Source organism: Mus caroli, chromosome 19, assembly GCF_900094665.2.
Source record: "Mus caroli chromosome 19, CAROLI_EIJ_v1.1, whole genome shotgun sequence".
Taxonomy (NCBI): Eukaryota; Metazoa; Chordata; class Mammalia; order Rodentia; family Muridae; genus Mus; species Mus caroli.
In genome coordinates this window covers 56,615,248-56,687,336 of record NC_034588.1, presented here as the reverse complement: position 1 = coordinate 56,687,336, position 72,089 = coordinate 56,615,248, and the positions used below count along the sequence as shown (strand labels likewise).

At 39.5% G+C, this 72,089-nt stretch overlaps 1 protein-coding gene, 1 long non-coding RNA gene and 1 other non-coding gene across 6 annotated transcripts; 2 read left to right on the top strand and 1 right to left on the bottom strand.

Annotated features, from left to right (window-relative positions):
• Positions 1-239: 239 nt before the first annotated feature.
• On the bottom strand, positions 240-4,930 carry LOC110286076. Its single transcript, XR_002377109.1, has 3 exons — positions 4,765-4,930; positions 2,238-2,462; positions 240-347 (listed from the first exon to the last, which is right to left on the bottom strand). It is a non-coding gene; the product is annotated as an uncharacterized LOC110286076 (long non-coding RNA).
• Positions 4,931-11,875: 6,945 nt separating this feature from the next.
• Positions 11,876-11,982, top strand: LOC115030016. The gene has a single exon (XR_003835609.1). It is a non-coding gene; the product is annotated as a U6 spliceosomal RNA (small nuclear RNA).
• A 6,004-nt stretch (positions 11,983-17,986) lies between these two features.
• On the top strand, positions 17,987-46,938 carry Fam204a (family with sequence similarity 204 member A). Of its 4 annotated transcripts, none has more exons than XM_021151987.2 (8): positions 17,987-18,458; positions 23,383-23,633; positions 24,135-24,222; positions 24,352-24,382; positions 24,571-24,670; positions 32,765-32,854; positions 45,316-45,422; positions 45,903-46,938. In XM_021151987.2, exons 2-8 carry the CDS (start codon positions 23,391-23,393, stop codon positions 45,952-45,954), a joined length of 711 nt encoding a protein of 236 aa, XP_021007646.1. In that variant the 5' UTR covers positions 17,987-18,458; positions 23,383-23,390; the 3' UTR covers positions 45,955-46,938. The 4 variants fall into 4 exon arrangements, 3 of the variants coding, with proteins under 3 accessions (XP_021007646.1, XP_021007648.1, XP_021007647.1); XM_021151989.2 differs by having other exon boundaries at positions 17,993-18,042; XM_021151988.2 differs by having other exon boundaries at positions 18,006-18,380.
• Positions 46,939-72,089: the final 25,151 nt, after the last annotated feature.

Sequence of the window (72,089 nt, the reverse complement as noted above, 5' to 3'; positions counted from 1 at the left end):
TGGTGTTCTGAGATAGGTCTTACTGCATAGCTTAGGCTGGCGGAGAGCTCAGTTGCCTTGCTTTAGTTAAGTACTTAGATTACAGGCTTGTGCCAGCACGCATGCATTTTAATACAAATCTTAATTGTTTTAAAGTTTCGGTGACTTGAGGCCTTGCTAGAATGAGTATATTCAACACCATAGTCTGGTTATAGCAGTTTTTAAAAAATCTTGTCAAGATTTTTTTACCTTTAAACGAAGCATCTGGTTGAAAACACCCGAAGTCATTGACCAACTGGCAGGACTGCTTATCCATGTCTGTGCAGTTTCTCTACCATTACTTTCCTATTTATACAGATCCAGCTGGGCTGTTACAGCAGAAAGATACCAAGGGTTTGAACATTTAGTATGAAATGCACTCAAGGCCTCAAAGCAGAGTATCTCAGGCAACCAGATCAGTCCTTCCTATTCAGAATTCCTCACCTGTGTGTGTGTGTGTGTGTGTGNGAGAGAGAGAGAGAGACAGAGACAGAGACAGAGACAGAGAGACAGAGACAGAGACACAGAAAGAGGAGAGAGACACAGAGACAGAGACAGGAGAGAGACAGAGAGAAAGAGAGAGAAAGAGATATCGTTATACTGTGAACCCACATAAGTGGTACATGTTCAGTCTAAGTATCTTTTTCTGTATACAGTAAACATACTATGTGTTTGTATAAATCCATATACATGGGATTTTTTTTTTTCTACAAAAAGCACCGAAAGTCAAAAGACATCCTCTAGGGAGTCTATAGGTTAGATTCTAAATGTGGAAAGCAGAAGTCTGTAGACTAGTGTTCTAGGTAAACATTTAATTGTGCTGGTTTTATTCAAAAGGCTGGGGGTTATTTATCCATTCAGTCATTCATTCAATAAATCTTTATTGATTAACAACAGCGTAAAGGCCTAGTTCAAGGCCCAAGGAAAAACTCAGAGCTTTATTTTAGCTGCCTTGAGAAGTGTCTCCCAACTCCAGCACATGAAAGAGTAGGCTGTCTTCTTACAAGAAAAGAGCTTAAAGAGTCATGAATCTTTTTTTTTTAACTGCAGAGTATATTTTGCAGAAAAATTCAACATAATTGGAACATACCTATCTTTTTTCTTTTTAGGTGAATTAGGCCTTAACTGACAGATAGCCCATTTTGGTCTAAAATTCAACAAATACTCAGAAAATCTTATTCCACACAATCTTTTGACTATGTCACTTGCCATTTATAGTTGATGGCCTTAAGCAAGAAAAAAAAATGTAAGGTTGGGAAAAAATATTAATGCAAGTTGATAACAAAGCCGAATTCTGTAAATCTATAGCAGCTTATAGCAATCACAAAAGCATGCAAAAGTCTTTCATCTATTCAAAAATATGCAGTGCACAGAATGTCTGCTAAGGTGCATGACAAGTCAGAGTTAAATATATATTAATAAATGAATTAGCTTCATAAATAATAGCCATAATGACATTTTAGGAGACAATAAGTCTGAGGATTGTCAGAAAACGGTTGGATGTATGAGCTTCACGTCTCAGTGATTCTTCAAAATGAATAGGCTTTGCAAGATAGTTCAGACCCGCGACCAGCCTATTTCCTTGAATAATTTACTTGTTGTCAATTTGTACAGCCACATTACACATGCAAATTGTGCTGCCTGTGCAAACACCACTTGGAGATGATAAAAACAAATTTACGAAGGCTATAGAAGGAGGATTTATTTCACTTTCTCACCCCGGTCAAGCAATACATGTATCTGACGATTGTGTGTACCCAATTTTGTTGTAATTATATCAGCAAATTATTCCTTATAATCTTATTATTTTTAGCAGTCTCCTTGTGCTTGGGATAATTAGCTTTCTTCACTCAGTGTAAAAACAATTCAACTTGCCAGCCAGGCAGGGCATAGCTCCATTATCTGTTTTGGGTTTAAATTTATTCCCTATATTCTTGGACACTTTGTGTAAATTAAAAATTTCATAGTCCCTAATACTGTACACGCTGTTCATTCAGTGATGAATTAAGGCCCCTAAACCTCTCCGTTTGCTATTAGATATCTCATCCACTTTATATGTTAATCTGTGCTAATGAATTCCACAACCCCTAGCCACAGCGAGATGACTAAAATTATTACCACTTACAGAGATATGCCTTTTTCATTTAAAGTTCAATTCAAATTGCTCCCATAAACAGTCTGCCACACAAAGATACCTCCTATAAAGGAGAGTTACTTACCTATAAGTAGAGTTCTCTGAAGGTAGTATTATCTTCAGATGCACATTCCTGGGTCACGTGCCCTCAGGTCTGTGGCATGGTGGGGGAGAGGATTCAGAGCGATGGGTAGGTCTTTCTTTCCTTGGGGCTCTTCATTAGCTCTGTGGCCTGTATTCCTGAGGGTTACTGGTGCCACACCCCTTCACCCAGCCAATCCTGTTCTGAACATGACAGACCCTGTGTTGACTAAAATAAAGAGTTGAAGGACTAGTTGTCATGAGTAATTGTATAGGAGTAAGAGGCACACTTACCACCTTCAAGAAGTTACCTACAAAATTCTGTGCCTCATCACTGAAAAATGAATCTGGGAGCTTTTAACATATAAAATGACATTTAACCTCTATATTACCTCTACACGAATAACTTTTTATTGTAAATGCAATGCATTCCCCTCGTGGAAGAATTAGAATATATAAACATAGCATAGATTTTATTAAAAAATCACACTCACTCCCACAGTACAGTGGCAGCCACAACTGCTATATGGTATCTATTTATTTATGGACTTTCCTGCTTAACTTTATTTAGATGATAAGAGACTGTCATTGTGACTTATACCAGTAATTCCAGAATGTGGGAAGCTGAGGCAGGAGAATCACTGAGAGCTCAAGCCCACTCTGGGCTATGCAGTGAGTTCCAAGTCAATTTAAGTATGTATGTGCGTATATGTATATGATGCACATGTATATGAGGTATATGTAGTATATGTAGATGATGTATATGTATATGACAAGTCACTAAACTTGTCACCTCCTTCTTCCATTCTCTCTAAGGAAGGCATGCAGGGAGTATGTCCCATTTTCCTCTAACTCTGTGACTTTGCCCACGTCCAAAATGGCAGCTGCACCTTAGCTTCGTTCATTCTTCTCTCAATAGAACATTCAAGACCATTTTCTGTTACTTTGGCTCCAGCATTCTTTCTGTGACTACGACCTTCCCGGACAAGCTTTCCTAAATGAGGTGACAAGGCACCAACCATGAGGTAAAATGTGATGTGACGGTCTTTGCTCTAGACCTCATCAGATCTTTTGTAGGTGGAGGGGCTGTTGGTATAGGTGGCTTGTCACATATGCTGTTGTTTTTTCCTGTGGTTCTTAGACTGTGTGCTGTCATTATGGCTTTGTAGAAGAGAACATCGAGGGTCAAGTGGATGATGTAATGTGCCTAGAGAAAGAAATTACTGCCTGGAGTTTTCCAAGTGTTGACGGGAATACTTATTTTAATTCTTGCCCTCAATTGTCACTGAGACTTTGGCACTAGGTGCGGGGTGGGTATTTAGTGTGTTTCCAGTATTTCCCTTTAAAGAGAGATGATTTCCCAAGCTAAATCTTTGGAAACCTTTTTGGTTAGAAATCCAAAGCCTCTTCATATATTGTTTTATTTAGAAGTCCTTTAATTATTTATTAGCTTGAAAAGGTGATTTACATAAAGCAAATATTTTACTGCAGGAGAGTTTATAATAGTCTACCTTTTATAGTATCCTCTACTTAGAAGTCAAAACAACTTCTAGGGAATGAGTTTTTTTCTTTTTTTAAATTTCTGTTCATAGTTAAGAAAATGACCCTCCCGATTAATAAAGATCACACCTGAGAGAAGCATGGTGAGAACCACCCTAGAATCTTCTCCTCATGTCTCAGGGTCACTCATGATGTTACATACCCACATAGTTAAGATAGAAATACATATGAGAGGTTACAGCCTGGGAGCAACTTCCAGTTAGAGGGACGGTTTCATATGCCATCATCAACTATGAAACCATCATGCAGGTCATAGATGGAGCAGATGCAATTAACCTGAGTTAATATTTGGCAGGGCCAGAGGGATAACTCTTAACACATAATCTCCCTTAAAGTGTGATGTGCTTTTAAGGGAGGATTAGATGTACTTCACTGTAATATCTTCTCAGGAACACAGTGTGTCTAACTCATTGTTTCATTTCTACTTACGAATCCCAAGTGTTTGATTATCTCTCACAAAACTAAGCTCAGAAGAATGTAAAGTAGGCACATTCGTTGTCCTCAGGTCTGTCTCCTTCTTGTCTCTCTTTCTAGCCAACCCTGCCTGTTCTTGAGTGCCCTGTGGCCTGTGTCCCTCCATTACTTCACAGAACCACTTTCCTGAAACAAGTTGGCCATTCAAACACATTGTCATACAGTTGGCTAATAAATCTTAGTGTGCTTTCATCCCCAGCAGTATTTTTATTTTGACAGGGATTAAATCCTAGAGCCAATGTTTGTGAGCCAGGAAAAAATGTTCAAATATCTATCAAATGGTGTGACTTAGCTCAAAGTTCCCAAGCAATAGGGACATTGTAGAACTGTTGAGTGGCATGTGGAAGGCTGGCTTGCTTTCTTGGTCCATGTTGCAACTTATATTTTGGCCTGTTCTAGTCATACAGAAAATGGGGATAAACAGAAAGCTTGCTCATATGGTTGCTATGGGGATTAAATCAGTGTGAATGTATAAACCCACTTGGAATAGTACTGACATTTCAGAGAACTCATTTCGTTTTTCACTTTTCTTCCTCTATACTTCCTCCTCATTCTTTGAAGAAGGTGGTGTGGTACGGAAGAACTCACATGGGCTTAGGAATCAGGTATTCTGGGCACAGATCTGGACCACATGATGGTGAGCACATAATCTTTCTGAACTTTAATTTCCTTTAGGGTAAAAAAGAGATGGTTGGAATATGTCATGTTTTTATCATGAAAATTAAGAAGATTGTGTCTACTTAGTAATGTGCTATGTACCCAGTGGGCACATATTAATGAATTATGGTTATCAATTCTAGTAAAGGCAAAATACAGACATTTAGGTTCAAAGGTACAATTTTCTAAATATAAAATTGTCTCTGGCAGTTAGATAATCAAATATGGGTGTCAGATTGTTGACATTTAAACAGTTAAGTTTGTAGATTTCTGAGGTAGAATGCTATTTTTTTTTACATGAATACTTTCCTGTGATCCAAGGCAAATAGGTAAATAAAAACTACAATAGTACTATTTGGTAATATTCTAACAAGATGCTAGTGAAAAGGCTATCACAGTAAAGAAAATTTGAGTATTTGAAAAATAGGACATATGTGCTGAACAACTCCAGGAAAAAATAAAGTAAAAAGAAAGTATGCAAATTCTATCATCAAGCAAAATGATATAATTTCATCTTTCCCTTAGCATCTTTAAATTCTCACTACTCCTTAAAGGTGTGATATAAACTATGTGTTAGATGGTTCTATCAGGGATAATGAACCCTCGAGTAAAGTAATCCTGGCTACAATGTTACTTTTGGAGATCTGTGGGTTTCCTTTGGTGGTTCTTCCTCTTGCCACCACCATTTTCTCGTTTTCCACTTCTTCCCTTCTACATGGAACCATAATCACTGTTACAATGTTACTTTTGTTGCAATGTTACTTTTGGAGAACAGGTAGTCTGTTTCTATTTCCTTTACTGGTTCTTTCTCTCACCATTATTTCCAAGTTCACTTCTTTCACATCTCCCTTGAAGGGATTTCTAAGTCCTTTACATTCATGGTTTTAAAACTGTTTCCTAAGTCCGTGGCTGAAACAGAAACAACAGAAACAGAAACAGGAGGTTTTTGCTTTGGAATTCAGTGCTATGTCATTATTAACAGATAATTAACTAATTAACAGATTGCCTGAACTCCAGTCGACATGCCTCTATTGATATCTGTTTTAATGGTCTCCACAATTTGATGTCTAATAATATCTCCAATTTTTCGATGATAAAACACAGGTTCAGGGAATTTTAGATAGTTAAACATAATGTAACTACTGGCTTTGTAATTCTAAATTTAAGGTTTTTGTAAGCAGAGCTTGTTAAGTCTCCAAGTTTCCCTAATTTAGGTTTCCTATCATTCACATCTGTTTTGTTCTTCCTATCCTCAAGACCAGATTTTTCCTATTTTCATCAAGAAACTCTCCTTGAAACTCAATTTGATTCCTCTGTCCCCTATTAAATATGGTAGTGACACTAGTCTAGTGTCTATACAGTGCTTGGTACTACCTTCTTCACATTAAGGTTATTTACCTCCCCAACCAGATTTTGGATTCTTGGACAGCTTATCTGTCTTAGCTAACCATCTCCTCCTTCTGCCCAAAACAATGTTTTCTCAGTGTTTGTATCTAATCAATCAATATTAATCAATATTAAAGTCAACATTGGATAAATGAATAAAATTTCCATTTGAAAAGAGAAGTGGGGTTCTGAAGTTTTGTAAGAGTTCGGAGCTTTTCCAGTAATATGGTAAGTTTTAAGAAAAAGAGTGGCTTAAATAACCTGGAAATTTTGCACATAAAACAAATTTTCTCAACAAGAATATATTCTGTAGATATAGGGAGGACATATGTTACAGCTAAGGGGGAAGGTTTCTACGGTGGAAGTGTTACAGCTCTGAAGATGAAGGTATCCTGGCAATTGAGAGCCAAGGAATACCACAGTCACATCACACAATGAAACACAAGATGGTTGCTGCCCCTGCTTGGGTGAGAAGGAGCAAAGAACTGCACAAGAGGCAGGCTTTATGAAGGGTTTTCTTTTGGGGGGTGGCGAACTTTCCAGGGTGAGATCTGAGTACAGGCTCAGGTATTGGTGGGATTTTGTGGCCTGATCTTGGGCTTTTTTTCCCTGTAGGGTAGACCCTAAAGGGCTTACACTAGGTTTAACCATTCTTCAAGTTCCCAGTGTCTAGCTCTATTGTCAGTGCACAAGGTTATACCTTATGTAGAATCCATCTGTTCTTGATTTCAAAGTTAATAGTTGATCCAAGTACCAACGGTAGTAGGGTGGAGTACTAAGCCTTAAGTGGGACTTTTGTATCACTGCTGCTGAGGCTGAAGGAGCATCCCAGAAGAGTGTAGCAAGAAAATAAGAGCTGGAGAATGAGGTGGTATGCCACAAAAAAGTGTGTCCTCCTGTATGGTATGGCCCTCACAGTCCTGAGCTCAGTGCAGCTTTGGTTATGTGCACAAGACCTACACAGGACAAGGTTCTTCTGTGTTGCATCATGGAGGAGAGGGCAGCTAAGGCCTCATGTCTCCCTGAAGTATGCGATTTACAGTTAGTGGTTGCTAGGGGAGAGAGTGCCATTTTTGTCAGTGGTATACACACTGAAAGGTAGCCTGTGCTCTAACTTCCCACATCTGCTCATGCAATCAAACCTAACTAGGGACACACACACATGATTTAAAAGTTTTAAGGAAGCCTCTTGTGAAGAAAGATTTCAGAGGAAGCGGGAATGGGATGAAAAAGCATAATGAAAATTACCAAGATGCATCACATACACGTACGGAACTGTCAAATAATATATATGTATATGGTGCATCTTAGTAATTCAATATGTATCTTAGTAAATGTATTATTTTAGTAAGATATTATTAAGTACATAATTAGCAATACATTTAATATTGCTGTTATATCATAATAGTAATTATTAGTAAATATCTTAGTAAAATATATATGGAGGCAAAACACTCAAACTCAAACACACACACACACACATTTTTTTTAAAGAGATCCCATAAGAGGGGCCTAGGAAGATGGCTCAGTCAGTAGAATGTTTGTCAACCAAGCATGAAGACATGAGTTTGGATACTTAGTATCTGTATAAAAATGGATTTGGCACAGTATGCACTTGTAATTCCAGTACTAAGTACGCAGAGCCAGAAGGATCCCTGGGGCTTACTGACTAGCCAGTCTAGGTGAATTGGTATACTCCAGACTCAAGGATAGCCTGTCTCAAAAACTAAAGTGGAATGGAATTGAGGAAGACTCATGTTGACCTCTGATACCTACATGCACATGCACACACATGCACATGAGAACTGCAAGAATTGCATCTCCGTGCATTAGAGAAAATTTCTACTTCATTCATAGCCAAATAAGCTGCTTTCTGTCCAACATTTGCACAGATAACACCTGTACATTCAGGAAGAAACAATATATGTGTGGCAACAAAAAGTATTAGGCAGGGGAGTAAAAGCTGGTAGATATTGGAGAGATTGGACACTTTGATAAAGGAGGTGTGAGTTTATTGCTATTTCTGGGTTTTATTCTGCAGTCAGGATAAAGTCAGCATGCTGGAGAGGACTTAGTGAAGCCTGGTCTTACTTGAGAAAGAACTGGCCCAATAGCTATTGCTAGAACGCACAGGAGACTTTTGGAAGGAAGAGAATGTGATTGCAAATTTTACTTTTAACTAATGGCCTAATCTCTGGGTTGACCAAGTACCATGCAAGCAAAGGGCATGCTCTCAAGGAATCCAGCTAAGAAAAAAAAAAAAAAAAAAAAAACCAGCAAAACTTTACAGCTAGGCCATAAAAAAACAAACCAAACGAACAAACAAAAGCAGAACTGAAATCTGCACTGCCTCCTATTTCTGAAAACATAGAGCTGGTACATTTGGTTTGGCCAAATTAACTTCCTGATTGTGATAGCCAACCAACGTTCTTTGAAGGAAAGTACTATAGTCCAGAGTTTCTGCCACACATCATTCACAATTTCCAAGATAGAATTCAAATCATTTGTGGTAACAGATTGGATAGAAAGGCATTTTGGAGAACGTTTAAAGTGAACATTAAAGTGAACTTCTAGGGGTATTGTGAGGGTGTTTCCAGAGAGGAGCAACTACCTGCATTCTGGGTAGGTGTTAGAGTTTCCTTTTGTGTTGCTGCTATAAAAGACTATGACCGGAGCAACTTAAGGCTGATGACTCCTGTGAGTGAGGAATGTTCCTATAAATGCATATATTTGAATACTTGGCCACTAATTGGTGGTGCTTTGGGGGAAGTTATAGAATTTTGAAAAGATGCAGCCTTGCTGGAGGAAGCACATGGATGGGGGTGGTGGGCTTTGAGAATTTATAGCATCATTATAGTTCTATCTCTGTCTCTTCTCTCTTCCTCCTCCTCCTCCTCCTCCTCCTCCTCTTCTTCTTCCTCTCTCTCTCTCTCTCTCTCTCTCTCTCTCTCTCTCTCTCTCTCTCTCTCTCTCTCTCTCTCTCTCTCTCTCTCTCTCTCTCTCTCTCTCTCTGTCTTCGTCTCTGTCTTTATTTCTTTATTTCCCTCTTCCCCCTCAGTCCATCTCCCCTCTCTCTCTCCCTCCCTCTTCCCATGTATGGATGAAAATGTAACCAGCCAGCTTCCTGCCTCTGCTGACATACCATGCCTTATCCACCATTATGAACATCTCTGGAACCATAAACCAAAATAAACTTCCTTCCGTAAGTTGCTCTGGTCATAGTATTTTATAGCAGCAATACAAAAGGAAACTCTTAACACCTACCCAGAATGCAGGTAGTTTTAAATTGTCACTGGGCTGCAGATAGATGGAGGAGAAAAAAGAAACCTTGTAGCGAGGGAGTCTTTCTTGTCTCTGCTTCCTGGCAACCATGATTTGACCTGCCAGACACGCCTCACCATGATGAGCTGAAATATGCTATGAAATCATAAGCAAAATAAAATTTCCTCTTTTTAGGGTGTATCTATCTTGTATTGACAGAAAAACTAGATGGTAAGTATCGTCACCTGTTGAGACATTTTGTTAAAGACAAAACATTTTCAATATAAAAGCCAACGAATAGCAATTCCAAGATTATTTCAATGTTTGAATTAAATGAGTAGTTATTTTTTAGGGTAGAAAGGACTGTAAGACAATGAAAAGATGAGAAACCTCCACTGAGAGATAAATAATACAAAGGGACAAATTAGGGAGTCCCAGTCTCAACAACGTCGCTATCAATTCTCAAACTAATCTACAGATATGACGTATATTCAACCAAAATCTCCACAATTGCTTTGTAGAAATTTCAAAATTCTCAAATTTGTATAAAAAAGAAAACGAAGATAATCAAAACTATTTTGAAACAACAAAAATGGTTGTAAGGCTCACACTACTTTGTTTCAATGTATTATAATGCAACTGTAATCAAGATTGGTATGGTATTGGAGGTGAGGCAAATCAATAGAAGTGAATTTAAGGTCTAGAATATATATTTACACTTCATATTATTAACTTGATCTTCAATAAAGGTACAAAGCAGCTTGAATGGAGACATTTAAAAAAAATCTTGCTGGGACAACTGGAGATGAGGGTGCCGGAGACTGAGCCTCGAGTTCTACTATATAGAAATATTATAACTGACCCAAATGGTTCATGGATCTAAAACCTGACAATATAAAAAATTCTATAAATGAAACAGAAAAAAATCTTTATAACCTTGAATAAGGCAAAAACTTCTTTTATCACGTGCGTGTGCACACACACACACACACACACACACACACACACACCCTAATCCCACAAAAGAAAAGTATCAGGAAATTGAAATTCATAAATTTAAAATACAGTCTTTGAAACCCAGTGTAAAAATCAAAACCCAAAGCCATAGATGTTATAAAGCACTAGTGATCTTAAAATTAATGTCATACTTAGATATTCCTACATACAAACATATTAGACTGTTCTGTCTGACCCCAAACTGTAAAGCAATAGGTGCTCCTTGTATATTGTTGATGGGGAATGCACAGTGGAATGTTCACTTAGCAAAAAGCTTGACAATTCCTTCAATAGTTAGGCTCATCATACAGTCCCCAAACCACTTATGCAGAGGTATTGCCCATGAGAAAGTGAAATCTTTATTCACATCACTCACAATCTACACAGAGTGTTTCTTAGCATTTTTTCACTGTTACTGCTAAAAACTCCAAAATGGTCCAAGTAGTCATCAACTGGTGAATAGATAAATCATGTGATCCCTACTCAGGGACTGCTACTTAGCAACAAAATACATACGGAAACTTTGAGGATCCTCGCCCATGTTAAGCTAAATAAAATAAGCCAGAACAAATAATCTACTGCTATTTGCTTTTATTTGTATGAATCTATTCAGGAAATGTCAAACTAGAAGATACTTCGGCTGTTTATAGGAGGTGTGAGGTAGGAAGTTTTTCACTATAGGGGAGACAGAGGGAACCACTACCCATGTTCTTACTATGGTAGTGTTTATGTGACTACATACATACTTTAAAACTCACAGTTTATAATAGGAGGTGCGTGTGTAGTTATATCCTAGTGTTAGCTTTGAGAAAAATGAGGTGAAATAAAAAACATTTTCAGATAATAGAAAAATCAAGAGACTCTGGTGCCCATGGACTTACTCTATATGAAAGCTAAAGGAAACTCCTTAGAGTAGAGATAAATGAAAGCAGATGTAAACATTTGTCTAGGGGATGAGTATTGATGGTTGCAAATGATATGTGTCTGTGTGTGCATAAATGAGCATATATGCATGTACTGATATAATTTATAAAGATTTGGGCAGGTAGGTAAAAAAAACTTCCTTAGATCATAGTTTATATCAGTATTTTCTTATTAAAAGAAACTAACACATAAAATAGTTGGAAAAGCTTTCTAAGACAGAGTATAGCAAGAGTGAGGTCATATGAGGCAGATCACTCAGGATACCCTCAATTTAGCAAATATGGTTTCTTCAGTAGAGTTAGTATTCTGGCTGACCTGATTCTCAGGGCTTAGAAGACAATACCACATCACAATGCAAACAAAACAATTAACAACCTGTAAATAGTGCTTGCTTCGGCGGCACATATACTAAAATTGGAACGATACAGAGAAGATTAGCATGGCCCCTGTGCAAGGATGACACGTAAATTCGTGAAACGTTCCATATTTTTGAGACTATGCCAGGGGGCCTAGCAAACACAGAAGTGGATGCTCACAGTCAGCTATTGGATGGATCACAGGGCTCCCAATGGAGGAGCTAGAGAAANTACCCAAGGAGCTAAAGGGATCTGCAACCCTATAGGTGGAACAACATTATGAACTAACCAGTACCCCGGAGCTCTTGACTCTAGCTGCATATGTATCAAAAGATGGCCTAGTCGGCCATCACTGGAAAGAGAGGCCCATTGGACATGCAAACTTTATATTCCCCAGTGCAGGGGAACACCAGGGCCAAAAAAATGGGAGTGGGTGGGTAGGGAAGTCGGGGGGAGGGTATGGGGGACTTTTGGGATAGCATTGGAAATGTAATTGAGGAAAATACATAACAAAAAACAAACAAACAAAAAAAACCAACCTGTAAATAAGACATGATTTCCCTTCCCCAGATACTTTCAATAGTACAGACTTTGAAAAGGATTCTGAATGGGTCTTCTGGTCACACACAAGAATTTTTTTCATTAAACATTTACAGCTTTTTACAAAAGGTAGGTCCTTTCACACACGCACACACCCCATGCTTGTAAGGTTGTTAGAATCCCAGGAAGAGTGTTTTATGAGTTACTAAAAAGATGATGGAGAACAAGCTACACTGGAGTTATCTGATAGTCAGGTTTCCAGATAGTATGCCTATACTTAGCTGATCCCTTCCTCTGAGAAAGCAATTAACTGACAATCACTATGGACTATGAAAATACAAGGACACTCAGAGAGTACTTTATAGATTTTTTTTTAACAGCACCAGGAAAATATATTGACTCAGTCCCCAAGAGTCCTAGGAGGAGACCATTTGCATGGACATTAGTCATCTGACACAACTTTATTGTGATTTAGAACTAACCAGGGATATAGTACTATAGAGAGCTGGGAAAGCGATAAGGGGAGGTGAAAGAGTGACTGAAGTCCTGTGTTGTTTGAGTTGGGCATGGCCATGTCAAGTGCCAAAGTCTTAGACTGTAGGAAATTGGCAAATTCATAGTGGGGTTTAAGTACAAGTGTTCACGAAGGATTGTCCAGCATATGCAAGTACAAGTGTTTACAGCTCATCAATGTGTGCATATCTAGTACCTGCAATTTCCTCCTCCTGCATGTTTACTCTCTAAGACTGTTGCCTACAGAGACCCACCTACTAAAACTAGCTAAGTCCTCCCCTCTGGGCTTAGAAAATAAGCAGACTGAGATTGGGTTGTTGCAGTAATTAGTACCATTCCATGACAGTGCATACAGACCACTGACCCAGCTTCTCTGTGTCCCTTTGTCTGTCATTTCTTTAGTGTCTGCCTTTCCCCTCACCCCTTCATTATCCCTAATCAGATCAAGATACCAAGACATGGAGATCACCATTTGGTACAGAAGATAGAAAGCAGCTCGTATCTGGTAAACAGCTGACAATGGAGGGTGTTTGGCTGTCACGTTTAGTTAATGACGTTTAATAATTTACATGACTAGAAGAAAGGCGATCACAGTTACAATGAAATGCAAAGTAGAGTGGAAGGCAATAAAAAAATGAAGGGGGAAATATTTAAGTTGGTGTTCAAAATCCCGCTAACCATCTGTTTTCATGGACTTGTCTAGGTGCTAGTCGTTCTTTTGGAATGGTCTTTTAGCAATGTATGTTGCTTCACATAGCTCCAAGTCTACCTTTCAAATGCACAAGGTTATTTAACATTCACCAAAATCCTATAAATCCTTCCACTGCATCCACTAGAGCTTGAACATCTGTCTTTGGAAAAGCTCCAAGTCTAGCCCAAGAATATTTTTTGAGATAGGGTCTCCACTATTCATCCCGAGATGATTGTGGACTTGCAATATTTCTTCCTCCACCTTCCAGTTTCTAAGGTTGCAGGTGTGCATCGCCATGCCCAGTGCTAAGCTGATTTCTTAGATTTCCACTAAATCGTGTTATCCCAGGTACTCACTGTTTGTTCACAGATGTTCCTAAGTCATGGTCTCCATTTCACTTTAATACACTTTCATTCACCCCTGCCAAGATTTTAACAAGCCTGCTCATGTACTTCTGTATCCTCAAACTTTAGACAGAGTTGACATTGGGCATATGGTAAAGACCTGAAAGGTGTTAACAGTGTAATGCTAGCATCTGTCAACATTCATGAGCTCCTTGGTGTTTATGTATCAGAAAACTTATTGACAAGGTCTCATATACCGGGCTTCCTATTATACTTGATACACATTGCTTCCCGTAGAGAGATGAAGTGGGTCGTGGAGTGTCTTTTAAAGTGGAAGTGTTAAGAAGAAGAGGGAGAGACTAACAGATTTCAGTGCATCAAACCAGGGATGACCGAAGGCTGCTGATAGGCTGGGATCACTCACCACTGTATGGTAATAGGAAAGGAGATAGAAATCTCACTGTCTATGTCATTACACTGATCATTTCAGATGTTTACACTTTTGACTGTTCTGTGCTGGGATTTCTAAGAAACCTCTTCTTATGAGGCAGTATATAATAGATGGGGGAAGCAGAAACTCAGGGTCCAGCATGTCCATTGTGTCGATTGTTAACTTTGTATGCCTTATTTTGTTTCTGTATATCACTGGATGTATGGCTTAGACAATTTACTTCAACTCTTATCTATAAGAACGATGTCATACCTACCTACCTCACAGGGCTGTGTAAGATACTAAAGGCAAAATATAAACAAGTACTGCTTAAACTTCCCCCTTCTGTTGTCTTTCCCCATTAGACCTGAAGAATTTGAAAGTATTAGACATGAACAATAAGTAAAAGGTGCTCCTTGGTATAAGGTATTCATCAATACCCTATATTACAGAACATTTCTTTCCTCAGATGTCAGTTCTTGCAGATATTATAGTGTTGGTTGTTAATTGTATTCTTGAAAGGCTTAACATTGTTTATAAATGTTTTTCTCTGAAAAATGTAAAAAAGAAAACCAGATAAATTGTTATTTCTCGATCATGATGGATAGCAACATAATTATGAGATTTAGAACTCCCTGGTTTCAATTTCTCTGCATAAGTCAGGAGACCATATTTTTGCAATTTTGAAAAAGAAGTACTTTGTATAGAGGAAAGTTAATTATTCTTTCTCAGTTTCAGCAAGAATCACATTTATTACATGTTCAACAAAGTAGTATTCATTTTATCCAAATGAGAAATAGTTGAGGGACTTCATTATATTCGGAGAACATTTCCATCAATCAGAGATTTAGCAGCTACCAAAAAGAATTCCACAATTCATCTTTTATATCATGGGTGTGACTTTTAATCTCTGTACTAAAAATATTAAATATGAGGGAAAACTGTTCATAAACCGTAATGTTCCTTGGCAGAGAAAAACTGCTTTGTGTTTTTGAAGATATGAGAAATTTAAATGAAACTTACATGCTTGAAATTAGTGCCAGATGCAATGCAATTCCAGCACAATTCACTAGCTGCATGGCATAGTTCACCATGATTTACTAAAAAAGTATTCAACAAATCTATGTTTCACTGAAATCTCAAAAATACAAGTATTTCATTCATAAAACACATGGCTTGGCAGGTTTCCAGAGTAGGAATTTTCTGGAGGGAAAATAAATTTATTGATTAAAATAAATCAAATCGCTGATGGTTTCCTTAGAAAATTTGCAAAACATAATATGCAGAAGTTGACAGCTTCACGTCTTGAGCCAGAACAAAAATCCAAGATATGGCTTTATGTTTATTATCAAACTTTATTAGTGTCATAAGCGGGTATTTAAGACATTTCATATTAACATTTGGAAAATATACATGTAATTATATATGTATATAAACGTATATATGCTAAGACTGTACATCTTTGGCATTTTTATTCCAATGCACAATCACATGCAGTAAGTAATGAGCGTTCATGGATGGGATGAATGTAGAAAAAACTAGGGACTAATCATGCTAGCATTATTTCTTTCTACCCACACGCTATAGCTTCTTCCCTGCCCCCTCACTATTCTGGTCACCCCTCTGCCTCTAGCAGTTGTTATGTAATAAATATAGTTTTCCCCCAAATCCTTGTAGAAGACTTAATCCACCACATAGTTATATCTGGAGATAGGATCTCTAAGTGAGTAACCAAAATAAAATCAAAAGAATGTGTCTCTGACCTGGTCCCATTAGTATCCTTATGAGGGCTTCAGAGCACTCTCCTAAACTGTGTTCCAACTAGGTCACGTGAGCACACTGAGCTAGTAGCTGCTTACAAGCCAAGAGAAAAGACCATGCTACCAGATATTACAGTATCCAGAGCTGGAGAAATGCATTGATTAAGATACCCAGTCTGTGGTATTTTGTTATAGCAACTCACAGCAAACTGACACAGCAATTACCTGCTCAATGCTGACAGTTATGCTTTTCTCTAGAATCAGGGAATGCTTGAAAGGAATCCTCCATCATGCAAACTTATCAAATCATGATTCTAGAACACTACATCATAAACTTGCATATCTTCCAGAAGTTATTGGACAATGCATGGGTATAATGTATGTTTAAATATTAGGATTAAATATGTAATAATGATTAATCCATTCACATTATTGAATAGAGGCAAGAATTTTGTACATCACAATATTTTAAAAGGTTCTTGTTCATAATGTGAATAAGTGAAAATTACTGTAAGTTAAGCAATGTGTGCATTGTTTGGCCTACAACCAACTCCTTGCTTTGAGAAACTAAATAGCTTGAACTACAGCTTCACTAAAGAGTATGTTAGTATTCTTATAACGTGTTGCTGAGTCTTAGTCAGTCATAGCAGTTGACTTTTAGCCAGTCAGTATGACAGCTGATCACACCATGTTTTTATAAGGTAAATACTAAGATATGACCAACCACACTATTATATCAGTTTCTTTTTACCTTTTTTAATTTACAAAGATTGCTTGCTCACTGATGGAACACTCTGAACTTTGACTGGGCCAGAGTACTCCTCTATTCATGAAACAACTGTTTGTTCAAATCAATTCTGCAAAGTTTAATTTTTCATGTTTTTTTTAACTTTGTTCAAGGCTTTGTATTTTGTATGTGCATATGCCATATATGTGTTCTGATGCATGTGCATAGAGGTCAGAAGACAACTCCCAAGTGTAGTTCCTTAGGGGATGCCCACCTGTCTTTTGTGGTCACTGGCCTAGAGCTTGCCTCGTAGGCTAGTCTGCCTGTCTGCATCCTCAGTGCTGGCTGCCATGCCTGGCTTTTAAAATACGGATTCTGAGGATGGAATGAACTTAGGTTCTCACTGAGCTATCTCTCAGCCCTGTAGTGTCTTATATAACCATCACAAGAAAATAGAAACATAATCTGATTACAGAACAGTACTTCAGAAAATGGAAGCATTTCTGAAGTGGTCCTACTTCATCCCCGTATCATCGCCTGGATTTACTGTTTTCACATGGTGAAAATTTCTGCTCTTTTCCTCATTTACACGCCCGTAAACCCCTCATCAGGACCTATACACTATGCCAGCCTGGTAAATAAACTTCTGAGTAGGGGGTGCTTAGCTGGATTTGATTCAGTCAACCAGACTGGGAAGTCCCTGGAGAACTGGAATCTGGTTGAGAATTGCATGAGGCCTGGAACACAGTGGACACTCAAATATACGCAAAAAGATAGGAAAGGCGGGGGAAGGGGGGTGGCGAGGAAGCGAAGGAAGCAAAGCCTTCCTTGAAGAGATCATCTACAGTTCTCCATTGAACTCAGGTGAGCATCGAAGTCAGCATTTTCTTTAGCCAAGTTCACCAGCATAGGAAAGGAACGAGGAAAGGACAAAGCTTTTTAAAAAAAAAAATCGCTCGGTCAAAGTGAGGAAAAGGAGAAAAACAAACTAACAAACAAACAAACAAAAAAACAAAAACAAAACCCCAACAACATCTTCCTAGCAGAGGAGCTAAGGCAAGCCAGGCTGTTCCCTAGGCGACCATAGAGCCAGAACGGCCGCAGCCGATTGGCTGATCCGCCCGAGCCAATCAAAAGGCACGATGTTGGCGGGGTTCTAAGATGGCCGCCGAGCCGCTGTTTCCTGCTTGGTAAGTTCGGCTTCGCGAGGCGCGACTTGGCGGCAGGATTCGCGGCGGCCTGTCGGGCTGTGTTCCGAGGCAGGGTGGGCGGCGCAGGAGTCGGGGCGGCTCGTCCTCGCAGATCTGCCGAAGCGGGCTTGGAAAACCCTGGGTTCGGGCGGGCGCCGCTGGGCTCCGGGGGCGTCGTGAGGTCCCGGGCCAGCGAGGAGCGCGGAAGCGGGCACTCGCCGTGTCCACACAGCAACTGCGGCTGACCAGAGCGAGGCTCGCGGCTCGCCGCCCCGCCGGTGTCCCGATGCGAGTTCTGACGCGGCTGGAGAGCTGAAGGTGGTGCGGCCTCCCACCCGGTGAGTGCCGCGGAGTTCCAGGTTGTCGGTGCGGGAAGGGGTGTGCCTTTCAGAGCCACCCTCTCAGTCTTGAACTTTGTAAGTATTTGTACTGTGGCATGGATTGTGTGGTTTAAAATCTTTCCACACAAGTTAGAGAGGGTCCCGAGGAAAAGTGGGTTCCAAGCCTTGGCTGTAAACATTGTTTTAATTCAAACTCACCCATCCTTAAGATTAAAAAAAATACAAAAATAATTTATTTGGAGTATATCTGAACTGAGGCCCCTGACTCTCCTCGGGTTTTCTGTGTCGTTTTAAGAAAAAGGAACACATTTCCTAACAATAAGTAAGACATTTACATTAATGTTGATAATCTTAAGCCTAAAAGTGTGTCAGTTAACTAGTTCCAAAGTTCAGGAACTATTTATTATGTTCTTATAGGTTAGAGGATGGCAGTTATAATTATTTTACAAATAGGATTAAATTTAGATGTTTGTGATTATTTAAAATCGAATACATAAGACAGCCACTTGATGGAAATGCAGTTTAAATTCTGGCATAGTAGAGGCAGAAAATTTGTTGGATGCGCAGATTTTATCCTTTCTTTGGGTATCGCTTGTAACCAGTTTTGCGGTCTAGAAATTCATTTCTCAAATCTCTAAATGTGACTTTCAGTGTGCTACTTAGTATAATATCTCCCCATTTTTCATATGCAAAAAGCGCAGAAAAAATTATTAGTAAAATTTGCCTAGATTTGGCCTGTCTCCCAAATCTTTGTCTCCAAGAATTCGCCACCAACTTTGCCCTCTAAAAAAGTTCATAATTTAAAGCTGTCAGGCGTAACTGGATCACAGCGATTTTGGCCAGTTGTAGAAAGGGTTGCTGTTAGTTTCTAATGCGTGTTGTGATGAAGATCAGTGCCTGCCTCTTGGTTTGTGTGCGGTGTGTGACAGGTCTGCCTTGGTTTTCTCCTGCTGCTTGTCTGTCTTTTGTTGTAACTTGGTTTCCTGCCCTTTTTCAGTGGCCCCTGTGCAGAGCCTCTGAAAACTGATCATCTGGTGAGGTAGAGGAGAGAACCTGCGTTTATATTTATCAAAGAGTAAGGCAGCTCTGTTCATTTAGGACTCTGAGGCCATTAAGATCATAAACATTTTAAAGGTGTGTGTGAGACCATCGCACTGGTATCTGACCATACCTTCATTTTAGAGCTTAGCAAGAATGGAGACCCAGGCAAATACAATGGCCTGCTAAGGATGGAAGTCATCTGACTTTCAAGACTATTTTTACCTCTATAACTAGTCATTTACAGATCTGACACAAACTAGAACTTTTATAATTGGTATTTTTTTTTTATCTCTATAGTTTCTGTATCTGAAAAGATGGTATTTACTAAATCCTTTTTATTTATTTATTTATTTTTTTAGAGAATGAGGTATATAGTCAACATCTCTGGTAACAGGTAAAGAATATGCTTTACTGGATTTAGGGTTTCTTACCTAAAGGTAGATGATACTGTGCTACCAGGGGGAAAGTAAAATACTGGATTTTTTTTTTTTAAATATTGATAATTAGCTTAGTGACTTTCAGTACTTTCATTATAAAACTTCTTAAGAATACATAGATTACCAGGTGCTGAACCACTTTGTTCTAAATGCATTGCTTTCTGCCAGAGTCTGCTCAGTAATGGTTGTGGTTGTTTTACGAGGGTGAAAGAAAGCCCTTTTTATTTAGACTTAGAAATTCAGTTCATAGCAAATGATGTCTGCCCAGAACTAGGAGATATGTCCCACGTTGTCCACAAAATAGTTTGTACATGGAAAAAATCCTAACTGCAATGGTGAAGTGTTGGAAATGAAGAAGTGATATTTCAAACTTGAGAAAAAAGGAAGGAATGTGGCTCATTTACATCTTCCTGGAGGATATGATTAAATTAAATACTGGGTTACAGGCTAAAAACTGAAAGCTTACAAGTTAATTCATTTTCTGTGCTATGGGCCTGGCTGTAATCTACATAGAATTGAGTTTCTGTTTGTCTGGTATTCCACATCTTTTTAGAATGGCTGAGTGAATATTCTCAGAGACTAATCTAGGATTTTTAAAGACATATAACCTGAAAGGAATGAAAGAGACACTTCAAAGAATTAATCGCCCTTCTGAGAATCTCAAACAGGAGTAACAGGAGGCCAGATATGACGCCAATTGGAAAATGTATGAATGACATGTATATGCGGAAAGACAGTGTCTTCAAACAGGAGCCCAAGGCAGAAATTACCAGTTAGCCTCTCCATATTGGCTAGTTTATAGTTGAGCTGCTGCTTAACTGGACTGATGTGTTGGGCAGGCTCGTTACCAGCAGTTTACCTGTGTTTATCAGCAGATACCTTAATTTCCCTTACATCTGTTTTTGTTTTCCTTTTGTTTTGGGCCACCCCGTCCCTCAGTATCATGGGAAACTGATATGTGGCTAAAGATTTTAAGGGACTGAGTTAAAAAGCAAACAAACAAACCTTATTTGAGTTTTGTAGTATGGATTTGGAGGATCTTTTAACTTTTCCTCTTTCTTCAGGTCCATTTAAGAAACTGTCAAACCAGGAAAATACAGTATCAGCATATTAAATGCCTTATCAGCAGTCAATAAGAGTAATTTTGAGAAAGTTCAAAAAGCGGTGAAAACTAGGTAGCTGCCTGAAAACTGATGAGGAAAAGATACCTTCTATAGGGTACCTGAGACCGCTCTCCTTGGGGAATCACATTTGAATGCCCAGAATACAGATTGTGAAACTCCAGATGAGCTCAAACAGAGGCCTGCCATGCTATCTAAGGCCCAGGCAGAGTGACATTTCCACGCTGCGGTGTGGATTCTGGTCTGTGAAGCTCCTGGTTCTCTCCTGTGTGTACTTTGGTTCCTAGACTCTTGAGAGTATCTAGCGTGCAGTGAACTGCCATGGGCAGTTCTTCTATAGCAGGCCCCAGGCATGCTTTAAAAATGCCTGAAATTGTTAGTTTTAACATCCTCAACTAGATAACGAACCTAAAGGTGATGCAGATGCTTTGCTACGCTGTTCTCCTCGCTGGCACATTTCACAGTGTATCTCAAGACTTCATTCATCTTGTCTTTTAAAACCTAAGACCAAGCTTAGAGGAGATGAAGGTTTTATAAGTCAAAACACATATAATCTGGGGTCTCTACTTTGAGCTGAACATAAATTCTGGATGGAAAGTTACACACTGTAGTTTAGAGCAAACCTTTATAAATGAGAAACATTAATATTTGAGTTTCATTCATTGTCTGATTGTCTGCCTCTTGTTTTACTGCTCTATTCAGAAGGCCAAGCACAAGGTTATTCAGAGGAGCTTCGTGTCAGACTGCAGATCAGGGTGGGAACATGATTTGTATCAGTTGACAAATGAAACACTACAAATATTAGAAACTTCAGAGGTATATATGGGTTCTTCTTCCATACTAGGAGTGATAAAAATGCATTCATGGCCACAGAAATAATAGCAAGAACCACTGAACAGTTGTTTTTTTCTTTTTCTTTTTGATGCTGAGTTCAAATTTATTTATTTATTTATTTATACTTTAATTTTAACACTAAACGTTGAGCCCCTAGAACCTCCTGAATGCTGTGGAGTATTGTATCTCATTTAATCCTCAGACTAACCAGTGTGATTATCCTGTGCCACAGATGCAGAAACTGAGGATCAGGGTTGTTAAGTAATTTACTTCTTCCTCTAGAGGAACTGGAGTCAGGAGTCCAGTTGAGTCTTCTTAAAAAGCAAGAGAATGTTTCAGAAAATCAGATACTGATTAACATATCCTAAAACACAAAAATACTGCTTCTTTGAATCTGAGGAGGTCCTTAAAAGAAATATGTAATTCAGAGTAATGCAGAGATCCTGATACCTGTGACCTGCAGAGAATGAGGACACCCAGGAGAGCTTTCTGTTCTTCACTGATGATGAAATAGGAGAAATGCAACCAATTCGGGCTCAGTTGTATGGAAAAAATAGGCTATATTATGGAGATCAAATGAAACTTTGATAATCTTTGCACATGATTACATGAATTCTAAAAGTCATTTTCATGAAACTTAATGATTATACCATTGGGCAATACAGATAATGCCAAATACTATGTTAAACTTATTTCCCAAATACATATATTGTTACTCAAGAGAGCTGTATGCTTGTTAAAATTTTAGATTTATATTTCATTTAGTTAATTTTACCAAACTGTAAAATTTAAAACTAGGATATATTCTTTTACCTCCACACTTTTAAAAATGTATTTATTAATTATATTTTTTCACATTTATATATGTGTATGGGTGTGGGTGTCCATGCCATATCACATAGATAGAGGTCAAAAGACATCTTGCAGTTGTTTCTCACCTACCATGTGTGGTGGAACTCAGGTCGTCAGGGCTGATGACAACAAGCACCATTACTTGCTGAGCCATCTTGTTGGCACATACTGCTACACCTTTTAAAATACAGATGTACAACTTAGTTTTTTCTTTGTTTTCCTGCTTCTTAGACAACATGCCTTTTGAAAGTTATATATGCTTCAGTGTAGATGACGCATCCACCTTTACTTTCTTTTGTGGGCACAGTGAGAAACATGCTATTTTAAGCCTTAAATTAATTGTGATGTTTCACGTGTATAATTGCAGCATTTAGGAGGCTGAAGCAGGAGGGTCTTCAGGAATTCTTGGCCAGCCTAGAGTAAGGCCCTTTCTTAGTAAAAGAACAAAAAAAATAAAAAATTAAAAATACATTGTTTTAAGTTTCTACTGACATTCTTGAGCCATGAGTGCTTTACTGAGTGTCAGAGGCAGAATAGTCCATACTTAAGAAAATCAGGGTTCTGTTTTATCCATTTTAGATTTTAAAGTTTAAATTGGCTGTCCTTAGGTCATTGGCAGACATATTGGTCTCCTGTGGTATCTGTTAGTGGTTTTAAAATAGTTTCCATGGCTACTATTTGAGTTTGTATTCATCCTTCCCTTTCTCCTATTAGAAGAAAAGATGTGGAGTGGGCTGTTACCTCCTGGACTAAATGAAAGTGATGTTGAATCAGATTCTGAGGATGAAATCAAACTAGAGAACCCAGAACCTTCAGAACTTAATTTACAGGAAGATGGAAAGACTGGCAGCAGTACGAAGCCAGCAGTGTCAGACTTCCCGACAGGCCAGCCAGAGACGAAGACAGAGGCTGATGCAGATGCATATGAGAAGTGTCCTTCTGGGATTCCCTTAAACATGTGGAATGTAGGTTTCCCTTTGTGTGGTTAGGAAAGTATGCATGTTCATGTGTTCTCTCTGTGCTGTGGGCAAAGTATGTTAGGATACAACAGACAGTAGAGGGGCCTCAGAACAGATTCTACTGTTGGATACTAGTTGGATTCTAGTTTTATTTTACATAAGTAGAAGTAGTAAAACCTTCATAGGATTATCTACTTCATAGGATTATCTACCTAACATGATAAATGAGTTTATTTCTTTATTTCTTCCTTTAATTATATGAGTTATTGAGCTTCATTCTCCACTATCAAACAGCTTATATCAAAACCAGTGAATGCCCCAATTCAGCTGAGAGTTGTGAGGACTAAAGTATTTCAAGAACAGAATTCCTTAGTTGGTGGCTTTAGAAATGGCAGAGCATAAGGATTTTTATTTAACACGTCTGTTCCTTTTTAAACTGTATGTTTATCTTCAGTCTCTCTCTCTCACACACACACACACACACACATCTTTTCTCTTTTTACATAGAAATTTCAAGAATTGCATAAAAAAAATTCTGAACAGAAAAATTCAACGCCAAGATTCAGACAGAAAAAAAGAAAACGCTCCAAAAAAGGTGTTTATTTTTAAATTTAGATTGTTAGTTGTGCTAACTCTTAAGTTGATTAATTGAATTAATTTCTTAAAACATGATTTTGAAATAATAGCTGCATAATTAAGTATTGACACTCTAAATTCCTTTTAGGCAAATTGAAGAATGAAAAGGAATCTCACAGGTAGGTAGATTTTAAGTAGTTACTATTCAGCAGTGTGGTAGAATTTTCTAGATTGCTGCACTACTTACCTTTGGTAATGATCAGACATGAGAAGTAGTCATTGAAGTGTAATTATTGCAACCAGTTAAAAATAGACAAAGTAAAAAGAGCCATAATTTATGTACATAGAGTTAATTATCTTCTTGCAGTGAGCAGTCCTCAAATGAGACCCAGTGGGAAGAGCTTACTCAGTATTTTGGAGCCAATGATAGATTTGAACCCCCTGTTAAACAGAAAAAAGTTGAGAAGGTAAGAACCTTTTATATTTATTATATTTTCCACCTTAGCTAACAGGACATATTTTTGATAGCTATGCCTAAAATACTAGTTCATTAATTCATATAATTAGAAACTTAAAATGTCCTGTTGTGTACCTAATAAATAGCTATCTAGTTTAAAACTGTTCAAAAGTATAAGTTGTAAAAATATTATTGTGAGAGCCTCACTCCCTTTGCCTTAGGTAGTGAAAGAAAGCTATTGTAAGGGGCCATCTCACTGAAATGGTGGAGTGTGGTGAAAGCCTTTACCTAATGACCAATCTGAGGCTACTCAAATGTAGATGAGGACTCTAGAGGAAGGGTTAATGTGAGATCTGTTTGTTTTTCGATGAGAAGGTTAGATTGGCTGGACTGAAGTCAGGAGGAGGAGGAGGGTAGCTCAAGCCTCAAGATAATACTGTAGAACAGACATGGGTGGGACCTCAGAGACATAGGGAGTGGGTTTTATTTGCAGTGCACTTGGACTTTAGAGAGTGACATGGTCTAACTTATGCTTAAAGATTCCCTGACTGTGGTGGAGGATAGGTAGGTGGTGATGTAGTGAAAGTGAATGAGAACAGCAGACTCAGCACAAGATAACGATCCTGAGTGAGAACGGTGTGGATGACGATGGAGAAAGTGCAAGTGCTTTGCAGTTTTAATGTGAAAGTATTTACCTTGCATTATTAGGTTTTTTTCAAGTGATGACACACACAATAATTCTAGTTAGAAAATTGAGAAAAGTTAGGAGGAGAGAAGATTTAGAGTAGGACCTATTCAGAATTCATTTTGGGGCAGGAGTGTTAATCAATCAGAACACAAGAACAGAGTGACTAACGACTGTAATGAGGTGGGGGCTCAGAGCAGTGTGAGTTTGTGGTGTGTATTTGTAGTTGTTAATCTCTGGAAATGAAGACAGGCCTTGAAGGAACAAAACAGGTATTCGAGGCTATGGAGGCAGTATTGGTAGGGTCTAAGCATGAGAATCTGGTTCTCCTAGGGTTAGAGGACTAAGGGGGCTGTGATAACAACTCTGTTGTTACCGTATGTTTGAAGTTGTATAATCCCAGGACTGCCTAGATAAGACTAGCTCTTATTCATGTAGAATTTAGAGTTTGTATGGAGTTACAAGAATTCTTCAACCTATCATTTGAAGAACTCCATCTTAGCACCTAGCACTTTGTCTCACATGCATTTCTGTCAAAACAGCAGTTAAAAGTGTGAACTCTGTTTCACAGAAATTGCTGTGAGTCTGTCTGATTGTAGTCACAGGTGCATCCATTGTGTAAGTTTAGACTCTTCCTGCAGAGTCCTCTGCATAAGTGACACCTGGCGAGGAATGTTATGGGTCTTCTAACCAGGGAAACTGTTATTGGCCAGGCTTATATTTAGCCAGCGCTTAATATTCTACAAGTAAATGCAGACATGAAAGGAAAGGAAGGATTTAGTGCAGCTGAATGACTTCAGCGCCACTCGGGAGTTGCCTGTGATTGCATGCCAGCAGTCTGCACTCACTCCTTAGGTTGGGGTCAGGGTTTTACATGATGCTTCCTTTTGGGATCCTGCCGAGGTTTCTACTGTGAGACCAGCAAAATAAATAAACTTTAAAAAAAGTAAAAGCAAAGTATCCATACTGGAGACACCACGATAAAAGCTCTGAATACATGTAGTAAGTCCAACAGATAGTTAGGAATCTGGTGAGGACTGTGCAGACACGTGGTGTGGTGTAAACAAATATGGATTTCCAGCCTAGCATTTACTCTCTGGAGCAGAGGCTGATCTGTTACCAGAAAGTCTTTATTTTGTTTTCACTCAACCCTCAAGAATAGTAAAGCAAAACAAAACTTCTTAATCTCATGTCTATCATACCCTCCCTTGGAGTCCTGCCAAGCCAAACTGATGCTCAGCCCAGAATGTGTACTGTAACACTGCTGTCACCTGCTTGCCAGACCATGTAGACACGCTTGTAATTTTTTTTACATATAGTCTTCCTAATATTCAATGCTGTATTAAAGTGTTCTTTGTATTAAATACAGATGTAATAGATATCACTAATTATGTAATTAAAGCATGATTATTTCAGATTTACATGGGAATTTCTGAAGAGTAAATTGTACTCATTTATCTTACTATAAATGTCTCAAGTATTTCGTAGTTGACTCAGTTTTATTAATTAGCATCATTGTTGAAGTTGTTTGGGTATATCAAATGGACACTGGTCATGAAAACTAAAGGTTCTTTTATCATTCTTTTTTTTTTTTTTAAAGAATTATTGTCTTTGTTTGTTTAAAGTTGTTCATGAGAGGAAAGTGCTGTTATATAGATTAGGTTTTAGGTTTTTTCAAACTTTTTTTTTTTGTGATAGAATGCTTATTCCATTTAGACCTTTATGTGGAACTCTAGGACATAGGCTAGATCAAAACCTGACTATTTTGAGTGCATAGGGAGGCAGGCACAGGGGTTTGGGAAAAACTTCATGGAGTAAGAGTCACAGTGTTTTTTTATGATCCTGTGATGATTTCTATAGGGAGGACAAGTTTTAGCTTCATAAAATAAATGAAGAAGCAGAAGGTTAGTATTACTTGGCTTAAAAACAAATAGTAGGTAAGATGTAAGACTTTAAACTTAAGTCATTTGCCCCAATCTGAGTTTTTCTAAAGTAAGTTTAGTTTTTAACTTAACTAAGTTTTGTATGACTTATATATAAAATAAAAAAAATCATTACATGTGACTTCTTAATATATAACTTAGGTTTATATTTATATGTTGCTCCTTCCTCTTCTCTATGGAAAAATCGTATCATTTTGCTCTTAGATATTTAAATTCAGTCATAATCAAATTTAAGAATATAATTTATTTGTATTATGCTTTAGAGATTGGATATATTATCCAAATAAATATTTAGGAGTTAGATTTATGTAAAAACACATTCTGATATTGTTGGACTTAAAGAGCTTTAGACACATATTAAAAGGAATCCTTCATGTGCACATGTAGAGCGAGTCCCTAAGCCTAGTGCTCCTGAAATCCTACATACACATTTGCTGTTATGCATTCTTGACATCTGTAGGACAGCTTTATTGATTAGAGGTCATTTGTTGTCTTATACAACATAATGCCTTTTGGTAAAATTTCCACTTGTAGCTAAATTGCCATTCCTAAACATTTCTGTTCTCTGAGTTTTATCCTTAATTCTTATTCAAGTAAAAAATGTCAAGAGTACTGTAAGGCACTGCAGTAGCCTACAGCTCCAGCTTCCCTTCTGGTATGGAAGATTCTGTGTAAGTCAGGACTACTTTGGGGCTCTTCCTGAAAGTCCAAAAAGCTTGGAATCTTAAATCCTGCTTGGTGAAATAACTTACTATCCTAGAGTTGAATTCTTGAGTCTAGGTTCTAAGTCCCTGAAGTCTGTAACCTCACTGGAAAGTCATCTTGATATCAGAGATAAGAACAATATTTAATATTTACTGGATGGTTGCTGTATTTCAGCAGTTGGCTAAATAGTTTAGAGAGCATGGCTTTATATTGATTTCAGTGAGAGAACTAGAGACTCACTCTAGATTGCTAAGTTCCTGAGTGGAAGATTTACTTCATTTGACTTTCTCAGCAGCATTCAAGGCTGAGTGCTGTGAACTTATGGTCTTATGGTGATGGGCATGTATAGTAAAGGAATTTTGAATGTATTTGAAATGCTTATTCTTAATAGATACAAAATAGAATAAAAATTTTTTCAGAGCCCAAAGAAGCTATTCTGTTTTACTTTTAGTAAAATATAAGTACAAGCCAGGCACCATATGTACGTGATGCCTATAAACTCAGTCCTCTGAGGCATGAGTAGTGCAATAACTTTACAGTCAACCTGTGTTTCAAGATATTTGATGACCTTGTGAACCCTGAGATTGTGCTATTTACTGAAAAACAAAAACAAACAAACAAACAAAAAAACCAAAGAACTGTTTCTGGTTGTGTTGTGTTTCAGTCCTTAGCACACACCTTTAATCCCTTTGTAATACAGACATACCCTTAGTACACACCTTTAATTCCAAACAAGGGAGGTTTGAAAGCTTGAAAGAATTTGAAAGTGTCTAATTGAGTGACAGAGTGACAAATTAGAGGAGTCGACAGAATGTGATATGCCCAAACTCTCACGAGAAGAGAGGAAAGAGAAGCTACTTAAGGAACAGTGCAAAGAGGGAGAAGAAGCAGTTTTATTAGGACAGATGTATAGAGAGAGATTGAGAAGAGAGAACACAGGAGGGGACAGAACAAGCCAGAGGATGAGAAGGAGCCAAAAGATGAGAACATATTGCTGCAGTTAGTTTGAGACCTAGCAGAGCAAAAGCCAGAGGCCAAGAGAGAAGCCAGTTTGAATCAGCCAGTGTGGAAAGGAGTTTTGAGCCAGAACAACTGAGTTGACCAGCCAGCCAGAGCTTAGAAAGAACTAGGAAGGAGTTAGCATATTCAGCAGTACATCTCAGAGGCCGAAAGCATTCTAGGCTTAGATAAATGGAGGCTAGAAGCTTCCAGGACTAGGCCTAGGTTAGCAGATGGAGGCAGTAAGCCTCTGAGAAGACAATTACTTACTATAGGAGGATAAAAGATACTTTTACTTTTACAAACATGGGGTACAGTGTGGGACCCTGTCTGAAAACAAAACTGGGAGGCAGAGAGAGGGAGGGGGGAGGGGGAGAGAGAGAGAGATTGAGATTGTATGAAAGAAGGAAAAAATGCAAGAATCAGTTATATCTTTTAAAAAGAACTGTTATTAGAGACAAAGTTGAAATTGTAATAGAAACTTAGGATTTTATTTCTAGAAATAAATTTTGTTCATTTGAGCCAATAATCTTACTGCCTCTGGGAATCTGAGGCTTAAGAGTAAACACACAGGACTGTGACCACATTTCTTTTGAATGCTTAGAGGAATGGGGACTGGTTGAGTAGGAGTAAGGAAGACTGGTAATTTTAACTGATTCCTTTATTTGATTTTGAGACAAGCCCAGATTGGCCTTATACTTTATTAGGTAGCCCAGGAGGATCTTAAACAACTTCTTTTGTTTATTTGTTGTTTATTTTAGACAAGATCTTGTTACTAGCTCTCTCAATGTACAGGAACTGACTATGGAGACCAGGCTGGCCTTGAGCTCTGCCTCCCTTTGTTGGGATTAATGGAATGCACCTTCAAGGACCTTGAACTTCTATATCTACCAAATGCTTGGATTACAAATGTGTGTCACCTTTATACTAGATTAAATGCAGTGCTAGGGATCAAACCCAGGGTTTTATTTATTCTAGGCATTACTACTAAGGTATGTTCCCCAGCCTGGTAAAAGTTCATCTTTATTTAAGCTCAACAATTTATAAGATTTTCTATGATAGAGGAGTTTTGTGACATTCATTGCTAAGCTATAGCTCTATGTACCAGAGGAACATAAACAAGTTGATTCTATAGAATGGTTCAGTACGAGGACTTATGAAGGTCTTGGGATCTATAGGTTACTCTGGGCACTATATACAGGAAGGCAAGAAGCCTAGATAACTGGAAGGGAGCACAGGTACTGTGTATAACATGTGACAGTCTTAAGGGGGGATTAGTAGACAGGTTACTAAGGTGGAAGAGTGGAACTAGTCTGGGTGATTGCTTGGGTAAACAATGAATTGAGGTTTTCTGAGACCTCAGACTTTGTGGTACAAGAAAATTAAATTTGATATTAATGTTTATTTTATCTGTCTCAGAGGCATTTGAGGAAATCTCTATTCTGCAAAGGGAGTAAATGCTATTGTATTAGCATTTTGTAAATAAATAACTTCATTTCCATAATAGATTAAATATGAAGTTCTAAATGGAGACTATAAATTTCTAATTGTACTCTCCTGAGAGCTAAAGGTAAAGATAACCTTGAACCCTGAAGAGATACAGAGGTCAGAAAAAGTGTCAGATCCTCTGGAACTTGAGTTCCAGGCAGTTGTGAGCCACCTGACTTTGGTGTTGGGATCTGAACTTGGGTTCACTGGAAGTGTTTCGAGTGTTCTTACCTGCTGAGCCATGGGTCGAGTCCCAAGAAATATAGTTTTTATTTGTTGCAGGTAAATTTGTATGAGCATGACAGTGTGGGATCCCTGTTTGATTGTAAGAGCATCATCATCTCCGTGTAATTGTCATGGAATTCTCTCAGGGCTGCAGTATAGGTTGGTTCCATCTACTGTTAATGCAGACGTGGATTACCGCACTGCAGCCTGAGTGCACTGTACTGGCTGAGTGACTGCCTCCTGTGTGGAAGGAACTGGGTGCAATTTGGGGATACTCCAAGCTAGTTACTGTACATAGAGTTTGCCTTTATTGGACATAGAACCCAAGAAAGGAAAAAGTGAAGCACATCAGAGAAGCACATCTAACGGGACAGATACAAAGTTTAGTGATGCAGTCAGGAGAGCAGTATTGGTGTGGGACATAAGGAAAGGTGGCAAGGTCAGTAAGTAAGGCAGCATACAGGGTAATATCTGATAGAAGCCTGAATAAATTGGAAGTATATTTTTAAAGGAAGTATGTCAGCCGTGCTAGTAACATTAATACGATGGCACATGTGGCCAGAGATTAGGAAGTATTAGCACTGTTCTAGATGAGGCTGAGAAAGAGATATCTAGATAAACCTGTTAGCCAGGTAGTTGATCTGCATTCTGGTACAAGATCCTTAGCTTAGCTTTGCATAAAGTTTGTGAGAGCTGGTGCACAGACCTTACTTGGAGTGGCACAGGCCTCAAGTACACTGTCAGAGCTTCCAGAGAATGAAAGGTATTTATTTGTAAAGAGTCTGCCATAGTATTTGCATGAGCCTGAGAAGAATTCTGCAGACATACAAGACAAGTTTCTGGAGATTGTACAAGAGTAGAAACCAGGCATTAGAATCATGTAGCCTGAGTCAGAGATAACAAAAGTCAGTTTAATGAAAGTCTCCAGCTACTGTGGGAAACTAGTTGACCACTCAAGTCCTTGGATGGGTTGTGATAAAGATGTCAGGTGAGGTACTCCCTGGCCTCTGCTTCTAGTCTTCTTAGGTAGGTTATGTTGCAGTTACTAAAGTCTTCATCTCAACAACAGTACAGGAGCAGAATCTCCCTCTCTTGACAGCTGTAGTCAAGCACTTACTGCAGGAAGAGCTTTCTTTTCCCAGCACTTTTGCTGTCAACGTTAGGAGGAGGAAGTTTGTATGAAGTCCAAGATTCACTGTTGAAATGAAGGAATGGGAGGCAACTGTTAAGATAAAATTGTTTTCTAAGAAGTATATATTAGATAACTTAAAACTTTCGTGTTCTGTAGTAGCTACTCACAGCTAGACCTTGTTTATATCTGAGTGTCTTTTGATAAGTGTGTAATGAGCCCTACCTAGTTTGGTAATTCCGTGACATTAAAAATTTTGATTTCTTGAAGTTTTTTTAGTAAAATAAAATATTCCATAGGAGAATAAAATAATTATTTGTTGCTTTCTTCTCTGTATAGTAGTCAGCATAGCAGACCTAATTGAAGATGGTGAAAGGCTATGGAGTGAAGTGTTGAGCTGCAGGAATTGGGCTGTAGTTGAGAATTCAGACTGCAAACCTGGATGTGGGTGGCTTTACACCTTACAGACTGATGTCAGCCAAGTCAAGTAACTGATGGCTATTTCCACCTCTTGCAAACAAGCTAAAATTTCATGGAGCTGTAAGGATGCAAGTGACAGCTTTTGTAGAATAAGCTGTGGTTCTATCATTTGGTGAACACTTCATAATGTTGATCAGTTGCTGTCATTAACATTATTGTTACTAGGGAATAGCAATCTCTGGTTCCACCTCCCTCCACCCCCAGTCTGAATTTGCATCTCCTTTTTACTGTTAGCTTGAGACATTTGGGGACCTTGAGTAGCCACTGAATTTATGATGTTTCAGAAACATTCATAAATGGGAATTGATGCAAACCTGTGTAGGGTTATTGAAGGGGCTGAATGGAAGTGGCATTTGCTATAGTCCTGTGACAGCCTTGGTTAGCAAGTGGTTGATTTTCTTTCCTGTTCATGATTCGAGTTTTGTTTTGTTTTGCTTTGTTTTTTTGTAGTCAGGCCTTGAGAAGAGGATCGACCAGGCTGTGGAGGAGTGGGATGTTGAGAAGGCTGAGGAGCTCAGCAACCAGCTAGCTACTCGAGAGGTAAGTCACACTCAGTCCAGCTATCTGTTGCCCTCATACTTTTCTCCCATTCTACTCTTTATTTTGAAATCTAGGTTTTATGTTGACTTTAATGCTTTAAATTTATTCTGGTCTAAAATTTAGGATGAAAATTATGCATAATTGATATTTGCCCTTAGTTTTACCTGGCCTATGGCAGATTTTTTGCTTTATTTGTTTTTGAGGTTGGTGTTGTTTTTCAGGTATGTGGTGTCTAGCTCAGTTTATCCTCATTGGGGGCAGCTATGTGTTCTGCAGTCACACCCTTTTGTTAGTCCTTGCTTACAGTCTCTTACTGTAGATTCTGTACATACTGCTCAGTCTTATGGGGTTTCAGCTAATTCTCACATAGTCTGTAGTAGTGTAAAATTAAATATAATTTAATATGCTTCTGACTCATGTCCTTGGAGGTGGGGGTCCTATAGACCTGTCACTCATACTTAGTGCATTTTCCTGATCTATAGGTTTTTTCTTTTTATAGGCAAAAAAATTAAAAATCTATCCTAGTTTTTATTCTTAGTACTTGATTTCCTATCTCCTTAGCACATAACACTCCTTGGTGTTTAGTCACATAAAAATCATCATAACTCATCTATCCATATTGCTGGTTATTTCTTAGTGTTGTAACTCACAGACTTTTTGTTTTGTTTTTTTCTGTTTTCCAACCTGAAATGAGAAAGTTCTCTTTCATATTATTCTATGGAATACTGTTGCCTTTACCAATCATCTTTTGTCTAAAAATCCACCATTTATGGCCATTGTGATTGTGTGTGTGTGTGTGTGTGTGTGTGTGTGTGTATGAATTTTTGCTGGTTATTAGCTGCAACCCTTAAAAAAATCTTATGGATTTTTATGTATGGATTAGACAAATTCAAAAGAAAGGCTGAAGGATGATTCCAAAATCATCTGAAAGATGTAAGGATTTCAAATTTATCCATTTAAAGTCTTTAAGAATAATTAGTCACAATATTTCTGTATATATCTATGTAGCTGAGTGTAATTGTGTGTGACTGAGTAACTGAGTAGCATCAAACACACTCACAACTCTGTGCAGATTCTCCCACTACTTGTCTCTAGAGTTCTTCATCTGCATCTGCTTTCCACCCTTCTTAGACAGCAGGCCATTTGCTTGTGCAGTCAGGTTCTGTAGGTGTCTCACGTAAGTCATATTTGTATGCTTTTGTGTCTGGTATATTTCTTTAGCATAACATTTTTAGAGATCATTGTGTTGTAGTGTATGTCGGAATGTGTGCCCATTTCAAGACTGGTTGCCACTGTGTCACATTTCGGGTATTGTGCCATTGTTTGTGCATTTAGTTGCTGGTAGACAATGCCACTGTTTAACTATAGTGAGCTTGCAACTATAAATATGAATATACTAGCATCTGTTTGAACCCCTGTTTGAATGTCCTTTATATCCAGAAACAAAGTTGCTGCATTATTTAAGAAAGAAAAATGCATGTGAAGCATTTGGTATGTTTTTAATTTGTGAGGATGCTGTGACTCAGCATGCCCATCAAAGCTTTGACACAGTTACCTTGTAGTTGAACTTTGATGAAATATTGTTTGTATTTGCTTTTTTCTTATATTTTACTCTTCCCATTTTCTAATGCTCCTTACCCTTAGCTTAACAGTTGATATATTTTATTTTTTAAAATGCTGTATTTTGAATCAGTGGGTGTGGCTCTTGTTTGATTCAGTAGTATTTCATCTTATTTTGGAAGGGAAAAATAAAAGTTCATTTAATAAAATGAACTTGAAGATGTGTTAAATAGTGCCACAAGTTCAGCAGGACTCCCTGATAGCTGTTATCTGTGGCTTCTTCAGTGTAAGATCCCTACATGTCAATCTGTGCTTTATTTATTTATTCTTATCTTTATATGCTAATCTTTGCTTTCACTCAACAAACATGTGTTGGTGGTGTGGTACTTGGAACTCATCCATAGGTATGCTGTTAGTAGTGGCTTGGTTTCTTAACATTAGAGTTAACGCCTAAGATAACAAGGTTATACCACTTAGTGAATGTCCCCTGCAGAATTTGACAGGGTGGCCATGGACACCTGAGAGAATGGTGGCGAGGAACAGTGCTTATGGACTTGGACAGAACTTAAGAGATCTGTACCACGGCTCTAAAGATTCAGACTGAGGAGGGCATCAGGATGGGACTAGGGAAGAGTGGGATCCAGTGAGGTTGAAAGCACATAGGGCACTCATAGCCAATCAGCAGGTTGTGACCTTACCAAGTTACGGGTTTAGAAGCTGGTGGCAGCTCTGTGTGGATTGGGAATGAAACCTTTGAACAGTGTCTCGTGGGTGGCTGGAAAGATTACCGGACTGTTTGATGTTGGTTTTGATTGCTCTTTTGGGGCGACTGGACTGTTCTGGTAAAGCTCAAGACACAACCTAAGAAAACCGCCAGGACTCTGGTGTGTGGTCGCTTGCTGGTTTTTAGAAACGCTGTGTGCTTGTCTTCATTCACTCTTCAAGGTTACAGGATGCAAACTAGTATTCTCCTTTCATCCATCATTCTTTGAGAAACCCAAGAGTTATGTACTGTGTGCTCTCTTCCGACTACAGAGTGCCATAGCAGACTCCTTCCCTCATTCAGTTGCCTCTGACTTTTTTGTCTTGGTTGAGGAAGAAAAGGCAAGGCAAAGCATAGGTTATTAGCCCTTCTACTTGAAACCAGGAAAATTTTGAGAGAAGTATGTGTTTCATTGCAGGTTCTGAGTTCTTTTTAGCAGAGGTTTATTTGCTATTAAGGACATTGTACAATTTGAGGCCATGGAAATCACTCAGTGGGTAAAACTGCTTACTGTACAAGCATGCAGCCAGCGCTTGATCACAGGACTTCATGTGAAGGTGGGAGGAGACTAACTTTACAGAGTTATCTTCTGATCTTCATACACAGCAAATGACCCCAAACTCACACCATACACACCCATATAAAAACATTAATGAGAAAAGGTGCCAACAAGTTGTTCAGTAAAAGACCTGAGTTAGATCTCTGGCACCAGCATGGTAGACAGGGAGAACTGACCTAGATGTGTACATTCTTACACACACTAAATAAATAAATAAAATTGAACTTTATAAAGAAGAAACTTGTAAAATTTTCAAAAAAAAGTTTTTCTTTAATCCATATACTTTAAATTTGCATTTCTTCCATTAATTTGCATACTAGCAAAGGTATATCCTGTCCTCTAACATTGTACTCTGTTGCTCTCTTCCTTTAATTTAGAATAGCTGCTCCTCCTTATTTTTCAAGACCTTGTTTTCAAAGAGAGGCCAGTTAGTATACACTATTCAGTTTTGTTTTGTCTAGTATTTCCTCATGAGGAGTCACAGCAGTAGCCATGAGTCCTTCTCAGACTCTCCAGAGGCACATGCCATCTCTGTTCCACTTTTTGATGGTTTGACTTTGATGAGAGTGATAGCTCTGAGATTTTCCCCTTTGTGATGAATAAGTACCGTTTGGAGACAGAGTTTGAGGCTACAGCACTCCCATGTTATACTTTAATCTATTTCAGCATCTGTTGCTGGTTCTTTTATTGTGTTTTTTTTTTTTTTTATTGTAAGTTATTACTGTGATTGACAAATGACTTTAGATCTTTAAAGCAATGATTGACTTTACTTTAAAAAAAATTATTTTGGTATGTGTGTGTTCATTTGCTCACAAAAACCTAAGTGAATATAGGTGCCCAAGTTGGCCAGAAGAGGTGTCAGATCTCCTGGAGCTGGAGTTGTAAGAGTTGTAAACTGCCTGGTGTGGGTGCTGGGACCTGAACTCTAGTCCTCTCTGTGAGTACTCAGTGTCAGTGCTCTTAACTTTGAGCCGTATCTCCAGCCCCTCTTCACAGTACTTTTATTGCTTGGCAAACCAAGATTACTAGTTAGCTTAAGTGTGTGAGGTATTATAGATTGTTTTCTGAATCCATATCAAATCTCATGAATACGGGCAGTTTCCTAAATGGTGTGCTAGGTTGGGAAGGAATTGCGTGCAGTGTTGTGTACCAGCCTTGTGTTAATAATTCCACCTTGGCCCTGGTGAGCTTCCTTGCAATGTATGTGTTCAACTACCTGAAAAAGCATTCAGAGCTGTTCCTCTAGGGTTTTAGAAATGGGGATTTTCTTTGAGGACACTGGGATTGTAGTTTGCTGTCTTCTCATTTTGCTGTTTTAGAAGTTGAAAATTTATAATGCTGATTAGGCATTTTATTTCAAGACTGACCTTTCCTGTCATACTGTATTGCAAATGAGATTGCTTTAGAAAAACTGTTTCAGCAGATGTGAAGATAACATTGTTCTCAATTGTTCTTTTACTTTGAGACATATGTAAAGCTTTGTTCTGGTATTGTGTTAAATGAATTCTGTTCAAAAGAAAAATGAGTAATTTATATCTTGGATAACTGAAAGGACAGCTGGGTCATGATTGCTATTGTGACACAGATTCAGAAAGATGCCAGTGCTGTGCCCACTTTTGGAGCACCCTTCAGGAATGTCCAGTCAAGAAAAGCTTTGGCAGAAAATATTGCCATCTTTAGATTTCTCATATTCATCCCTTAGTCCAGTCTCTGTGATGATGAGATGGGATTTTAGAGAAGTGTGAGTTTGGGGCAGAAACCTTCTATGAATAGAGTGTATGTATGCTTGGTAGGTGTCCTTTTGAAATTCAGGTAGATTGGTTTTTAATAACAGCACCGTTTGCTTTTCTCAAGAAGCAGTGACTGGGACCTGCTGATAAAGCCTTTGCTCAGAGGCACAGACCCCAGAGTTCTCAAAGCCCTTTCCAGCCATAGGTGAAGCTCATTTTGATGTTTAACATTTAAAAGCCTGTGAAGCGAGTAGGGCAGCATCAATTTTGAGAAAAATGAAGTTAAAAGTAGAACCGTGTCTGTGAATAGACCTTGAAAACATCCCTCAAGAGAGTATGTCAAAATTAGGCTGTTGGTGCGCTCTCATTGTGACACAGCAAAGCACGTAATTTCCCAGAAATGTTTCCCTCACATTTGTGATGACTGAGTTTGTGTGGGATCTGGTTTGGGGGAAGAGGGTGACTTCAGTGTCTTGTGACAGGCCTAAGTAAGCTGGGCTGTCGTTTCAGGGTTTGCTATGTAGCTGCAGACTGCTCTGAGAATGCTCTTCCTGCCCCTCTGCCCATTCCATATTTGTGTTACACTGATGAAGCCGTTACAACTTGGGAAAAAAAGTTTCTTTCTTTAAACTCTGTGGCATGACTGAACTGACCCTGACTTGGCAAGACATTCTGTTCATTGACTGTGATCCTTGAAAATAACATCTTCCACCTTTTACCCTCAGCTGTCACCTGACGTTCTCATCCTAAGGTACACTTCAGTCATAGAGACCAGTAGAAGCAAATTCAGTGCTAAAGCCTGAATGTCAGCTGGAGTATTACACATTGTAAAAAGGACTTTCTTCTAATCTTTTAGCTTGTGGAGATAAAAATCAACTTCACTTGGTAGTAAAGCAATGTTCCTACCTTCAGATGAGTCACTGCTCCTTTAATTAAATATATTCCTCAGATATACTTCAGTCTATCTGTCCAGTATCAAATGGACAAAATGGGCCGGTTCCTGTTTTCATAAATACTCTTTTGGGAGGAAATATCATGAAACTAAGTTTCTGAGTTAAAACTGTTCATATTCAGTGCTGAACAATATATTCCAATTAGCCATTATAAAAATGTATTGCTAGAACATCCAGCCCTGCTAAAGAAGGTCAGGTCCTTTCTTTAGTTATAAATATTGCAATTTCTAGCATCTGAAGAGTGGGTAAAAACAGTAAAAATACAGTATGGATTTTATGTGTGTGTGTGCGCGCATGTGTTCACACACACACACACATACACACACATATACACACAAGTAAATGCATCTTTATTCCAACGAATATTTTACATTTATGGAAAAGATATTGTTGCACTTAGCCAGAGGTATGTTTGACAAATGCTGTCAACCATGAGTTTTCTCTAAAAGCAGGACATTTTGTGTGGGTATATGCAGATTCTGGCAAAATATATTTTGTGTCTTAAATACTGTTGTGCCTTCCAGTCCTGACTTTTTCTTGATTGACTTCTTTTAGCACCATTTTCTTTTTAGTATATTTCATTGGTAGATTGGCAGTAGGAAAGAGGTTAGGGCACTGGGGAGAAAATGCCCTCTCAGGGAATGGGCTTTTGCTGCTAGGCAACTCTACCAGCAACTAGTGGAGGTGGGAGCTCTGTCCTTTGGATGGTATGTGTCTGCTAAGGATCATCCAGAACTGAATACTTTGGTCATCTCTCAGTATTTTTCATTCTCAGACATTTCTCTGTGTTATCCTCTTGTCTGCACATAGTCTGAGGTGCTTTAAAATAGTAGCCTTAATTTTTTTAAAGCCTTACTCTCCTTAACTTTAACAAATAAGTCAGTTGTTACATGTAGAGAATGTAGCACAGTGCATGGAATAACATTGTCTGACTGGGTGAATTCCTTTACATTTAGTTTAAAGATGTTTTCCTAACCATAAAAATCCTGCAGCTTTGAAGACAGAGCTTGTTGGCCTCAGAAAAGTAAGACTGGTATTTAGTGAAGGGCATCTCTCTGTGTTTTTCAGGTGTGCTCATTCACATCTCATTACATTGTGGATGCTTTCTTAACCTCTGGGGTCTGGCTGGGTGTTCACCTTGAATGGCACGCTGTCTTAATTATGTTTATCTGTGCTTTTAACTAACCTTAAAAAAGATTTCAGATGTTACAAGTCTAATTAAAGAGACAGACAAAGCACAGTTTATACTGTAGATTTTTTTTTCTGCAGTTCAATTAATCAGCATGTTTTCTCTTTTAATTAAAACCATTTTAGTAAATTAAAGCCCACAGCAAAACACATATATAATTTGTTTGTAATTAGCTCTTAATTGGTGGTAGTTGAAGCTTAGCACCCTTGGTTTCTTTCTTCATGATTGCCATTTTATTAGCAGCCAGTCATTAATTAATCTTTTTCTAATTAGCTTATAAAACTGTTGATGGCACATTATTGTAAATGTGATTTTAAGTTCAAAGCTTGTTAATAGGCTTTCTTACTTAGAAGAACAGAGATAAAGAAATTGCTGAAAACAGTACTACAGTTCTTTCAAAAAACTGTCTTTCTTATGGGGGCTGTGTAAAGCATCTAACAGCTTATGGTTAATTTTTTAATGCCTTTTTCCTCTTTATGAATGGAATAAGTTGCTTGAATATAAATGCCAATATCCAGCAGTAGTTTCAACAGTGTAACGTTTTTCCTTTTGTTTAAAATACTGTAATCTACATATAATTTGAAGTTATTAAAACAGGCATTATGTAATCTATTTTACTATTAAAGTTGAGTATATGGGTTATATCATACACATATGTATATGTGTATGTATTTTCCTAGTATGTTTTAAATTGGGATTTGTTGGCTATGATTGAAATAAACAGGCAGGAAATTATAGGTTATTATAAATGTAAATAAGTATATATTTAGTTGTACATCTAGACACTAATGTGGTGTACTAAGGTAGGCAAACATGTCAGCCTGTGTGTGCATACACTCTTCAAGGTGACAGTGAAACAAGATGCAATAGTATAAAGAAAAGAACTTGATTGAAAAGTCAGTTGAGTGATGAGGTAGGCCATAGCTTGGGCTGTTGTCAGAACTCTGGCATCCCAGGTGTGGCCATGGAGAGAAAGACCAATGTGACATAAGCATCTAAAGTTTACTGTGGCAGAGACACCTTAGGATGGGTTTGTGTGAAACCTATTAGCCTTGTTAACGTCCTTTCTTAAAATACACTGGCATCTTAGCTGTTTTTAAAAATCAATTATTGCAAAGTTTTGAAACTTAATTTTAAAACACAACAGACTGACTATTAGAAATGCTTGTTCTTTGCTCTTGAACTTTGTGTGTTATTTCAACTTTGACTGTTTCTTTGCTTGTTTTTCAGAAGGCATTTTATGATGGCATGCGAGAGACACTAGAAAGGGATAGCTGACAAGGAAAAAATTAAAAATTGGATAAAAAGTAAATGAATAATGTCATATTACTAAAAAGATGAGAGGCTAATTTGTGCCGACTTTTTGCTAATTTTGTTCAAGCTTCAAAATGAGGAGCTGTCACCCGTTCTGTGTAGCGCTGATGACAGTGCCAATGATCCATGAAATAAGCTGCCGCTGGCTTTGTTCTGATAAGAATGAACAAATCTGCACAATGTTCGGCTCCCAGAATCTCATTTTCATACTTGCATGCAGGCAAAAAGAAATAAGCTGTTTGCAGGCTTGATTAATCAGACATTGGAGGGTTTTTTGTCTCTTTGATCTCTTTCGTCTCCTAGGTAACTTGCTTGACATTAATGTTGAGCTTGAGTAAAGACAATCAGGAATTGTCGACCAAACTGATATAAAAATTAAAGACCTTAACACTTTAAGTACTCCAGTAATGGTTCCGCTTTACTTCAGAAAACATCTGTTTTCATTTAATTAAAGAACAAAAGAGAATGGCATAAATATTTTTCATAGAGACCTATTATTCTATAAAAAGTTAAAGTATGATAATTGGTATTTTAAAATAAGTGCCTTGAAAGTGTTCGAAAGGGAGAAAAACTTCATGACTCTGTACAAGCTAGTAATTTTGAGATGACTAAAATATTTTATAAAATGGATAAGCAGTTTATAGCTGTGTTAAATTAAGCTGTTGGAATCAGATGCTTCAAATGATTATCAGGAAACTTTATGGCAACATTTGCAAGAGGTACTAACTTTATTTTGAAGTTTTTTTTCTAATCTCCACTGTGTTTATAAGGATATGCCATTATATCTATTTTATGACCCAATATGATTTACACACACTGAACCTGTAAAATTGAAAGGAATTAAAAAAATGTCGCGGTGCATTTGCTTGAGGTTGTGCAGACGCCTTCACAAATCTTCCAAGTGGCTGTAAAGATGAATGCCTCAAGGGTCCAGCCAGGGCCCTGCTTTTCCAACCAGCTAAAGCCCTTATCTTAAATCCAAGCAAAGTACCATTAATCTTTTTGAAAGACCTTTTATGGCTTTTAATATATCCCAAATTAGAACATTTTACACCCTTGGTTCCTGAAATATGGTGATAAAAAGCCTTTAGAGCTTAATTTTCCTTACCGCATGCTCTGACCAATTTGCAGTTCTTTGTGATAATGTTTAGACACCTTAATTAAAATGCAGCAAAATATTGGATGTTCTATATGGAAAATGCTGATACTTTGGCTACACGTACAAGAAATTCTGTATGCATTTTTTTCATTAAAAAAATCTTCTCACATTGTGTTACTATAGTTATCTGATGACCCCAAACTGGTTTTTTATTATTATTTTTTTATTTAATATAAAAGCCATTGAGCAAGCTTTTGGGGTGTTTACGTTGGCCAGGGAGATGAATTTTTTCTTTTATAGAAGTGAAAGGGTAATTCTAGTCTGCCTATTTTATTTGTTTGTCATAGAGATGTACAGCACATTATTCTTTTATATCCTGAAACTCAGGTTTGTCATCTTGACTAAAAAAAAAAAAAAAAAAGTTTCTTCTTGATGGGCTCTTCATTAAAGGCCTTATTATCCTTTTGTATTTCTAGATATCCTTGTTTCGTTTCTTTCTCCACAGAGATAAGTAAAACATTCATTTAAGCATGCAAAGGTCAAAACTACGATAGACTTTCACCATGCATAAAAACCAAAAGCCTTTTTTTTTTTCTTTCTGTAAACACACAGTACATAGAGCAGCCTTGTTTTAATGTTTATTGGTTGAGTGAAGAACATTCCATTTAGCCTGGCCCTTAGTCTAAAGTGGGTAGAAAACAGTCTTTAGGAGCGTTGTATGAAAGTGCTCCTGGGAACCGGGTTTGGCGTCCACGATGCAGCACAAAAAATTCTTAAAAGGTTGTTCTGTGCCTTTATTGTGCTCTCTCTAACTTTATCACAGTGCTGGCAGTTCTGTGTTTGGCTTTATTTTTAGCTTTGTAAGAATACTGGAAGCATTTCCATTTGGCTGTGGTCAGGTGTAGAGTCAGTTCATTGGAGCATCTTGACTTGTCTGTATTATATCTGGGCAACTCAGACTAGGAACTTCAGTCCGTTAATAATATAGATCTGTAGCTTGGTTTTACAACAGTTTGGGAAAGAACTTTCACTCATGGTAATGGTGTATAGCAAATATGGTTACCATCATATTGTTTCTCACCTAAGGTAGTTACTGAATTTAAATATAATTCAGAGTAGCTGAGAGGTAAATAGGCCTTTGAACTGGGGGAGTTGGTAAACTGTATCACCCATCACTGTTTTATTTGGTTTATTGTATAAGTACCATTGCTAGCTGATTGCACCACTGGGGCATCACTTGGTTTGTAAAGTAAAGGGGTGAAATTAACAGGGAAATATAGATATTCGGGGGATGGGGCAGTAAAGAGATTGTCATCCACATGAACGTTGTCATCTTGCTGTGCATCTTAAACATAGGTCACCGCTGCTTTTTGTGACAGAAGAGAACTTCTTGGGTTCACTTAGTGCTCCTCAGGTGTTCAGTTTTATTCTCATACTTCTCAGCCCCCTTGTATTTAGCTGCAGCTATGTGATTAACCCTGAACAGAAACAATGCCTGTGTTACTTTATGAGCCAATACAAGACCCTCTGGTTCTGCCACATTCTGGTACCACAAGATATATGAGGTACCAGATACCTGCCTGTCCTCAGGGACTTAAGTGAAACAAATAAAAGTTGAGCCATTGCTATATGTGGATTCATTTGACACTACACTGACCACTGCACTAACCTGAGCAGCAGGTGCTAACTTAAGTTTTCTGTGTGTATGACAAGTGCATAGGGTTTCAGTGAAGGGAATTTCACCTTAGTGAAAAATGACACCACAGCACCTTCTCTGAGTCCCTTTTATCCTGAGATATAGTGACACCCACCACTTGATTAGCCTTTAACATTTTTAAAATCTGTGTTCTATGGTTCAGGTGTAGGAAGAGAATAGCCTCAAGTATTGGTTCAGACTTTCCATCTTGCTTAAGACAGGATCTCTGTATCATGCTCCCCTGCCCTGTCCTGCCTCACAAGCTGTGTGTTTTGCCCTAGAGAAGGTGTTTCTGAGTTTTAGATCTGCCAAGATCAGCTGAGAGCTGTGTCAGGCATTGCAGATTTCACCTTCCTAAGTTGACATCTTGTTCATGAGCTCTTCAGTTCCTACCATCCCTTCCTATGCTGCCAAGCAGATCTCAGATTTTGATAAGCTAACTTGACAGGCTGCTTATGTGTCCTTGTTCTACAAGTTTGCCTGTCTTCTAATACCTGTTTAGTTTAATGAAAGAATAGGAAATCAAAGAAACATCAGAAAGGTTGAAAGCCTGAGTCTAGCTATGTCTCCCCGAGTGGCCTGGTGCTCACTATGCAGCTTTGCCTCACTGCATAGTATCCTTTTATTGAGATTCCAGGTGTATCCCACCATGCCAGCCTGGCTTCATCCCACTTCTTAATGGGTTTGAGTCACAGTCACACACACACACACACACACACACACACACACACACGGAGGGAGGGAGGAAGGGAGGGAGGGAGAGAGAGAGAGAGAGAGAGAGAGAGAGAGAGAGAGAGAGAGATGGACAGTTTACTGCCTAGGGATGCTTCTTTGGAAATACCTTGCAACTTGGTGAGTGCTAGAGAAATGCAGAAGCAGAGATTTACAGACTGAGCTAGAGAAGACATCTATCTGGGTTGGGGTTCATGTTAAGTGAGTTTTGTAGGGCAGCAGTTAGTAGTCAGAGAAGCCTGAGCAGGACTGCTGCCCAGGAACAGCTGGTTCCTGGAGTCCAGCTTCTCTACTTTCTGAATCCCCCCTATATTCTTTTCTCTCTCAGAGAGTTAAAAGCTGTTGCCCATCATGCAGAGTGTATTTATGAAGTAGTAATTAGCTTCCCCATGTTTCATTAATCCCATCTGTGACTGCCAATCAGAGCCTCTGATCAGCGTGAGATAACTGGTGTGACCATACTGAGCTGCTGTAATTCTAGCCCAGAGCAAAGAGAGTTGACGTCTCTGTCAGTCTGTTTTCAGCCTTATCAGGGCAAATTCCTGCTCGGCCTACAGAGTTGCTGAGGGAGCTTGAAGGGTCTCATGACTACTTTAGTGGACCTTGAAGGGTCTGAGTTTGGGAAGGATTTCTGTTCAGGAGATGGGGCAAGTAGGACAAGAGGATATTTGGGTAGTGGAGAGAAATCAAGGCCATATCTATATTTGTTTTAATGCTTTGTTCAAGGGGCCTGAGCGTAGGATTTCTTATTTTTAGACATGGCTTCTGAACTATGTGCTCCCAATATTTTGTACTATTATAATTCTTGCACTAGCTAGCGTATTTCTTTTCTCATTTTTTCCCCTTTTTTCTTCCATAATTCTTAGCTTGGTGTAAAAATTGCCAAAGCAATTGCCTGCCACAAGTTTGTTAAAGCCAAAAAGGAGGCTGAAAATTCACAGGCTGCTCGAAAGAAGAAGAAACTGGCATGGGGGTAAGTTCACTTAAGACTCGTGTCCTGGGATGGAAGAGCTGGCTCAGCATTTAAGAGCACCAGAGTTCAGTTCCAAGCACACACATGGTGGGTCACAACTGTGCAGTTCCAGGGGATTTGATGCCCTCTTCTGGGTTCTGTGGGGACTAGACATGTGTATTGTAAACAGACACATGCAGGCAAAATAACCAGGCGCATAAAATAATAAGAGTTTTTAAAAGTTGGAAAAAAAAAAAAAAGAAATGATTCTGCTCGTCTTGGTAGGAATTGTGGAAAGTCTGCTCATCCATGGAGTCCAGTTTGTGGGTTGCTTACCCAAGGTCTATGTCTCAGTAGTTGTGAGGCTGTAAATATGGAGACCTTGCCTCAGCCAGTGCTGTCTGCAAAAGTGTCAGTGCTTGGGGCGCTTACTAAACATGTTACTTTAGTAGAGTATTTTATTTTAGAAATAAGTTGAGATTTTTATGCTCTTCATTTTAGGTTTGAAGCAAAGAAGAGATGGGAAACCAAAAGCAACATGGGATATATGTGACCTTGCAGAGTTCTTCAAGACATTTATTTATAGGCTGTCATGCTTCATTTGCTGAAAAAATTTTTTTCTGCTTAGGTTAAATATGTCAGGAAATTGATAAAGACAGAAAAAGATAAGCATAAAACTTCAGAGCTGATTATCATCCTTTTCAGTCTTTTTTTCTCAGAAGTTTTTGAAGGAAAAGAATTTTTTTATATTTGTGTAAGAAATTTTAAGCATATATACAAGAAAAAAGGGTAGGATTTTATTTATTTGTTTATATAAGCATACAGTTTAAAATCAGTTTTGTGTTTGATCTGTTTGGTCTAGCATAGCCAGTGACTTGGCTTCCTTATCTGTTCTTAGCATGACTGTACTTTTTCTAGGATTGTATTTTTAAGATTGGCTTTGTTTATAATGGATTAGTCACAAATAGAATTTTCAATTGTTACTGATTTTACAAATAACTTTAATTACTGTAATGCTTTAAAAATAATTACTGACTCTTTTTTAGAGGTAAAATTAATATTACTTAGTAACATAGTAAAAGCAGTTGATTTATTTGTGTGTGTGTGTGTGTAATGTCAGTGGAAATAATTAGAGTAAAAGATGGACATAGTAGCTGGAGAATAATTTAAATTCAGATTTGCTTAGAAAATGCCTTTCTCAATATCTTAACCATGTCATTCTCTATGATTATTTATGAAAAGGAAATGGTCTGATTGTGCTAGACAGACAGTTGTAACTCAAGATAAGATAACTTTGGATTGTCTAAGGGCTTGTTTGTTTTACATGCCCCCCTACCCCACCCCTGTCACTCCTTGGAGGATGGAATGAATTAATGAGACAAAAGAGAGAACTGATACCTGGGAAGTCATTGTCCTTAGGTGTGTGTTTGTAGTCCTAAGGGAAAGAGGCTTTGGAAGTCTTTTGATAACTGGCAAGACTGTATGTGGATATGTAAAAAGTGAGCCATGAACATGATTAAATCATTTTAGACTTAAAGCATTGTATTAACTGATGGTGATATGTAAATTTTCGCTCTATGAAGAGTAAGTGAGTAATTAAGAGCCAACGTATTGGGGGCTGGATAGACGGCTCAGTGGTTAAGAGTGCTGAAATGTTCATCCAGCGATACTGATTTCAGTTCCCAGCAACCACATGGTGGCTCACAACCATTTGTAATGGGATCTGATCCCCTCTTCTGCTGTGTCTGAAGACAGCTACAGTGTACTCATATAAATTAAAACAAACAAACAAACAAACAAAAGCCCAGGAAGCCAATGAGTATTTAAAAAAAAAAAAAAAAAAGTAGTCCAAATATCAAATCTTAGCTTCCTTTAGTTGAGAAGAACCAGTGGACAACAAGCAAGGCCTAGGAGAGTGGATATCCACTGACCCATCTTAATGAAAGGATATCTTCATAGATGTTCCTGAGTACTGTTCACCTATAGCAACCTACTTTGGACTCCTAGTGGGTGAATATGTGTTTAATGATACAGGATTTTTTTTTTCACCCACTATACACTTAATTCCTAGTGTGGATAGTTTTGTATGTAAGACCCTAGAACATGAGTTCTCCTTGGAACTCTGCCTTAATTTTGTATTTCCTTACATTTATTTCCATAGGTCTAGTGACTTCTGACAGTGTATTTTCCATTTGTTCAGTCTTAGTAGACTGTGACTCAAAGTCTAATCACCAAAGCCCTATTTGTCCACACCAGTGCTGGCAGTTTGCCTCTCAATGTCCATTCTAGGGTTTGTTTTGTTTTCTAAGATATATTTATTTACATTTTATGTATGTGGATGATTTTCCCCGTACATATGTTTGTGTACCATGTGCATGCCTGGTATCTATGGAGGCCAGAAAAAGAGGTGTCATGTCCGTGGAACTGGAGTTATGGATGGTTGCAAGATACCATATGGCTCCCCAGATCCTCTGGGAGAGCAGCCACTGCCCTTAACTTCTGGACCTTAACTGTGTCAGTCTCACATTCTGGGACTGGCTGTGTCTATGGGGACATTTAAGTGGAGAATAGTCATTCAGGTTAGACAGAGAAGGGAACTCAGTTGGCATGAAGTCACATCTCCCAACTTCCTCCTCTTGTGGGCATGGAATGTAGAGAGTTTTAAAATACACTGCAGTTGGCCAGAAAGTAAGAAGGAAGGATTGAGTGGGGAAGGGGAATGGTGCTTTTGTGTCTATCTGCTGGTCTCTTGTTTGGTATTAGTTTTTCTGGGATGAGCTTTAATATAATTTATAGATACTTTCTACATTAGAACAATAAAATGGTAGCATTATCCCTAGAATACCAGTGTTGCCCGAAGGGTGTAGTCATTTGTCCTTCCTGTTTTGGCCACATTAAAATAAGGGTTCTTTGTGGATTGGTAATAACCTTGGTCCCTGGAGCTTCAACTTGCCCATTTACTACGTCCAGAACACTTGAATTAGATTAGTAATATGATTGCCAGTTACTGTTGAGTGAGATTAATATGTTTTAGGCCACTGGTATGGCATTATTGTAACATGATTTATTGTCTGAGTACTTGAGGCCAGAACGGCGTACTGAAGAACAGTAATTTCGAGCTTTACTGCTTGGTTTTGAGAAGTAAAGTTGGTAGTGCATTCTTGTTTAGGAGCCCTCAGGGTGTTTCTGATTTCAGCAGAACATTCTATTTCTTTCACCAAAAGGAGAACTTGAATATGTAGTCTCAAGCTTGCTATAATTAGTTCTGATGACAGTTAAATACCTCAGCCAAGACTGTAAATCAGTTAAATTCTGACTTCTGCCATTGATAATAAATCTCAAGCACTTATCTTGGGGACAGGCAGATGAAGGACGGGTAGGCCTCTGACAGAAATAAAGTGCTGTTTGAATGTTAGGTAACAACTATAAACCTCACACTTAAAATCTGATGCCACTTACGCTTTTTGTCTAAACTGTCTTTGAAGTACTTTAGTAACTTAGGTTATTAACAGCTGAGGAGAATCCTTGTTTGTCTGTGTGTGGTGTGTGCTGCTGCGTGCCTGGGCATTCTTCTCTAGTCCTCTCTACCTCATTTGAGATGAGGTCTCTCACTGAATCTGGAGTAAGTCTAGAGTCTGTCTGGCAGGACATGCTCTGGCCATGCCTGGCTTTTACATGAGTTTTGGGATTCAGGCTCAGGGCTTCCTCTTTGCACAGCCAGTGCTGTTACCTACTGACTCATCTCCCCAGCCCAAGAAATAAAAAGTCTTAAAATATGAATGTATTACTTTCAAAATGTCTGCATTCATTTTGTTAGGGGAAAGTTAATGGCTATGCTTTTGGAATTATATATCTTAATAATTAAATATGTTATACAAGGCAATAAATTGATGTTGTTTCGGGTTCCATTTTGAAACATGGTCATCAAATTCAGGACCAACTGATACAATTCAAGTTTTTCATCTTGGCAGAAGTTGCCTATTTTTAGTTTCTGGCAAGGGTAAAAATACTTTGCATGTCAATTTAATGTTTTTTTAAAGCCAACAGTTTTATTTATTGGCTTAAAAATTTACATTCTACTAAAGTCTTAGCTCTGACTTTGATGAAATAAATAGCAATACTTGGACAAAATGTGCAAAATCTTTTTCCAAAAGCAGATGTAGATTGGTATTTGTGGCATCAGTGCCTTCTAACCTGGTAACAAGCCTACAGTGCTCTGTAAAGCTAGGAGCTTTACAGACTCAAGGAGCAAATACATTTTATGTGCCTCTCCTCACTCACCATGTATATGTGTGTGGCGTGCATTTGTGTGTATGTCTATATTCAGTTCAGCTAGTTAGCATGACTGAGAATCCTGTCTTTATCCCCTGAGTGCTAGGAGTAGATGGCCACCATGAATGCCCAATTTTTATGTGTATCCCAGGGATCTGAATTCCAGGCTGCTAACTGGCAGCACTGCACTATCTCCTCAGGTCACTTGATTTAGTTTTATTATGAATTAATCAGAACATGTCTATATTTTTCAAACTTAATGTTATCCTAGCATAATGAGGCATTTTATTAATGTATTTGTGTACTTTTAACATTTCTTAGTGATTTAAAGAATATATTCATTTTTTGACAGTTTCATACATTATATACAATGTATCTTGATCATATCCACCCCAACTTTCCCCTCCCATTCTCTAACATGTCCCCTTCACCTTCATCTACGTAAAAATAATGACAATGAGGATGATGATGATAATAATAACCTACTGGGTCTTATTGTGCTGCCTACACATACAGGGGTGTGAGTCCTTCCACCAGAACTTTGATAAAAATCTACAAATGATCCCTACCCCAAAGAAATGTCCTCATCCAGCTCCCATCACCAGCCAATAGCTCTTCAGCTAGGTGTGGGGCCTCATGAGCTTCTTCTGCCTATGTTGACTGGCTTGAGGTTGTGCAGGCCTCATGTGCACTGGCCTCGGTTCTAGGAGGTAGCATGTGACAGCATCCTCCTCATCGCCTGGTTCTTTCTTTGCTTTAGTTTCCTTGGCTACAATGTTCACTGAGCTTTGAACACATGTTCTTGATCTTTATACGATACTAAAGTAAACAGCCATTTTCCACGTTGGAGATTCTGTATGGTTTTGATAAGTATGCAGAGCTGCATTCTTTAGTCTATATAGTTTTATTCTTTTCCTTACTGTCCATCTTGAAAGGAAGAATATCCTCACATACATGTTAGTGTTGGCGCTAGAGCCAGCAGAAGAAGCCCTTGAACTCAGTGAAGAACAAGGCAGTAGCAGATTGTGATGGCCATGAAGAAACTAGAGTCACTCCTCTTTGTTCTGAGGTTGGAATGAAATATGTTGCCTCTTTGCCATCGCTCCCTTTTGCTCATTGGTGAGTGTTCTGCAGGTGTTTGTGGCTGTTCCCAGGGTGTCTTCAACTGTAGTAATGCCCTCTAAGTAGCTTCTTGCCTGCTGGCTTTGGTGAATCTGATCTCTGGCACCCAGCTACACACCCTGGTGGGACAGTTTCTGAAATGCCACAAAGTACCGTATGTTTTCATATCTTCTTGTAAAATTAAGAAGTAACTGAGACATAATTGGATTTTATTGGTATTAGCAATCCCTTTTTAAACTCAAGAAAAAAACAGTAAAAACTTCTAAGTGAGATGGCATTTTTAAGCATTGGGTGTTTAGTATCTGTCTTCCATATTCAGATCAGACTTCTTAGGGTGATAATATACAGGAATGAAAAGGGGGAGGACTGTGCTTCCACTCCCAAATGCTCCTGTGCCAGGTTTCTCCCTGTGTCTGTCTGATACCACTTGAGCAATTGCTACCTGCCACCTTCTGAGTTTGTGGGCCTCCTCTTGTTAAATTGCTCTAAGGGGCTTGCTCAGTTCCAGGTATGAGGATGGAATGAGGTAATCCTTTCCCACCTCTCATTTCTGAAGGGTGTGTCTGTCCAGTTATTACTTGTTCATTGAACCTGGAGCTTAAGAAGCCAACTCCAGTACAAGCTGTAATTATTGATGTCTGTTTTATTTTCATCTGCAAGTTCTGGCATTTGATCAAGAAGTTAATATATCACTTCATCTCCAGGCTAAATGTCTCAGCTCTCGAGGTTTTATTATTTGATGGATAGCATACAATTATGACTGCCCAGAAAGAAAAGTGTATTTATTTGTAAAGTGGATGATACTAGAAGTAATTATGAATGTCACAGGGAGTGGTGAAACCGTGAAGCTTTGAGTTCCTTTGAATTCCTGCCCCAGTAATATCTGAGAAACATTTCTTGAAATCCCCCTCTCTGTTAGCTCTGAAGTGATTCTGGTGCATGCAAGGATGAGTAAATGCAATCTAATAGGAAATACTATAGACTAAATCTTAGACAACTTGGCATTTACATAGTTATTAATGACTCAGTTTTTTTGTTGTTGTTGAACATAGAGAAATAGCCCAGGCCTACAGACTGTAGCTACTGGTCATTTGTCACATGTCCCGGTTCCTAGCTGCTATAGTTGTTGTCTAGCTTAATGACTAATACTCTAGTGCTCATGGGGAACGAGTGTGTTAATGCCCTCACTTTCCCAGCTTGCATTGGTGGTATATGACTGAAGAATGAACATACTCCTTTTTTATACATTCCTTTGTAATTTTAAGCTGGGAGTTTCTCCTCAATGGTATTAGCGAGTCTCTACATTAGAAAGGCTGTCTTAGTGCCTGACCATGTTAGAAAATTGTCATGAATGTGTCTTCCAAAAATACAATAACTCAAACACAGTGGGAGTTGGTGTTTTGTTCACCTGAGGAGCAAAGGTTGGTTCTGCAACCAGGAGCCTCTGTTCCATGCAATCACTGAAAGGTCCAGGTTGCCAGCAATCTTCTATCTCTACTTAGGAAACCTAAGTGTCACCACCTTAATCACCCAGAAGTTACAACAAGGGAGACGGGAATGCAGACTGCTGTTTTCAGGAAGAAGAGGAAATCAACTTAAATGAGTGGCTGGAAGCATCTGTTGCATTGCCTCTATCGCACATGACCATGCTGTGGTGAGATAAGCCTCGCTGATATGAAACACAGACTATTTGTCATTTGATACAGTCATTTTCACTCAGTTGTGCTGTCAAAGCTTTGTTAAAACATCCTTTTTGACAACATCGCGTGTGGTGGCAGGATAGAGCAAGTGCGGAATGGACATCGTTGTGCTCAGGCAGCGGGGCGGAGTCTCATGAAGGACTGTGGGACTGTACCAGGAAGACATTTGAAGAAAGAGCATCCCGGGTAGAAGGAACAGGAGATGCGCTTGAGGAGCAACGAAGGAAGATGATCAGGAAGGTTGTGAAGCTTCAGAGTTGGCCTGAACCAGATCCCTGCTATGTAGATGATCCAGGGAGTTTGGATCCATATCTGGTTGGAATGGGATAGTTCTGGAGATCCTGATGCATGGCAAGGAAAGGAAGATAGCAGACTTCTGATTCTAAATAATGTCAAAGAAATACCAGTCATAATTTAGACTTGCTACATCAAAGATCCTGGGGAATGTGCTAGAAATGTTAAATGGACAGCTCCAGAGACATTGGAGGGGGTACGGGGGGGGGGGGGGGGGCTGGTAGGGCAAAAAAGGTTGCTGCAGAAGACCTTCCAGCAAGAGGACAGTGAAGAGGTGGCCTTGTTTGCATTAGATGGCAGGGAGTCCAGTTATGGTCACAAACCATCCTTAAGCTGGGGTGGAAGTGTATAGTGCCTTAGGTGGGTTTCCCGGAAGTGGTACCTCAAGTCTGTTCTGAAAGTGATGTAGACACTTACGTACTTGAAAAATCTAAAGAGAATGATACAGAGCTGACAAGATTGGAATGGCTTAATAGAGCACACAGGGGCAGACAGTGCTCCACATGAATCCTGCCCATGTCGCTTTACATGAGAGTTAGGGCCTAGGGGGAAGGCAGTGTCTGCCCAAAATGTCTTCCTCAGTGAAGGGCAGTTCTCTAGAATAAGGATGAACTTAGCAAGCAGTATAGCATTGGAGAATGTACCCACTGAGGTAGCTATCTGGTGTGAACTGAAGATGATAGCTACTCTGAAGAGGGAGGTGCTCACGTGTGCAGCCAGCACCCTGGACAAGACATCCTGGATGCGGATAGTGTCTGCCCCGGGAGATCTGTGTAGACAAAGCAGTATGCAGTGATGAACTTGAAACCAGGGAGATTTAGATAATGCCCAGTCTACCCAGTGATTAGGTGAGTACACTGGGCTCCATGAACATCTGTGGAGTCTGAAGCTAAACTGTCACGACTAAAAGAGTTCCTGAAACTGGGTCTCCTCTTAGATACCCTTAGTCCTCTAGATTTTGCTCAGTATTTAGCATGGCGCTCACATCCTCTGACCCCAATCCAGATAGATTTGTTTGTGTATGGTATTTGGAGAAGAAGCCTGTCAGGAGTAACTAGGATTAGGTGAGATTGTGAGAGTCGGGCCCATTGAAGCTGCAGATTAGCAACCTGCATACAGAGCCCTTGTACTATCCTTCTGAGGAAACATTTTGTTCTGTAGATGAGGGAAATCTAGGTGTTAGGAGGATTAAGAGCTCTAACACAGGCCTTTGGGCTGTGCCCTGTTCTGGTGTTCTATGTGTTCCCTAAAAGTTGGAGACTTAACCTCCAATTAAGTTTGTGTATGGTCTTTGGAGAAGGAACCTGTGGGGGGTTAACTAGGATTAAATGAGACTGTGAGAGTTGGGGAAGAGACCCAAGCTAGCAGGTGTGCTCTTTCTGTGTGGTACAATAAGAAGACCTTCACCAGATGCTAAGCAGATGCCAGTATGCTATTCTTGGCCTCCAGAATAGCATACCAGATAACCTGGTTTATAATGTACTTGGTCCTCAGTGCCATCAGCACCCACCTGTTACAGAATCACATGTTAAAATGTAAATATCAGGGTCCTTTTTTGGGGTAGAGGTAGATGGCACAAGAAAAAGCATCTGAAGTCCTCTGGCCTCCACATGTGCATACATGTGAATACACAATCTTGTGACTAGTGTATCCTAACAAGAGTCTCTCTTTCCTACATGGAAAAGCTGGAATAGGAAAGACAGACAAACCAGCCAACATATTGCCAAATATCACTTGGAAAGGAGTATGTTATGTAGTGCAAATAGGGAGTCTATTACTGGCTCCATTCACTTAAAACACTTAGATTGCAAAGAAAAAGCAAAGAAAGGCTCCCTCCATCCATGTCAAAGATTCAGTCAGAATCCTCACTTGACACTTCTTCCTTGCCAACAGTGTTCCTAAAGAAAATCTAAAGTCCACATGCATAAAAATTTTGTTCCCAGTGGTGAATGACCCAATGTGTCTGTGTATCTTGGAAGACATTTTTATGAAATCAATACATTACCAGAAGTGGCTGCAATCATTTTTGCAGTTGGAACCTTGTAAATTATTTGGGTCCACTAGAAGTGACCGCCTCCAAGATCCTTGTCCAATCCCTTTATCTTTCCAGTCTTGAGGCAGGGAGGGCTACCCAAGGGTCTTAACTGTCAGGGTGCCAGTAGAGGATATTTCAAGGTTAAGGTCAGATAACAAGCTCTGGTATAAATGTATACAAATACAGCATGCAATATGCTCAGTCTGTACAAGTCCTTGCCCAAGGCTGTGGTCCATGGCCTAGCAGGTCTTTTACTTTTTATGCTATATCACATGGCCTTTCTCAGTGTCTCATGTATATGGCAAAGTGTTCAGTAAATATCTACTGATAGAGTTAGTGAACTTAGGAACAAACAGATTTTTAATTTTACCCTTCCTGATATATTTCTGGGCTAAATTGTTCTTAGTAAAAATTGTTTTTCTGAAAGCAGAGATCATTTACAATACTGTTTTCTCATTTTTGTGTTACTGAATTTTAAGCTGCTTGAAGGCTATAAAACTCTGTATATGTGCATATGAACATAAATACTACTTTGTACACAGCGGTAGTCCACCCCACCTTCTAAGTTCCTTACATCTGTGGAAACACTTGTTTAAGTACTCTTGGGTTGCCTCGGTAAACTGTAGCTGACAATTTGGCTCCTATGTATGCTGCCCTGCTCAGCAAGCCATCATGGACAACCACACTTGTAATTATGTTCTAGTTGAGGCCACAAGACCCACTTCCAGTCACACTGGGACTTAAGGACAGCAGAGGTAAATGTACTTTGAGCATTTTTAGGCTCCTTATTGTGATCACCAGAACAAACTAATGTATTATTTAGAAGAAATGTGTTTTCTTTCTTATTGTCTATGTTTAATAGTCCTGACAATTCTCTGTATTTTTCCCACTTACAATTTTCCTTTACCCTTAAAGAATTAAGCATTTAAGACCTTCCTGGAAGCAGGAAGGAAGATAAGGTAAACAATCATATCAAGTATCTTGCTTGACCTTCAAAAAAAATACCTAACCAGGATTGGTCCACAGGAAGGGGAAACCAAAGAGGAGGAAGAATGCAAATCCTTCAGTAGTGCCACCCAAAGGAAGATCTGGAAAGCTCAGCTGAAGTTCTGGAAAGATACAAGCATTAGAATATTCAGGAATTAAGCAGTGAGTTTTCTCCACTTAGGGTTGAAAAAGAAAGCATCTACAAGACAAAGAATGGAATTATTTGGGCCCAGAGGGAATTGTCACGCATTGTACACTGTCCAGGGGGCTGCAGAAGGATTACAGCCACCATTGTGGCTCCTGTGGATTGAAGCAGCAAACAATGTCTAGTGGTTGCTAAGCAACCATTAGCCCATTACTGCCCTTTTCCATTAAACATTATCTGCCTTCTTAGATTGTTTTAATTTACTTTTAAACAAGAAAGGTAATGCAGCAGAATTACCAGTGATACTAACAATGAAAACGTGAAGATTTTGTAAAGGTTATATCACTCTGGGTGAGATAGTTAGTGATAGTGACAGTTGGCTGAAATCGTCAAACATTTTATCACCTGTCCTCCCATATTTCATGGTACACACACACACACACACACACACACACACACACACAGGAGAAATGACAATAGTCTCTGATATTGTGGAACTCAAGCCAGAGATCTAGAATGAATATTCTCCATCCTCTGGTATGCCCTACACCTCACTACAGCTTGTCCCGAAGCAGTGTCTCCTTCAGTACAGCTTGGTCAATAGTAGGTAACATGCCATTCCAGCCTGCTTGCTATGTAGTCACCAGAAGAGGTAGCATGCGTAGATATGAGAAGAATGTGGAAAAAACACCTGTCTGCACAAGCAATCGTTGAGATTCATAAATAGAAAGGTGCCTGTTAGGAAAAAAAGCATTTTTATTTAGAAACCTATTTGCATTCCAGTTTTAGACATTAGCTACCTGTATAAAGGAAACTGGGTGACCAGCAAAAATGTGTATACAGTCAGGATTACAAAAGATTTCCTTCTAGTCTGTCATCTACTTTCCTCATAGCCTATGCTTTTAAGTATCAGTGAGTTCAGCACTTTGCTTATGGGACCTTTCTTGGAAGGGATTCCGGGCAAGTCAGTGGTTGATTCCATGGACTGGGTGCTAAGAAATGTATTACCATACACATGAAGTTAGCTTCTTGATTGATACAACACACACCAAATGGCTGTGTGGCCTGAGAAGGATAGGTGGACAGCTGTGTTCTGATTCTGATTTTCTTTCTTTTGTTTGTCTGTTCTTCATCTATGAGTGAGAGTAATAACTACTTTGTTGGGGCTGTCCTGAGAATTTAACAATGGACATAGATGGTGATCACTGTTAACAAGAACTATTGCCTGGTTGTTGCTGTTTCTGTCTGATTAGCATTCAGGTTGCCCTTTGTCAGATGCCCAAATGCCATCTGAATAGGAAGAGTGGTATATATGCCATTCTGAAAGTGCTCTTTAACAGAAGGGGACACTGCTCTGTGGAGTAACTGATGTCCTTCACACAGTGGTGGGCCAGTTATAGTAATGCCTGCAAGGCCCTCTCAGAACAGTGACAGCATTGTGCATCAGGTTCTCCCATGTGCTGAGACAGCCGCCACCATCACATTATTATTATTATTTATTACTATTACTGTTAACTATTATTATTTCTTCCGTTTTTCTCCTTGTAATCCACACAGTGGGAAACACGTCCTATGCATTATCTTCCTTAATCTTAAAAGTCTGTGAAGTAGTAGAATAGCTATAATTATCCTCTTTTTACACATAAAGAAACTTATATGCAAGAAAGTTGTAAGACTTCCCAAGATTAAACTCAACATAAATGTCAAAGCAGGGCTGTATTATCATCATGTTCCTAGCCTTGGCCAATTAGGCCTTCTAGAAATAAGGGGAAAGGCCTGTGCAAGTCACACATTTGCATAAAATTTAAGGACCCAGTCATCTCCTGGTGTGCCAATAAGGCATAAAACTAGAAGACCCACCCAGGAAAACAATGACAAACGCTAGCAGAATCTATGTGATTAGAGTGCCATCGTTTCCCATATATCCAGTTCATGTTACTAGCTCAGCAGCTACAGGGATGTGCATCTGAAGCTCTGCAGGTGACTAGAGGCTGAGGGTGATTGGTTGGTTGATGCGGAATAGTCAGGAGAAGTAGAAGAATCAAAAGCAGAGGATTTTGGTGTCTTCATTCAGCAAAACCAGAAGAAGTTTTTAGTGATCTCTTCAACACACCCTTAGTCCTTCATAGCAGTTTTCTAGGAGCCAATCTGTTACAGGTTAGAGTATAGTTTAAAGTATGCCTGGGATAACTGTTATAAAGGCATTAGTGCTTCCAGAAGGGATTACAGTGGAGTTGTGACCTTACTGGGAAGGGACTGGGGATATCACCTAGGAAATGAGACTGGAATTTGACTACAGAAAGTGAGGAGGAGTGAGCCAAATAAGAGGGTTCTATACAGAGGCAAAGGACTTGTGATGAGAGAGAAGAGGGACCTATGCTGAGTGTCAGTCCCAACCCTTCTGTATTAACATCTCTAAAGTCTATGGCATTGAGACTCAGAGATCCCAAGGCTGCTCATAGATGTGCTTGGCGTCTGTGGTGATCAGCTTTGCCAGGACATCAGCCTCTGTAGATAGTACCTGTGACATTGCCTGGTGCCTCTCTGTAGATCTGTTGTCCACTCTTGGCAGTGTGGAGGAGTCACAGCCTTTGCTTCCCTCTATTGCTGAGGAACTTGGAACTTTTCTACCTGCTGGGACAGTGTGTCTGGAAAGAGTTGAGACAGGAGGGGAAACTGGGCTCCATGAATAGCATATGGGGTGCTGCACACCCAAAGAGGCCTCCTTTTCCTCTCAGAATGTAGACTCACCAGCATTTTCTTAAAAAGCTGTTGCTCCTCTATCTTTAGTCCTCTCTGGGTGTCCTTTGGGGTTCATAAGTCTAGCTGAGTGGGAAGTTACCTCTATGCCCATCATTATCATTCATATATAGTTATACCTATCATTTACTTAAAAGGACAGATGATAGACAATCTCCCGGTTTATATTCCTCTGTTTAGTAAAATTATTGAATTAAAAAATGACAATGAGCTAAAACAGCTCAGAATTTTTGTCTCATTCATAGTTCTTGAGCTTTATGTAATATATGCAAGGTGGGTATCACTCTGGATTGATACTCTTTAAAGTAGTGGTTCTCAACTGGTTAGTCACAATCCCTTTAGGGGCTGCATATCAGATACTTACATATCAGATATTTACATTACAATTCATAACAGCAAAATTGCATTTATGAAGTAGCAATGAAATAAGAGCAAGGGAAAAAAGGACAAGATCCGAATATATACTTCAAGGATGTGGCTGGAATCACCTATTTCCTCAGAGTAGATTTTGTGTCCTGAAGTTTCTGTCTCCTCCTGATAGCACTGTTCTATGGAGCTCAAGCATTTAACACGTGGCCTTTGGGGACATAAAAGATTTCAGATCACAACAAGCAGTTATGAAGCTGTTATAGACCTGTTCATTAGTTTTCAGTCAAACTGTTTCAATAGCCTTTTCCTAAGTCTGCAGTTTAATTCTACGCCATTACAACCTATGTAGCACTTCCAGAACATTCTTCCAAAGATAAGTCTCTGAGCTTACTGCTCTTTCAGTGGTGTCTCATAGTTTGCAATGTCAAAATTCCATGCACATTTTTCTACACCCCTTATAATAAACTATAACCCTGCTCTCTTCTGATTGCTATCTACCTTTGGTCCATCCTGTTATCCCAGAAAGGCCTTCCTCCATCATCTTACTTCAAATGCCCTGCATCCATGACTGGTGTAGAAGACAAGTCATTTCTTGCTTGAACTTCATGTGTCCGTGTATCACTCTTATTTCTGTCTTTCCTTTGTGCTATGGTAGACTTGGTGCTTTGCAAGGAGGTGGCTCTTTTTCTACTTCCAAATTAACATGTGAGCGCATTCGTGATTCTGTGTGTAGAGCACACACAGAAGAATGCATTTTAGCCTGTGCCTCTGAGATGGGACATAGAACATTGAACAGTTTAGGGCACTTAAATGTACTAGCATTTAAAATAACACTGAGCCATTTGTACAGACATACTTCTAGAATGAGCTACTAATGCCTTGTGCTTTTGTAACCAGAATGAAATGGACATAATTCGGATCTTTTGCTATGTCGGGATAGTCACTATAGTCATCCTTTGTAGGTTTTTATTGTAGCCATTGGCTGTCCAAAGGGCCGTTATGGGTTCAGAGAGTTGTTTCTTCTCTATAGTCCCTGTTGTATGCACAGCTGCACTGTTGGGCTTTGTTTCAGTTCTCCGTTAGGCTCTAAGTTTCTACCTCAGCAGATGCTGCTTTTTCATCAATTGCAAAGTCAGTCACCAGAGTAAAGACAATGAATTTTGTTCAGCTATACAGCTGTGTTAGATTCTTCAAGGTGGAGGTCATGTTATTTTTCATGCAATTACAGGCACACTGAAGAAATACTCAGGGAGAGCTATTTGTTAGTTCTGTAAGTTATATCCCAAGCACATAGAAAACACAGAAAGAAGCCTTTGAATGCTAGTTGGGAGCAAAAACAGGGGAGCCAGAACCTAAGTCCCTAGCTCTGATGTAGAACTGACTTTCTTCCCTCACGGATTACTTTCTGGAGTGAGAATATGGAATTTGGTATGTGTCTTCTACCTTTTGGGTATCTGGGTTTCTGGGAGCATATTCATAGCTCAGTATGCATATATTTGCAGCTGTGGCTCTCCTCATCTTCTGATGATGTACATGAGACTGGCATTGAGAAATATACCAGAAATCGGCAAAAGAAGGAATGGATAGCCCCTTGTCTGCCTCTATCTCTATTGTAATCAGCTACTAAAAGTGTCAGAGAGTGGGCTCAGCCCAAAGTTCACACCTTTTCAGTTCTTGGCACATTTTCAGGTCACCTTTTAGTAAGGCTTAGATTTGTAAATAACTGATTCCCATGTATAGACCCTGTTGGTGGCAGAACCAGTGTTGCATTTGTTAGGTAGGCATGTTGCCATTTCTTTTTTTTTTTTTTTTTTTTCTATCACAGATCTGATTTTATTGCCAAGACAGCTTAAAATATAGAATCTCCTAGCCTATGACTATTGGATACTATCATTCAATGTATGATAATAGTCCATATTAGATATATGAACTGTTGAGGCAAATCAAGCTCCCTGAAGTTAAGGAAACATTGAATGCATTCTTTTCCTGTGGTTTTGAAAATGAAAGGCTCTTGTTTTGAAGCTAAAAGATGAGGTGTGTAGGAGAGGGAGGCAGCCCCCAGAAGCCTTTCTCTGGGATCTTTTTGCAATGCATTCATTATACTATCTTCTTGGTAGTCCCAAGTCTTCAATCCTTCATTAGGTAGATTTTTCAAGCAATGGCTTGAGTTTGTGCTCTTGAGCAGATGAGATGCCACACTGGGCAACTGATCAGAGGGGTAAGAGGCCTGCTGATTTCTTACTTGGCGAAGCAGCCTCAGTCAGAAAAGAGTCAGTCCTTTAGACAAGGACTGTGGACAGGGGTGCTCAGGCTCCACATGGTATAGACCTATCGTTGCACTGGGGGTCAAGTCAGGTCAAAACGGTGCAAGTTGAAGCTGTGTCAAAGACTAAGCTTGGGAGTCAGATTTCCTAAACGTGTTAATGCAGAGGCAGCATCTCAGCATACTGTTGATGTGGACTAATGTCATTGTGTGTGTGTGAGCAGTGTGTGGGCAGGCATGTATGTGAGGATTCTACATATAACATACCTGCTAACACAATAATACGTGCGCTATTACTTACACTATTTTGGTTTTTTGGGGTTTTTTTTTTTGTTTTGTTTTTTTGTTTTTGTTTTTGTTTTTGACAGGATCTCTCAATTGTCTGGAACTTCTCAATTAGGCTAATCTTGCTGGAGGAATCTGCCTGTCTTTGCCTTTCCCCCCTTGGGATCTCATTGTTTGTTATTCATTCATTTATTGTGTGTGGATATGGGTGTGAGTCTGTGGGTATTTGTGGGCCACAGCACATGTGTAGGGGTCAGAGGGCAACTTATAGGAGTCAGGGCTGTTGGAGCAGGGTCTGTGTTTTGAAGATCAAACTCAGATCTTCATACTTGCAAATACTGACTGAGCCATCTCCCTTCAGCCTAAAGCCTAACTTTAAACATATAATTGCCAGAGTATGGCCTAATGGTGGACCCCTAACTCTGCTTGTGGGAAAAATAATTCTATTAAGGACGTTCCTATTTTGATCACGGGCTGATATTTTTTCCAGTGAGTTTATTAGGATTTTGATACATTTTCAAGAATTAGTGCAATAAAGCATATCTGTTCTCTTTCTACTCCAGGCCAGGTTTTCCCATCTGCTTTCACCTCAGTTTTGTGTCTCTTGAGACTAGACTCACCACAAGGAACAGATGGGAGTGGCTGTGGCTATTTTCACTCAAGTGTGGCTAACAGCATTTCCTTTTCAGCTAAGCTCTCTGTACATCCACAGAGAGCTCTTCTTCCCAGCTCTGAGGCATGAGCTCTTCAAAAGGAAGTTTCTGGTCAAGAAGCAAGAAAAGGTCTTTCAAGAGTGGGTAGCCACCTGGAAGCTAATCAGATCTGACTTGTGCCTTTGAGGGAAAAGGCTTCCTTCACGGAGGCCTCCTGGGCTCATAATCATGTTTGGATCACAGCATTGCAGTGGGCCTTAGTATCTTGGAAAATCAGCATTAAGTGTTAGCTGGTTGTTCTTATCCTCCATAGCATTCCCTGAGTATCTGGAGCATAGAGTATTGGTAGCTTGTCTCTTGCTGTCTATGTGAGCCTCTAAGAATGGCTCTGTCCACTAACCACAAAGTTCTTAACCTCTTGGGGTTACTTGTGGGAATATGTAGAGAGTACCCAGTCATATCCCCTGATGTTTTGAGGGTTCTAGAAGAACAGAACTGATAGAATGAATAGGTTAGGGTTAGGGTACAAAAAAGAGTTTATTAGATAAGGAGTGTTGTCTTAGGATTTCATTGCTGTGAAGAGGCACCATGACCACAGCAACTCTTACAAGGGAAACCTTTTAACTGGGGCTAGCTTACAGTTTCAGAGGTTTAGTCCATTATCATCACAGGAGGGAGCATGACAACATGCAGGCAGACATGGTGCTGGAGAAGGAGCTGAAAGTTCTATATCTTCATCAGCAGGCAGTAAGGAAAGACTGTCCTGCTGGGCATGGCTTGAGCATATATGAGACCTCAAAACCTGCCTCCACAGTGACACAGTTCTTCCAGCAAGATCATACCTACTCCCAACAAGGCCATACCTCCTAGTGCCAATCTCTATGGGCCAAACATTCAAACATATGAGTCTATGGGGGTCATACCTATTCAAACTGCCACAGTTAGGTAACCTAACAATAGCTGTCTGTACACTGGAAAGGCTGAGAAACTCAAGGCTAGATTCTCTGTAGTCCCCAGTCTGTTGCTGAAGGCCTGAAGGATTCCCCGAGAGCCTTCCATCCACATTGGAACAGCAAAAGCTAGGCTCTCACATCAGCTAACGTTGGCAGCAGCAATGGCAGCAACAACAGGACAGGCATGCACTCAGCAAGAAATGAAAGTAGGCATGCCAGAAAGTGTGGCTCTTTCCTCAGACTGCTTTTTACATCTGTGCTGCCTAGAAGGTGTCATCCATTCTAGGAGAGGATCCTCCTCTCTCAACCCCTCTTTGAAATGACCTCACAGACCCATCCAGAGAGATGTGTCTTAGTTGATTCCAGATAAAACAAGCTGGCACTCATTATTAACTACCGCAGCCTGGATCAGAGTATGTTGACCTTCCAAGTAATGAGCTGTTACAGGAAATATTAGAAGGAATGGCATATTCCTGCACTATACCGCGCTACTCTCTCCCCTGCCAACCCCGCTACCTCCAAGGCTAGCCCCATGCAGCCACCTATGGAAGTCTTCCCAGCTTCGGTTCTCTTGCATCAGGGCCGCTTGTCTCTTCCTCAGCCATTTACCTCCAGCAGTTAGTTGTCACAAACCCCTTAACCCAGAAAATCAAAACTCTTGCAGTTTATAATTAATCAGTCAGATTTACATGTCAATAAATTCTCAATTCACAAGATGCCCGCACAATAAATTCAGGGCCCACCTAGATTAGACAAGTTACCCCAATTATTCTATCCCTATATGATATTATAGCTACCTGTAGCTATTTACAGTCACGCTGAATCCAAATCATCCTGTTCGTCCTCCATCTTGCTTCTTTCTCCTACCTCCCTATCTCTGCAACTCTTAGCTCTGCCTCTTTTCCCTGTCTAACCACAGGTCTCCTTCTGCACTAATATTTAAATTAATTGGACAGGGAAAAGTCCTGCCACATATCAATCACCCTTTCTGTTTGAAAAAAAAAAAAACAACTTTTCTCTCAAATATAAGTTGAGCACAACTATTACCATTTTATAATCCATAAGGTATCTCTCAAATATAAGTTGAGCACAACTATTACCATTTTATAATCCATAAGGTACAAAATAGACTTAACACCCAGTCTATCATCTTTGTCAATAAAATAGAACATTGTCATCTATCCTAACTTAAAAGACTTATAATTCCACACTTGACTTACGTCCTGGCTTTAGATTGTATGCCATCTGAAAACCATCTCTCAAATCTGTTCTCTCAATGTAAATAGCCTAAGTTGGCTATGAGACTATAAGTAGTCTTTCAACTCCATCAGAAATCCGAGAATGACCAACATTAACTGAAAATATATAGGAAGCCTAACACAGCTTCTAGAACTGAGACAAATTGTAGAGTCAGCTGTCTACCTATACAGCCCCAGTAATTCTGGAGGTTGGAGCATCCATCGTTAGGCTTCTGGCCCCAGGATCATCTGACAGACCTTTGAAAAACAGGAGTTATTAAGGACTAGCCTGTTCTGTCTCAGCAGAACTAAGCTGTCCTAACCTGTAAATTGTGTCCTTTCAAGAACAGTACAGGTCTGCAGGAGAGATTGGCAATTTTTGCCCAGTGGTGACCTAGCCACAATGGACAGCCTCACCTGGAGGTATAAATGCTCAGCTGATTCTTTGAATCCATGATGGGAAGCTGTTAGGAGCAGATTTGTCTCAACAAGTGAATAAATAACATTAAATGTCACATTTTGTGGATTTCTGACACTTGAAAACCAACTATCTATGTAAAGTAATCTAGACTGTTCTCCATTAACTACTCTCAGCTATTTCTAATTAAATATCTTTTTTTTTGGTGATTTCAAATATGTTTATCTATATTTGAGAGTGAAATGCAGTCCAATAGATATGCCACTGGATTTATAACGTTAACTTTGTCTTTTTTTATTAGATATTTTCTTCATTTACATTTATCTTGAAAACACCCAAACAATAAACTCAGAGCCATGAATTTGCTATTTGGCCCTTCATTCACAGGCTTAATCATCTCAGATCAGTTTTTAATAACAGTTATAGAAGGACTGGGTATCAAGTCCTGTGAAAACCTTGATTTTGCATCAAAATAATTTCTGTACCAAAATAAGAAATTATGACTTCAATCTAGTAACTATTGCAAAGATTTCTACCAAATGAGATTATGGCCATACAATCAATTCTAGCTATTTCCTCCCTGTTCCAATTATGACCATTACTAAATTCTCTAGGAAAGCAACCTTAGAATAACCACGTCCATTTCCAAAGCCCAGGGAATTGGGTTGATGACTCTTCATAACTTCTTCAAGCTGAATATGGGCCCATTTTACAAATGAGGAAACAAGAGGCTAAACATATGTCTTCCAGTTAGTGGGGGGAAACTCATCAGTGAAATTCCCTTAGTCTATCTTTAGAAGCCATCCTTGTCAGTACTGTACTGTTCTGCCTTTAAGTCATAATAAGTTCTGCTCCCATGGCTGCCGTGCAGTTGTTCGTGGGAGTATGAAAGGAAATATCAAAGATAAAAGGGAGGCAGTGTAGTAGAGATGGTTTATTCGCCACTAAGAATAGTGTGTTCCAGAGCCTGAAAGCCCCTGCTGTGCTAGAGATCACAGTGAGCATGGAGCCTGTTCTCTTCTCTGATGCGACTGGCTTCCTGCTGTTGCCAGGAACACCCTCAAGATGGCCTCTGACCATCCCATAGATGCTACCACTGAGCTTTTTTTGTTTTTGTTTTGTTTTTTTTCACACTTCCTGGAAAAGAGTATGATTCGCCTTTCCCTTAAAACAAAAACAAAAACTAGTGTATTTGCACGTTCTTGTTCTCTGCCACTAGGGAGTGCAGACAGGCATGACTTTTGCTGAGTCTTGGCAGGATATACCACCTGCTTAGAATGATGCTACCCATGTGTTTGAGTCCAGAGGAACTTAACAGGGCACCAGAAGAGAGCAACTGTTTCTGAGTTGTGCTTACTCCTGTGGCCCCTGAAGTAGAGCTGGGCTGGGGTGGACCAACTGCAGATGGACATGGTTGAGGTTCTGCATATGGCCACCTGCAGGGTCAGTCCACCTCCTTCTGGGACCTTTGTTGACTCGGAAGAGGCAGCATGCCAACCTTCAAGGACCAGAGTTTGTCACAGAGAAATACAAAGCGGGCCTCAGAGCAGGATGGGGGTGTGGGGAGAAGAGCCTGGGAGAGTGGGTAGTGGGCAAGCTGCCATTTTTGCTGCTCTTGCTTCCCAACCCTTTTTTCTTTGTTTTCTTGGCTCAGGAAATGATTGAACATGTGGTTCACAGCTGACTTTTGTAGGACTTAGATAGACGATGAGCAGACAGGTGACACCTGGACACCTTTTTCCAATTCTGTGTGGGTAGGGAACGGACCAGATGGCCTTATTCTTCCACCCCGTTCCCTCGATTTCCAATGAGAAGAGAAAGGGGGAGAGAGGAAAGAATACAGAGCTTGAGTGTTCAGAAACAGGAAGCAGTGTATTTAAGTAACTGAGTTCTAGTAAGTGAATGCTGATGGCCATGGATACTGACTGGTCTTCTCTTGAGTCCCAAAGCCTTTTGACTATGGTTTGATCAAGGACTCCCTGAAGGCCAGATCCAGTTCACATAGAACTTCATAGAGCTAGCTAGGTTTATCCTAAGAACACCCCTCAGTATTCTCTTGAGGTATTAGTCTGATCTTACAGGCAGGAAACTGATGTTCTGGGAGGCTAATGTCTCTGAGTCTATCCAGATGTGTAAGCAAATGCCCAGATGTGTAAACGAATGTCCAGGGGTGCAGATCCGGAGCTCACCTCTGGAAGCACCACTTTCCATTGCTGTTCAGAGAAGTAGAGTCCCTCAGGTCTTCTGACCCAGTGTTTTTCCCTCCCAGCATCCCTCCTGAGTCACCTTCATAATTTTAACCTTTCCTTTTCAACCATTGACTGACTGTACTTAAGTCTATTTATTTTCAAAGGAGTCTTGATATGAAAAATAATTCATTAGAAACAGTGTTGTTACATTTTTGCTGGGCGCTGCTGCCCATTTGAGTCTCAGAGCCTCAGGCAACTCAAGTTGAGCACAGACTGGGAGTTCCTCCCTGCTGTTTTGTGTTTTTAGCTTCTCAGTTTTGCTTGCTTCCTATAATTTGAGAAAGGTGGTTTAACAAGACCTGTCTTCTTACTATAGAGGGAACAGGCTTAGAGAGGGGGACTGCTGTGCTCAAGGATGTGATAGTGGCTCACCATGTCAAGATCTGCACTCAGGGTCCCAAGCTCCCAAGCATCACAGCCCACCTCCATCTCTAGGCACATTTTCATACATTGCAATTATAGGACAGGTTCTTGCAACTTACATCTCAACTGACCTACCATTGGGTCTTGCTCATGACCAACATATTTCTGAGATACCTCTAAGCTTCTGCTGTCCTAGCTTGTATTGCACATAATGAACAGAGCCTTTGACCATATGTGATGAGTGCTGAGCTAAGAATCAGGACTCCTAGACCTACTGAGGTTTTTTTTTTCCTCTAAAATGTTTGACTTATATTGATCTCCCAACCTCTCTGGAAATGGGAGACTAGTGCATTCTCTGTGAAGTTTAGGGGAGGGGTCACTGTTATAAGCCAAGTGAGGTAATGGATTTGAAGATGCTCTGGTGGAAATGTCTGACTCAACATGCAATCGTGTTGTCATTTTGCTCTCACTTCTCTGGCATCCATGAAAATCATGAGGTGAGAGTTGGGCGCCACTGGAGTCAAGAAAACTCTCCAGATTGCCTCATGCCTTGATGGAACATTCACTCGCCTACAGTGCTGTGTGAGGTGTTAACTGGACACAAAGGAATCCAGCTATGATGCTGCATAGCTCCAACACAAAGGGATTCATGTGTAAAAGACAAAGAAAGTGCTTTACATCCATGTGCTGTCTCACTGAATACCCTCCCCTAGACCATCAGTCCTCTCTCACAGTTCATACCCTCTCCAGACCACCAGTTCTCTCTTACAGTTCACACCCTCTCCCCCAGGCCATCAGTTTTCTCTCACAGTGCACACCCCCATACCATCAGTTCTCTCTTACAGTGCACACCTCCCCTAGACCATCTGTTCTCTCTCACAGTGCACACCTCCCCTAGACCATCAGTTCTACTCATACCCAAACCCAACAGGTCCTGTTATTTGTGTTTCCTCCATTTAATGTTTTTACAACAAGCAGATGAGAGAGAGAGAGAGAGAGAGAGAGAGAGAGAGAGAGAGAGAGAGAGAGAGAACACCACTATTTGGGGGCAGAGCTAAGGATCCCTGATGAGGTGAGAGGACCTTGAGTCAGGAATGTGTGCAAGGGACACCAGGAGCCATGGTGGAGCAGCACAAAATTTACACCAGAACTTAAAAGTTTTACAGATACTGAGGTTTGATGGTTTTGAGAATATGGTAACGATGGACTGATTTTCATAATGAGCTCCTGATTTGAAGACTCTGCACTCACTGCTCTCTGTTTGCCTCCTGTAACTCCTCACCAACTTCTAGCCTCTGTCCAGCTATCCTAAATCTCAAGAAGGCCTGCCTTGGCCACCCTATCTTAAGTCCACCCTATCTTAAGCACATCCTAGTCTGGCTCTAGAATAGGACTTCTGGTCTTCTGACACTTCACGTATGAATGTATGTAATGTATGTATGTACATATGTATCTATGTATGTGTATATGTATCCATCCTTTCTATCACCATTCAATTTACTATGGATTTTTTTTTACAAGTCTCAAACATTTCTCATTAGTGCCATAGTTTTTTTTTTAATGATCATCTAGTTAACACTCAATAAATATCTGTCATTGACTTCCTACTCTGAGTCTTCAAGAAAAAAATCAAATCATAATCATTATACTTGAAACTAGAATGCTTAATGGTACTTCCAGCCCTGCAGTCAAAGGGTGGATGGAGGAGGGGGGGGGATGGGGAATGGAATATGAAGTGTAAAAAATAAATTAATTTAAAAATAAAAATAAAATAAAAATTTATTTATCTATTCACTTTACATCCCACTATCAGCCTCCTCTCCTCCCAGCACCTTATCACACAGACCCTCCCTCATTCTGCCCCCAACTTCTCCTCTGAAAAGGGGGAGCCTATCAAGTCACTGCAGGACTAAGCATATCTTCTCCAATTGAGGCCAGACAAGGCATCCCAGTAGGGGAATGGGATCCACATGCAGCCCCTGCTCCAGTTGTTGGGGGACCTGAAGAGCAAACTGAACATCTGCTACATATTGCAGGGGAGCCTAGGCCCAGTCCATGTTCATTCTTTGGTTTGTAATTCAATTTCTGGGAGCCCCCAAGGGTCCAGGTTAGTTGACTCTGTTGGTCTTCATGTGGAGTTCCTGTCCTCTTTATGTTCTTCAATCTTTCCCCCAACTCTTCCACAAGTTTCCCCGAGCTCCATCTAATGTTTAGCTGAGGTCTCTGTATCTCTTTCTACTGGCTGCTGGGTGGAGCCTCTCAGAGGACAGTTATGCTAGACTCCTGTCGGCAACAGACAGAGTATCACTAATATTATTGGGGATTGGATCTTGCCCACAGGATGGGTCTCAATTTGGGGCAGCCATTGGTTATCCATTTCCCCTGTCTCTGCACTATCTTTGTCCCTAGACATCTTTTACATTTGGGTCAAAGGTTTTATGGGTGAGTTGCTGTCCTTATCCTTCCACTGGGAGTCCTGCCTGGCTACAGGAAGTGGCCACTTTAGGATCCATATCCTCCACTGCTAGAAGTCTCACCAGAATTGCCCCCATAGACTGCCTGGGGCCTTTCCCCCATCCCAGGTCTCTGGCAGGTCCTAGAGATCTCCCTCCCCCACCGATCTTCCAGCCTTTATCTGTAACATTTGTAAGTGTCTGTTTACACATACTTCCATCCCAGGACTCAATGATCTTTCTCTGAAACAAGCCAGGATTGGTACCTAGAGGCCTTGCTACCTGAGACTATTCTCATAGACCTCAAGACAACTAAAGTAGCTTCTAGAGGAAAGCAGGTTTAGGAGCTAGGGAGATAGTTTAATGGGTTGAGTGCTTGCTGCCCAGGTGAATTTTGGAGGTTCAGCCACTGCTAGAATTTGTGTCCCCAGCACCCACTTAGCAGCCCATTTATAATCCCAGTGCTCAGGAGCCAGATCGGGGATATTTGGAGCAAGCTGACCATCTGGACAAGTCAAATCAAGTAAGAAATCAAGGAAGACACTTGCCACCAACTCACATGCATGTATACCTGCATATATGTGCTTGACCATGTGAACATGCATACAGACAAGCACACATATACAATTACAAACAAACAAACAAACAAACAAACAAACAAGACTAAACTTGATATAGGTATGCCAATGATTTTGGACAGTTTTCAGATCTACTTACTGAAACTATTTGTAGGGTAATTAGTCCAGATATGACTGACATAAAAAGGCAGAAAATTCAGCATATCCTGCAACTTACTCATCCATATATACCCACTTAAAAACAACCAGAATGGCCAAATTAGCCACCCAAATTGCCCTGCTGAAGGACTTTTTAGGACTACTGTTACCATAGTAACTTGAGGCCAACACTGTTGGTTACTTTGTACCCAGTTCTACTGAAGCTAGAAATCACCTTAGTCTCTCTGGTATGTTAGCCAGCCCAATAAAGACTCAGATGCAGAAAATTAAAAGTTTTTATTTATTTATTTATTAGCTAAAATTACTTTTACCAGAGCCAAAGGAACCTCTCAAATCTAAGTGGATTGCTTATTAAAAAAAAAAAAAAAAAAAAAAAAAGATAATTTGTTGGACATTAAAATAACAAAAGGGCTTTGAGAAAGGATTATGGGTTTCTGGTGTGTCAGCACTAAGAATAGATTTACTTTACATCCAACTGATGTTGTAATCTTGCGTTCTGAGGTAATGTTTTAGCTCGTTCTCTTCACATAAATAAAGATTTCAATGATAGCACTTCATTCCTTCTCCAGAGAATTCCTTTAGATCCCCCTTCCCCCAGATGCTCAAGCCTTGTAAACCATTTCACTGGGCAGGGCAGGGAGGGTGGACAAATTAGATGCAGAGCTTTATCACTGGTGGGGACTCATTACCAGAGATTTTTCTCTACTACAAGCTTAACACTGGAACACTGGAAAGTCTGACCCTTTGAATGGGGCTGCCAGGTTGGGGCTAAGGGCACTTGCTTGTACCAAGAGGGGAAATGCCTTTTAGAAATGGGAGTTCAAAGTTCTTAAACTCCTAGCGGTGGGATTTCTCTAGCCCAGGGTTAGGGTTGAATGGCATCTTGGAGTAATTTGAATTTCAGAGAGAGAGAGAGAGAGAGAGAGAGAATTTCTGTTTACCACCTTCACCTGTCCCCCAGGAAGCAAGGGTCTGAGACTCTCTCAAGGCAGCACAGATTTAATTAGGGCTAAATCTATTTTAACTTTTACATATATGTATGTCCTTCCATGTAAAGGGACTGCAAAAACAGCCTTGAATATCTTTTGAGACTGAAAAAAACAACTGTATGTAAATAAAGGCCCAATATTTACCAACTGCAGAACATAAAGTGAGGCACCTCCTGCCTCCTGGCTGGCTGAAGGACTTCTTCCTGTGGACAGCACACTCATTAGCCTGATTGCCAACTTGGGCTTCCTCTTCTCAAACCCTGAGCCTTTGAAGGCAAAGGAGAATTGGTGTTTATGTTCCAGATTTTTTTTTTTTTTTTTGGTCTCAATTCTCATGACTGAAGAGAATGTTGAAGTACTTGCTGCAGCGGGAAGAGTCTGTATTGTAATTATGGTAAGTAAT

Excerpts from the sequence above, each read along its gene's own strand:
- Fam204a (XM_021151987.2), top strand. The coding sequence starts at position 23,391 with ATGTGGAGTGGGCTGTTACCTCCTGGACTAAATGAAAGTGATGTTGAA. Across the intron at positions 24,671-32,764 it reads AACAGAAAAAAGTTGAGAAG|TCAGGCCTTGAGAAGAGGAT; the intron begins GTAAGAACCTTT and ends GTTTTTTTGTAG. Across the intron at positions 45,423-45,902 it reads AAGAAGAAACTGGCATGGGG|GTTTGAAGCAAAGAAGAGAT; the intron begins GTAAGTTCACTT and ends TCTTCATTTTAG.